Source organism: Alligator mississippiensis, chromosome 11 (genome assembly GCF_030867095.1).
Source record: "Alligator mississippiensis isolate rAllMis1 chromosome 11, rAllMis1, whole genome shotgun sequence".
Taxonomy (NCBI): Eukaryota; Metazoa; Chordata; order Crocodylia; family Alligatoridae; genus Alligator; species Alligator mississippiensis.
In genome coordinates this window covers 54587235-54658774 of record NC_081834.1, presented here as the reverse complement: position 1 = coordinate 54658774, position 71540 = coordinate 54587235, and the positions used below count along the sequence as shown (strand labels likewise).

The 71540-nt window shown below is 47.4% G+C and overlaps 3 protein-coding genes across 3 annotated transcripts; all 3 read right to left on the bottom strand.

Moving 5' to 3' along the window:
- Positions 1–17242: 17242 nt before the first annotated feature.
- LOC102567836 (olfactory receptor 2C1) lies at positions 17243–23319 on the bottom strand. The gene is made up of 2 exons (XM_059714093.1): positions 23314–23319; positions 17243–18280 (listed from the first exon to the last, which is right to left on the bottom strand). Exons 1-2 carry the CDS (start codon positions 23317–23319, stop codon positions 17243–17245), a joined length of 1044 nt encoding a protein of 347 aa, XP_059570076.1.
- Positions 23320–35852: 12533 nt separating this feature from the next.
- On the bottom strand, positions 35853–42612 carry LOC102567600 (olfactory receptor 2G3). The gene is made up of 2 exons (XM_019478768.2): positions 42607–42612; positions 35853–37720 (listed from the first exon to the last, which is right to left on the bottom strand). Exons 1-2 carry the CDS (start codon positions 42610–42612, stop codon positions 36773–36775), a joined length of 954 nt encoding a protein of 317 aa, XP_019334313.1. The 3' UTR covers positions 35853–36772.
- Positions 42613–49837: 7225 nt separating this feature from the next.
- Positions 49838–58262, bottom strand: LOC102567369 (olfactory receptor 2G3-like). Its single transcript, XM_006263270.4, has 2 exons — positions 58257–58262; positions 49838–50785 (listed from the first exon to the last, which is right to left on the bottom strand). The coding sequence occupies exons 1-2, from the start codon at positions 58260–58262 to the stop codon at positions 49838–49840; spliced, it is 954 nt and encodes a 317-aa protein (XP_006263332.4).
- Positions 58263–71540: the final 13278 nt, after the last annotated feature.

The window sequence follows — 71540 nt, the reverse complement described above, 5'->3', positions numbered from 1 at the left end:
TGACACAGCTGGGTTAAGATCCCTCTTGAACTCTGCTTCATCTGGTCACCCCACTCCCTTATCCCTTAATAGGACACAGGGGTTCTCCATTATGTGATCTACAGCCTACACCCTGCACTCTCCTCAGTAACAGGGGTTAGGGGTCCCTGTTACAGGTGTAATAAAATTGATAATGATCAGGCAGATACCCTGCTTCTTACACATTCCCTGAACTATCAGAGCTACAACAACACTTTGATGCTACTCTTGATTCAGGCAGTTAGACACTGGCTTATGTGCAGATATTTGAATAGCCTAGTAATATGAATGCATATGATAACTTGCAATACATATTTGCAATTTAAAAATGATTAACTTAGAGCAGTGACACTCAGCCTTCTGGCCCTCGGGGCTAGGTTGCAGAGGCAGGGTGGATCCACAGGCAAGATCCAGTGTGCAGTTGGCATGTTGGATCCAGCTGTGCACCAGAACCAACTATGCATGTCAGAGCAACCCTGTACATGCTGAACATGGCTGTGGACCCTGCACACATCAAATCTGACTCTTGCTGGAGAAATGCTGTGTACCCAAGGTCTGGCCATGTGACCAGAATGATCCCACACATACCAGATCCAACCCCAAGCACTAGAATGACTCTGCATATAGCACCATGTTATCCATTTTGTGGGGCTCCCTACAGCTTTGGATGCTTAATGGCAGGGAATAAATTTAGTTACTCTGAGAAATTTAGTTATTCATAACTAACTACCATGCATCTTCATAGTAATTTTTGTGGGCATCATAGAAACAATGTGTGGCATCAAGGAAGCTTATAGTATACACTAGAGCTATAGTTCCCTTCCCAACTAGGAAATGATTTCTAGAATAAATGATTTCTTCTACCCTCTGTAACATCACAAAGCAATCAGTTTTATACGTTAAAAATATTTGAACATATTTGTATTATGTTTGTTGCCTTTAAATTAATTGTTGCCATGCCTGAATTGTCAATCATCCTTAATGACGTATTAATCGGCATTATGGCAGCATCTCATAATTAATGAATTTCACAGAATTCACTAGCTGTTTTTAGTAACATACAGAACCAGAATCAAAACGCAATAACATTTGCTCCTCAGCTCTGTACAGCAAAATATCATACGAACTGGCAGTTCCTAAGTAGTATTCTTTTACAGGAGCCTGTATCTTGGGAACCACCTTGTCCAAATGATACTGCATCACTAGCTGAAACAGATCCTCACAGCAATGCCTGATACTATTGGTCTGTCATCAGATGACTGGAAGGTTTGAATTGGTATGAAAAGAGTAAACATGCAGACACGTAACAATCACATCAGCATCATCTGATATAAATATAAACTGTTATGATGCGAATGTTAAGTCTTTCAATCTACATGGTTTTGTAGCAATACACGTGCAGCAAAACCATTGCAAATTTAATCTTGTTTTGTTTATGTTGAAAGTAACAGTGATTTAGTTAATTTATATGCCTGATCTTGTAGCAGTATGTAACAGCTGGATAATAACAGCTGATGCATGTTCTCCTGCAGTCCAGCCCCTTTCCCCGTTTAATGTGATTAAAAGGTATGTGTCCATATCCTAAAAGAATTCTTGTACCGGTATTTAAGCTGTCGTAGTGGGAATGAAGAAGATGATAGTTTTTTTATCTCCCCAACAAGCACCACAGTCAGAGGAGAGAGAAAGCAGAAATAAAACATATGGAGTGTAGTAATAACAATAATTTAGACCCTGCTCCTGCAAACCAATAGAGATCTAACTTCCAAAGAAATGAAAAAGAATTGTGTATCCAAATCCCACTGATTTTCTTTCTAGGGTATTTATGCAACAATTGACAGCTACCTAGCTAGACAGGAAGACAGACTGTGTGGTTCCTTATATATATATAAGTTATCCTCAAATATGTTTGCAGGATTAGGAAACAAGATAAGAAAGGTTAGAAGTCCATCCAAAGCTATTGCCCACCTACCTTAGGTACATAGCTGGTCCCTATTATCAGTGTAGGTGTGTGTCCAAATGTCCTTAAAAACAAACAAAACTCTTGGGTCAGAGATGATATCTTTTATTAGATCAACTAAATAGTGGCAATAAATAAATAAAATAAATAAATAAATAAAATCAAGCTTTCAGGTCCAAATACCCTTCCTCAAACTGAGAAAAATTAAAAGATTTTAAAAGTTTGGACTGGGCTCCCAAGGGAGGTGGTGCTCTTCCCTTACCTTGGGGGTCTTTAAGAGAAGGCTGGCTAGGCATCTGGCTGGGGGCATCTGACCCCGGTGCTCTTTCCTGCCCAGGCAGGGGGTCGGACTCGCTGATCTGTTGAGGTCCCTTCCAACCCTAACATCTATGAATCTATGAATCTAAGTTCCCCTAGGTAGAAAAGGTATCCAGGTTGTAGCCATATTGGTCTAGAGGTATAAGGAATCAGAACTCGTGGTAGAGGTGATATTTTTTATAAGACCAACTAGATTTTTGCACCAAAAAAAAAAAAAAAAGGAAACAAATCGTTAATTGCAAGTGTTTGTGCCTGAAAGCTTGCAATTAAAGGATTATTTTTGCAAAAATCTAGATGGTTTAATAAAACATATCACCCCTACCATGAGTTCTGGTTTCTAGGTAGAAAAAAAATCTTAATTTTGCATAGGGGAAGTAGAGGGTGGAAGTTTTTTCTCCTCAGCCTGAAGAAGAGTGTTTGAACCAGAAAGCTTGCAAAGAAAAAACATTTTTCCTATTATTTAGTTCGTCTAATAAGACATACCATCTCTGATCCAAGGGTTTTGTTTGTCTCTGTTAGACCAACGTAGATAAGATATATCCCTGCAACCGTCTTTAATGCATTTATCCTCTCAAAACCCCTGTAAGGTATGGGAATGCTGTTATCCCCATTTAAAAGAGCTAAAAAGCAACTGAACAAACTCCCAAGCTTCTGGACTCTCTGAGCAATAATTACTGTCCTCATGAACAAATGGTTGGAAATAAAAACCTCTGGACTCACCTCCATTTGCTGCCTGCTAGCTACCTGGCTGGTTCTTGGTAACTGGGATGCTCCAATTCCAGCGCAGTCTGGATTGCGGTGCCTGCTCCCCTGGTCTGACAGCCCAAGTCTCTTTTGGCACGGAGGAAAATGCAATTCGGAGTGGTCCAGCTCAATTTCTAAGGGTCTTTTTGGCAGGCAGGGATATTATCCAATCTTGAGCCATTCCTGTGTGCCAGCACTGCCTCTGCCTGACTCTGGGACGCTGCCTCACCTGGTGCTTTGCTTCAGGAGAATCTCACAGGGATGGGAGTGGGGCAGCCGTGGTGGTTAAACAGATATTCAGAACCTGTGTCTTACAGCTATGGGATCCATCAATCCGGCTCAGCATGCGAGACAGGGGAAGAGTCAGATTGAGGGATAGGGTTTGAAAGACAGATGTGGTAGAAGAGATGTATGCTTGAGGTAGATTGATGGAAAAAGGAGAGAGAAAGGGAAGGATGTATGTGTGCAAGGGCAAGTGAGCAACCTCTGTAGCAGACTCCTCCAGTCTCTGTTCCTAGTCCCCCTCCTGCTCTGGTGTCCCTCTGCTGATTAGGGCCAGGTGTGCCTTTTAGGTTCAGCTCTGAAATCCAGCTGAAAGAGTCCACATCTCTGAGTGCAGGAGGCTTTTCCTCACACACCACAGCACCCCACCCCCAGTTCCAAAGGGCCTTGTGGGGCGTGAGCCAAGCATTTATGGGTTTTGGAGTAGGAGGGGTGGGTTGTTTCACCATTGCCTCCCTGGAGGGTTGGCACATCTGTCCTGCACCACAGGCGGGACAAGAGACCCAAATAGTGATGTCAGTGCTTTAGTATCCATTTCAGTGGGGTAATGGGGTTTAATGCGTTACAAGTGGGGGTTGGGAGTCAAATTTCCAGGATCATATTTTATGTTCAGACAAAGAGCTTGTATCTAATGGTTAGGGCAAAAGAGACTGAAGGGTCTTTACTCCTAGGTTGTATGTCCAGCTGTGGGAGGCAGTAGGCCCCAAGGTAAGATCATCATTGCCCCATGGCAAACATCCTAAACAAGAAGCTGACAGCACTCATTATGCCACATGTCATAGCTCATTAGGGCCTAGGATGTGGCACAGTGGTCACTGTTAGCATCTCAGCTTTTGGAGGACACAGTGAATGCGTATTCCAGGCCTTATTAAGGATACTTATTATGTATGATGATCTCTGATAACACCATAACAGGAATGGACAGGTCATCAGAACATTTTGTGCCTGATTCAGAAGTGGTTTTAATTGAATCCAGAGGGAGTCAAACTCAGGACAAGTCGAACATGTAAGAGTAACAGAGCATGGAAGCATGGAAGAGAGACATGCAGGTTTTTCTTGCTATCCAGTATTAGTGATCTTTCTACCACTCCAGTATATGTCAGGAGTGATGTCTTTGACATAGCATGGGCAGGTTCTCTTTATTCCCGCTCAGCATGAGGGATGATGTCAGGGAGGCCAAAATGCAGCTAGCAAGCAAGGGATATAAGGGTAATAACAAGGCTTTCTACAAGTATGTTGGTAGCAAGAGGAGGCTCAGGGAAAGTGTGGGTCCCTTACTGAATGAGGGAGGCAACCTTGTGACAGAGAAAAGGCTGAAGGGTTCAATGTCTTTTTCACCTCAATCTTCACAGGCAAGGTCAGCTCCCAGACTACTGCACCAGAAGCACAGTTTAGGGAGCAGGTGAGCAGCCAACAGTAGTGAAAGAACAGGTTATGGACTATTTAGAAAAACTGCACATATACAAGTCTATGGGGCCAGATGGGATGCACTCGAGGGTGCTGAGGGAGTTGGCTGATGTGATTGCAGAGCCATTGACCATTATCTTTGAAAACTCATGGTGATCAGGAGAGGTCCTGAATGATTGGAAATCAGCAAATATAGTACCCATATTTAAGCAAGGGAAAAAGGAGGATCCAGGGAACTATAGACCAGTCAGCCTCACTTCAGTCCCTGGAAAAATCATGGAGCGGGTACCCCCAAGGAATGCATTTCTAAGCACTTGGAGGAGAAGAAGTTGATTAGGAACAGTCAGCATGGATTCACCAGGGGCAAGTCATGCCTGACCAACCTGATTGCCTTCTATGATGAAGTAACCGGCTCTGTGGATGCAGGGAGACTAGTGGATGTGCTGTACCTTGATTTTAGCAAAGCTTGGTATGGTTTCCCAAAACACTCTCACAGGCAAGCTCAGGAAGTAAGAGATGGATGAATGGAATGTAAGGTGGATAAAAAACTGGCTGGATCATCAGACTCAGAGGGTAGTAGCCAATGGCTTGAAGTCTAGTTGGCAGCCAGTGTCAAATGGAGTGCACCAGGGTTTGGTCCTGGGCCAGTTCTGTTTAGTATCTTCATCACTGACCTGGAAGATGGCATACTGTGCACCCTCAGCTAGTCTGCAGATGACCCCAGCTGGGGGAATAGCAGAAAATCTGCTCCCTCTTCCCTACACATGTAGATGCCTGCTCAAGAGCGTTTACTCATGAGTAAACTGCTTCCAGATCTAATGCATGTGTAGACACACCCAGTCTCCTGTAAACCGGGAGTAAGACTGCTGGAGCAAATGAGGTGGATTCTTCTCTCCTTCTTTCCTTCAATGCACATCCCAAGTAATTGCTGGGAATTCTTCTTAGGCTCAAGTCAGTCAGGAGTGTTCAAATTTCAGTTTCTAAAAAATAGGAAGTAAAAGTGGAAGGTTTACACCAATACAGTTTTATCCTTGTCCTGTCCTAGTTTTAGGAACATTTAGTGAAGATTAACTTAGCATTACAAAATTCTACAAGCCATTTTAGGCTAATCAAGCCAAGGAACTGATTCCTGGAACTGAGCACCCACCCTATTGACTATTCCTGTAACCCATAACAATACAGCCATTAAGTCAATAAGTCAAGGGTGGACTCCTGAAACTTCAGGTACCAGCAGGCAGAGACCCCTGTCATGTACCACTCATAACCCATGTGGGACAGCGACCTCTGGATTGGGCAGCCAAGATAATGCTGGGGGATCACACAAGTCTGCCAGAAAGGGATAAAAACCAGTGAAGCGTGACCCTCAGTGGCGCCCTCTCATCTAGCACTTGACGTATGGAGACAGAAGGACAAGAAGGTGACTCCCTTCTGGAGAAGCTGACCATTGACAGCAGACTCAAGGGCCTTGGAAAGGTAGATATACTGACACCAGTGCGCTCACAAACAGTACAGCAGCTATTATACGCTATTCTACATGGGTTTGAGTGATATGGGTTTGAATGAGTGAGTGCATATGTGTGTGTGTGCTAAGGTGACCGGTACCCCTCATAACTTAAAGTTTGCATTTATAATTTTATTGGTAACTTCACATCTCTTACAATAAATTATAATTTATTATGATCCTGTGAGTTGGTCCTTTGTAGCCAACATTATTAGAACCTGTTTTTAGGAATCAGGGGGCACTGTGCTTATTAGCAGGCCTTAACTGTATGCTGCTGAGGCCTCTATCACTCATGTGTCATTAAGGAAAACAGGTGACTGACTTAACTGAGATCTCCCTTTCACCTCATCCCTGTGCTAAACCCTATAGGTTGTGACAATAGCAGAACATGGGGATTATCATATCATGCTGTCAGGTCTATGCAATTGAGGGGAAGGAAAAGAATAGAGTTACACTGGGCCCTTTGGATAAGCATCAAGGGGGTGTAAAAGTTAGTAAAGAGTCGCTTTAGTGTAGTAAATGAGGGTTTGTTTCTGAGGACCAGGTTCAGTGCCCGAGCATAGAATTGATGTCGCTACATGCCTCTGTGCTGGGGAGGGGTTTGCTCTGTGTCGCAGGGCACCTCAGTGCCCTGCTCCTAGAGAGTGGAAACTGCCAGGGAGAGAGCCCTGGCAGGACATAACAAGCACAGCTGTGGGTTGCCCGGGGCAACCAGGAAGTCAGCTGACCGGAGGGGGCAGGGCCTGGCCCTTATAAAGCCCAGGGCTGAGGCCAGGCTGGCAGTTTCCTGCCAGCAGCTGGAGAGGCAGGAGCTCCCTCAGCCAAGATATGGGAAGAAGCCTGATTGCAAGTACAGCTCATGATAGCTCTGGAGGCTTGAGCAATGATACTAAGTTATAGCCAGGCAGCTTATAGTTATGTTGTAGCCTAGGGGCTTGTGGTTTTGTTTTGTTGTGTATTACACCGGTGGCTAAGGTGAGGCTATTAGGGGTTGGAGGAGGCCTTGTAGGGACCCACAGTGGTGTGGGGCCCTAGTGCCAGTAAGGGTGCAGTATTCTCAGGGGGAACCCCCAGTGGTGTGGGAACTCCCGCGCCAGTAAGGGTGCAGTTTCCTTGAAGGGGCCTCACAGCGGAGTGTGAGGACCCCGGCGCCCAGCGTGGGCACAGCGAGCCCCAGAGAGGGGGCAGTATTACTAGGAAGCCCAGTGCGGGTGCGGTGAGCCTCTGAAGAAGGGCTTAGCGCTGCAGTAAACCCCGGAGAAGGGTGAGGTGCTGCGGTGAACCTCGGTGAGATGGGGTAGTGGTGTTGTGAGCCCTGGGAGAAAGGGGTAGCAGCACGGTGGGCCTGAGAGTTGGGGGGCATAGCTGAGAAGTCCCCAGAGTGGGCGCAGAAGGCCCCAGGAAGGGAGCAATGTTGAGATGCCTAAGCGTGGGTGCACAGGGCCCCAGACGGGGCGGTATTTTAGAAGCCCGAGTGTGGGTGCAGAGAGAGCCCCAGAGAGGGGGCGTTACCAAGAAGCCCCAGCATGGGTGTAGCAGGCCCCAGGTGGGGGCGCTATTGCGAAGGACCCAGACGGGGGGGCGATATTACAGGGAGGCCCCCGAGTGGGCTCGGAGAGCCCAAGATGGGGCAGCACAACAGAGGAGGCCCCAGACAGCGGGCAAGGGTACACAGGAGGCCCCAGAGTGGGCGAGTGCATAGAGGAGGCCCGAGAGATGGGCGGTGTATGTATAGAGAGACAGACCAACGTCTATCCCATCTGCAAGGCTTGGGGTGTGGTATCGGGGATGGTTGGAGCTACGCATAGCCCATAAGGCTAGGGTGCCTGGGAAGCATCCATCATACAGGGAGACCCCCGGTGGGTCCGGGAAAACACGGGGACAGAGGTCCCAGCTAACCGTGCCCAAGGAGACGCGAAGCAGCCTCCCAACTTTACTTAAACATCAAAGACGTGGCGGGCGAGAATCTGAAGGTGCCCTTGGGCCAACTTGGCACGGAGAGGGGGCCTTAAGGAGATCACGGCCCTCCTGTAGGATCCTGCCGTGACACTCTGTTTTAAAGGGCTCATGTGCCTGGGTCCCCAGAGTGTTCTGTGTTAGCAGCAAGGGCATGAAGCCAGGATGTGGGTTATGGATGTGCGAAGGAACTGCTCACAGAGGCAGGTTTTAGACTGCATTAGCACATTCTTTAGTTCTGAACAGCCATATTGTCCAACATTTCAGGCTGCATCATCTTACCCCTTTATTTCTTAGTTGTAAGGGTTGTGGTATTACTTGAACTTGCAGCCCTGGAAAAACACTGGATACTATCAAGTAACACTAACTCCCTGTTAACAATGTTTGGGGGCATTTCAGTTCCTTGTATTTATTTACAATGGAATTTTTTACCACCCTTTTTTACCATGGTAGAAATCTATCTCTTCATTTGCCTCATTGGAAGAGGCAAAGTTGGCAGATCCACTGCAAATGCTATCCCAGTAGTTTAGCCCACAGGCTGCTCACATCATCTCTCTACCTTGAGTACTGATAACAAGAAAGACATAGGGGAACAGTTGTATGAGGGCATTAACTCTTGGAAGGCAAAGAGACCCTACTGGAAAGCAAGGGAACAGATGGTGGATGAAATTAGACCACACTCAGTACCTGAAGCATAGGAGAGAGATTGAGGGCTATTGCCTTGGGGAGAAGGAGTGGGGAGAGCCTTCGCTCTGATGGAGGGATTACAGGGACACTGGGGTATGTCTTAAGAGGGAATGGAAGGGGCCACTGGTGTGTTGCATTCATTCCTGCTATAAAACAATAAAGGGGGAATTTATTAATTTTTTTTTCCCCCAGTAGATAATGTAATTACACACAGCATAGCTATGTTTTGACCATGCCTGTGGTCTCCCTCTTTCTTTCCTCATTTCCAATCCTGTTCACAAACATGCAAAGAAGGACCACACTGAATAGCAGCATGGGAAATTGGCCTGTTTTTTTTAGGACATATGAGCAAACCTGTTGAGGTTTTTCTTTCAACTCTAAATATAATCAGAGAACATTTTTGGTTCAGGGCTTCTGCCAACAGATGGCACTTGCAGCTGGTAGAAAAGAAAAATAATATTTTCAATGTTTCCACAACCAAAACTAAACTATTTTCTATAGGAAAAAATGCCAAAAGAAGACAAAACGTGATTGATAACTGCTAAGTGACCCTGGGAGGACCTGGCTGAAGACAGAGTTCTGGCTGAGGAAGGAGTGTGAAGAGATCTTTAATGACCAAGAGAGGACGGGACTTCAACTATGGGCTTTTGCAAAGGATGTCAGCTGCAGTAGCCTCCCCAGGACTGACACTCCACCCAGGTCATTTCATTCTTGTCACACAGCAGTTCTCAGACGGTAGCAAATGTTGGGTATCACCGTCCTAGAGGTAATTACCTAAGGGGGAGATGCTTTCGTTTCCAATTCTGCAACCTCACTACTTTCCCTAACTTTTGGGCCAGATGAGTGTCATCCCCTGTGTTTAGGGAAAGGCTCTCTATTCCATTCACACACAGCACCAGGACTTTTCACTTGCCCTTGTTGAATTTCATCTGGTTGACTGCAGAGCATTTTTTTTCCAGTCTATCCAGGTCATTCTGGGTCTGAGCCCTGCCCTTCAAGATGTTTGGAGCTCCGCTCAGCTTGGTGTCATCCACAAATTTGCTGAGCATACACTTAATCCTACCATCCATATTATTAATGAAGGTGTTGAACAATACTGCAGCCAAGACAGATCTCTAGGGAACCCCACTTGATACTTCATTGAGCCTGTTGACTACTTGTTGAGCACAATGATACAACCAGTTACGTTTCCACTATACACTACTTTAATCTCATCTGTATTTCCTTAGCTTGTTAATGAGACTGTCATGGGAGACAGCTTCAAAATCCTTGCTAACTCAAGATATATCATATCCACTGCTCTCCCCTCATCTGCCAAGCCTGTCACCTTATTACAGAAGGAAATTAGGTTGGTCTGGCATGCTTTGCTCTTGGTGAATCCATAGTGGCTGAACCTGATCACCTTGTTCTGCTCTAGGTACTCTGGAATAGATTCCTTGAGGATACTTAAGATGGACACTATATCTGTCCTTTTGCAATCATCCGGGGCCTCGCCCAACCTCAACCAGTTCTCAGAGGTGATAACTACTGGCTCTGAAATTACCTCAGCCAATTTCTTCAGTTCCCTAGTGTTCATCCCATTCAGCCCTGCATCTAGCTTCCCTAAATAATCCCTAACCTGTTCTGCTATTACATTGGGTTTTTGACTCTTCTTATTTTTTTCTGCAAACTGCACTCATAATCTGGTAGCTGGCACTATTTGGGAAGCTGAAGTAAAAAAAGCATTAAATTACTTTAGTCTTCTCTGCCTCATCCATAACTAGATTTCCTTCTGTATTCTGCAGTGGACCTATGGTTTCTTTGGTCTTCCTGTTGAGTGTTTAATTACCTTTGTTAGGAGTATCAGTTTAATTACTTTTTATGTCTATTGCCAGTTGCATCTCAAGTCATGCTTTGGCCTTCGTAATATTCTCCATTCTTCCCTATGTGATACTCTTATATTCTTCCCTACTAATATGACAAGTCTTCCAGTGCCTCGTGCACTATCCCCGCTGCCTTCTCTGGCTACAAGCACACCCAGTCACTCTCCTACTGCCTTCCTGCTCTGACCCAGGGGCAACTCCAGCCTGTTTCCAGGCAGTCCCAGCCAGTGGGCAGGTGGCAGGGACAGTGCACAGGGAGCTGGAAGCTCATCAAGCGTCTCACCACTTTTTTTCCTTCTGTGGAGCCTGCCTGTGGCCAGGGAGCAAGCTGCTGGTATGCTGATAGGGCCCCTTGCAGCTCAGGAGCCTCTGCTCGCACTTGTAGGGAGGCGGTTAGACAGGGCAAAGCTACCATGGAGCTAAGGATGGCATCCCAAGTAAAGGATAACAAAAAATAATTTTTTAGATACATAGGGAGTAAAAGGAAGGCCCAGGGTGGAATAAGACCCCTACTAAATGGGCAGAAGCAATTGGTGACAGACAGGGGGGACAAGGCTGAACTCCTCAACGAGTTCTTTGCCTCAGTGCTCCTAAGAGAGGGGCAAGACAAGTCTCTCACTGGGATTGTGGAGAGGCAGCAGCAGGGTGCCAGACTGCCATGCATAGACCCTGAGATGGTGCAGAGTCACTTGGAGGAACTGGATGCCTTTAAGTCGGCAGGCCCGGATGAGCTCTATCTGAGGGTACTGAAGACACGGGCTGACGTCATTGCACAGCCACTGGCGGGAATACTTGAACACTCGTGGCGCACGGGCCAGGTCCCGGAGGACTGGAAAAGGGCCAATGTGGTCCCCATTTTCAAGAAGGGGAGGAAGGAGGACCCAGGCAACTATAGGCCAGTCAGTCTCACCTCCATCCTTAGCAAAGTCTTTGAAAAAATTATCAAGGCTCACATTTGCAAAAGCCCGGCAGGACAAATTATGCTGAGGGGAAACCAGCACAGGTTTGTAGCAGGTAGATCATGCCTAACTAATCTAGTCTCTTTTTATGACCAGGTTACAAAACGACTGGATGCAGGAGTAGGGGTTGACATCATATACTTAGACTTCAGGAAGGCCTTCGATATGGTATCCCACCCCATACTGGTGAACAAGTTAAGAGGCTGTGACTTGGATGACTGCACAGTCCGGTGGGTGGCGAATTGGCTAGAGGGTCGCACCCAGAGAGTTGTAGTGGATGGGTCGGTATCGACCTGGAAGGGTGTAGGCAGTGGGGTCCCGCAGGGCTCGGTCCTTGGACTGATACTCCTCGATGTCTTCATCAGTGACTTGGGCGAGGGAGTGAAGTGTACTCTGTCCAAGTTTGCGGATGACACAAAATTGTGGGGAGAAGTGGACTCGCCGGAGGGCAGGGAACAACTACAAGCAGACCTGGACAGGTTGGACAAGTGGGCAGAAAACAACAGAATGCAATTCAACAAGAAGAAATGCAAAGCGCTGCACCTAGGGAGGAAAAATGTCCAGCATATCTACAGCCCACGAAATGACCTGCTTCGTGGCACAGAAGCGGAAAAGGATCTCAGAGTCCTAGTGGACTCCAAGATGAACATGAGTCAGCAGTGTGACGATGTTACCAAATTTGCCCATTACCTTGGGGTGTGCTCATTTATTAGGGATAGTTTCTAGGGTCTTGGTGATTCTGTCAATGTGCTGCTTGTGTTACTATACGGAGCTGTCTCTCTCCCTTCTGCAAGCCCTCACCCCCAATGGAGCTATCTTGCAGGACTCAATCTCAATGGGACTGGGTTCCTCCAGTCACCAAATCAGTCATACACACAAACACACACAAATTAATGTGACACGCCTGACCTGGCCGGGCTGATCAGCATGGACAGGCTGACACCCTCATATGCCAAGAATCAGTTCATAAGAGCAACAATAAAATGCAGTCAGACTCAAGCACATGGGTAAACAGAATCCCTCTGAATCCGGCTGTGTGTCCAGCTGACACCCTCATGGGCCAGCATTCAGTTCATAAGGGCACGTCTGAGTCAAACTGGGTCAATCAGCCTGTACAAGCTGATCCCCTTATGTGTTTCAAACTCAGCACGTCCCAATCTTTGGCCTCTTGATGAGCAGACCCCACAATAATTTGGGCTTCACAGGGATCTTTAGCATAGGTAAAAGAAGCGTTGCTGCAGAGCACGGGAGGAAAGAGAAGCAGAGAAGGAAAAATATACCCAATTACTACCAGTTTGACTATAAAAGTTATTTATTGCTAAGCATATGAAATATATAATAGTACTAGTAGTAATAGACATGCAAAAGAAAAACAAACACAAACAATGACAATACTACCCTGGTTTCACTAAGTATTTGGGGAAACTTAGCTCAAGCTTAACTGATACAGTTCAGTTTCAGAAGTTTATGCCTGGAGAGAAGAGATAGAGAGCGAGCGCTGGGATCTCACCTAGTCCACGGTACTCAGGCTGCAAAGCTGACAGGCACAGTCCATAGCACAATCCTTGAAGAGAGAGACGATCTGCTCTTCCAGCGTCCCAAGAACGACAGGGGATGGTGTCAGCACAGGAGTTTTCTTCTTCTTTCCTTTTCCTCTCCTTCTCCTTTTCTCCTCCTCCTTCTTTTCTTCTTCTTTTTTTGCAGCACACACACTTATAGATTTTTATACCCTCACTTCAGCTGCTTTGAAGCACCCTTAGTAGTGTAAATCATTGTCTTTTCTATTGATAAGGGGTTATCTGGTTTGGACCATCTCAGGAAACTGATTGATAATCAGGAAACACTTAAGATTAGGGAGTAACCCAAATAATTGGGAGCCAGCTTGAGATTCCTATGGATGGCAGATATACTGATGGGATATCTCATGGTTTCTTCAGGAACAATAGATAGTTTACAGCATCAGGATTTTGGATTTTTACTTGTTGTGCACAAGCCTCAGCTTAGCATGACTTTTCCAGATCTTACTATAGTCTTTTAACAGACTTAAAGCAATTACTGGGGTGCTCATAACCTTTTGTGGAGAGGACTTCCACCAGTCGTCTCGGGAAAGATATGACAACACCTGGGATTAGGGCTCCAGCAGGCTGGATGCTGTGATGAACCCTTAACCATTGTTCCAATGTTGCCCATCCCCCCTTGGACTCGGTCTCTTGCCTCAGCATTCCCTAACCCGGCAACCGAGTTTTAGTCAATCAAGTTTAAATAGGCCTCCCATAGTGGGACCGAGGAATATACGGCCCGAGATGCCTATTAAACTTAGAGCTGTGTGTGTGTGTGTGTCTGGGTGAGGGGTGGGAAAGTCCTTAGAAAATCCAGATTAGAACTGGTCTGATAAATACTGAGCTCGGTATGTATGAACATGGGTTGATTAACATTGGAAGCACAGATTCCCCATCATGCAGCGCTCTCCTGCTTCTCTGGTCCCAGAATTCACTTCAGTCTCTGCTTCAGGCTTTCTGTTTTCCATCTCTCATGTAAATGAATGGTCATCTGGTTCCATCTCGGATGTAAATGAGACCTAGGGCAGTTGTTTCACTCTTATCACCCTGATCTGGTGAGGGTCTTAGGTGCGTCTCTCACTGCATCTTAATCAGTTTCGTTTAGGTAGAGGAGGGGAGGGACTGGGGGGTGGTGAGTCCTTTGTGAGTCAGACAGACTGCATCCTGTGCCAGGGTTGCCCAAGAACACAGAGCTGAGACGTAACAATGAAGCCATCAGAAAAGCCAATGGTACTTTATCGTGCATCAGCAGATGCATGACGAACAGATCCAAGGAGGTGATACTTCCCCTCTATCGGGCGCTGGTCAGACCGCAGTTGGAATACTTCGTGCAATTTTGGGCACCACACTTCAAAAGGGATGTGGATAACCTGGAGAGGGTCCAGAGAAGTGCCACTCGTATGCTTAAGGGCTTGCAAGGCAAGCCCTATGAGGAGAGACTGGGGCACCTGGACTTCTTCAGCCTCCACAAGAGAAGGTTGAGAGGTGACCTTGTGGCTGCCTATAAGTTCATCACGGGGGTGCAGAAAGGAATTGGTGAGGCTTTACTCATCAAGGCGCCCCTGGGGGTTACAAGAAATAATGGCCACAAGCTAGCAGAGAGCAGATTTAGACTGGACATTAGGAGGAACTTCTTCACAGTTCGAGTGGCCAAGGCCTGGAACGGGCTCCCAAGGGAGGTGGTGCTCTCCCCTACCCTGGGGGTCTTCAAGAGGAGGTTAGATAGGCATCTAGCTGGGGTCATCTAAACCCAGCACTCTTCCCTGCCTATGCAGGGGGTCGGACTCGATGATCTATTGAGGTCCCTTCCTACCCTAGCATCTATGAATCTATGAATAAGGATGGATGTATGACTGCAACTTATGTGGCAAACTAAAATACATCAGGATGTGTTTTAATTTGCTACATAACAAACTCATTTATTTTGCAATATGCCGCTACACACGTACAGTGTGACATGATTTAATTGCTAAAAAAGGGCGATTAAATTGCTAAAAATGGCAATTTTTGTCATGTGTACAAGCACCCAGTAATGGTAACACAAGCAGGTACTGCAGAAACAGGCTCTCCTTTACAGTCCCAGCCCTTGCACCACACCAGAGTTGGTGAGGACTGCTCATATTATCATTGTGGAACAGTTCCATGATGGCTGAACACATATTACTTAATGCCACGTGTAATTGTTCTTCCTATGAAAAGTATTAGCTTTGCTATGATACACATTTTACTGCTTGAACTTGTGGACCTTGGCATTTTAAGTGCAGTTAAGTGTTAACATCTCTAAGTGAAACATGTAACAAGACCCTCAGGGCAACTTTTTCACTCCAAAAACTGAAGATGCTGCAGTTTGTATTAGGAGGAAGAAGTTGGTCCAAATTTTATTTTAAATCAATATTTAGCTGACAAAAAGTGCTGATCAGGACTGGATTTTGTATCACTATCTATATGCTTAGGTAGCACAAGGAGTGGAACTGAAGATGAATTTACATTTCATTTTTCAGTAAGCAGAGACAATAGGAACCAAACCAAATTAGAATTTAAATAAATATTTGGGAATTGGAGGGGGAAGTATGCAAAAATATGATGCTAATGTAGATCAACATTTAAAAAAAGAAAAGAAATAAAATCTGAAGGCAAATTGGTAAGTGATTGATAGCTGAGAGAAGAAGACTGTAGTCTGAAAACAGACTTGTGCACAATATAAGGCGATTAAGACAAAATTTCCACTACAAGCAGAATTTGTGCCATATAGTAGGAGTGGAGGAGAAAAAAAATCCTAAAACTGAGGGAATTTTTTTTTTTAATTCCTACCTGAGCAATAGGGACGGAAGTCAATAAAACAGGAATAGGTTTTAGACCAGCATGTGAAGACAAGAGAAAATGATTTAAGCATCTCAGACACTTATAGACCGATATTTGATCATCAGAGAGAATAGCAGGCACATCTAAGGGGTTTTAAATCAGTGTTCCTTGATTAGGGGAACCAGGTCAAAATCTGAGGGATTTTTCTTTTAATAGTTGATGGCTGGAGATAAAATATCAACATCTAGGATGATTTTATATTGATCATATTAGTGGCTCCTTTGTCAGTGATTCACACAGACAAGAGGGAGCTCTGAGGCCATTGCAGGAAAGGAAGAGAGGGGTGGAAACAGAATATGCTGCAAGGAACAGTAGTTGGGAACCAGCAGGTAACTGCCAGAATGAAGAGCAGTTCAGCTGGGCAGCAGGGTATGGGATTTATTTGGGTATTGCTGGGCAGCCTGAACTCCTACCTGATAAAGGAGTAAAGCCTTTTAGCCTGGAGGCATACTTAATATTAAATACGGAGCTTGCCATAGGAACCATCCATGAAATGCAGGGAGATGGGAAGGCAGTTTAAGGAGTAATGGAAGAAGGGAAGGGGCCCCTACTATTCATTTGGGCTAGAAAAGCAGTAACACAAGACACTTTTTTAAAATCAAAGGTTTACATAACTACTAGGAGTGTGCAAAGTGGGCCCTATTCATCTGGATTCGGCACAAATCAGGGACAGTAAGTTGAAGTAAGTTGGAATAGAAATGGTTGGACAATGCTTTCCATGCTCTCACAAAACATCAAGACTTTTCTTTGGAATCCTGGCCTTTTTGTTTGGTTGGTTTTTTTTTCATGAATGAAACTAAATTATTCTCCATAAAAGAAAAAATAAAGGTAAAACGAAACAAGAGAATGGACTGATAGCTGCTAAAAGACCCTGGGAGTATATGGCTGAGGATACAGCTAACAAAATGACATATGGAGCAATACCTAATTACTAGAAGAAGCCAGGGCTTCAACTGTGGGGATAGTACAAACCATGTCAGCTGCAGCAGCCTTCCTAGGGCTGACACTTTACCCACTTGGTTTAATTCCTGTAACAAATAGCTTTAAGACAGTAACAATTCTCAGACATTACCAAGCTGGGTTGGACGTAATGAATTCATGCGAAATACCTTATTTTCCCGTCCCCAACCCTACCAGTCTTGCGGACCTTCGACCAGTTTAGAATCCCCACCCCCAGCTAAAGGGGAAGCCTTGTTATGCCAGTCCGATGTCATTTCTCTGGCCCATGTAATCTGCATCCAGAACAACTTTCCTAGAGTTCTCCTCAGGGCCCCGTGCACATCCTTGTTCCTCAGTGTGTAGATCAAAGGGTTCAGCATTGGGGTGATGATGCCGTAGAAGAGGGAGACCATTTTGCCCTGGTTCTGGGAGTGGTGGGATGGGGGCTGCAGGTACATGTAGATGGCCGTGCTATAGAAGAGTGAGACCACGGTGAGGTGGGAGGTGCAGGTGCTGAAAGCCTTGCGTCTTCCCTCAGCCGAGCGGATCCTTAGCACTGTAGCACCAATGTAGCCGTAGGAGACCAGGATAAGGCCCAGGGGCCCTGGCAACAAGAATGAAGCACCAGCGATGAGCCCAGCCTCATTGATGGAGGTCTCAGCACATGACAGACTGATCATAGCTGGGACCTCACAGAAGAAGTTGTTGATCTGTTTTTGTCCACAGAATGGCAACCGCAAAGTCAGGATAGTCTGCACAGCAGAATTAGTGATGCCGCTCAGCCAGGAGGCAGCCACCATAAGCCAGCAGAGGCGATGGCTCATGATGGTCATGTAGCGCAGGGGCTGACAGATGGCTGCATAGCGATCATAGGCCATGACCGCCAACAAGATGCACTCTGTGGACCCCAGGGACAGGAAGATGAAGAGCTGGGCCACGCAGCCAGCCCAGCAGATGGACTTGTGGGCACTGCGGAAGTTCACCAGCATCTGAGGCACCGTGGTGGTGGTGTAGCAGAGGTCTAGGAGAGAGAGGTTGCTGAGGAAGAAGTACATGGGTGTATGGAGATGGGGGTCCAGCTGTGAGACCACAATGATGGCCAGATTCCAGAACAATGTCAGGACATAGGAGATTAGAAAGAACACAAAAAATAGCATCTCCAGGTATGGCTTGTCAGAAAGGCCCAGTAGGATGAACTCTTCCTGGGAGCTTCCATTTCCTCTTTCATTCTGCTGGGAGAAATGACAAAGACATGGATGAAAGGACAAGCCACACAAAGGAGAGGAAAGAATTACAGCGCAGCTTCCTTACTCAGAATGAATCCTTCTCCCTTGTGATTTTGTATAGAAAATCAGGGCTAGGTGGTGAGAAGAATAGTTAAAGACCTGAAGGGTCATCTGTGGTGCTGGATGGGAAAGTGGGATTCACATGTCAGGAAAAAATAACCTGACCATTTAAAGTAAATCAGATGCCTATACCAAGAATTGGATTTGCCATAGACTTATGGATACTTAGGGTCTTCTTTCTTTGCAACAGGGTCCTTTATTTGTTGTGCTTGTACAGCTCTTAGCAAGATGAGGCTGTGGTTCAGAGCTGAGGCTTCTAAGCATTATTACAGTGACAATAATAATAAATATTATATATAATTACAACGATGATGACAACACCAATAATAACAACAGGTGAACAATATGAAATACCCAAGCTGTCGGAGTTACTTAGGCATTGCAGGTTCTAATTCCTATGTACACTCTGGCACATCACATTTCTGAGCTAGATGCCCAAGCTCCTGATACAATGCATATAGAGGATTAAATGCTGAAGATCCTTTATTATTACTAGGGGTGTGCAAATCAGGCCCTATTCAATTGGGATTTGACCCAAATCAGGGACAGTGATTTGATTAGTTGATTTGGATCACTGTCCCTGATTCGATTCAGCTGAATCTAAATCTGAAGATTCGATGCTGGTTCGGAGAATCAGCGATTTGGACTTAGACACAGCTTTAAATGTTTTTTCTATATACCTTGAGGTAGCAGGCATGGCTCGTGATTGCTATGGTGCTGGGGCACATGGGGCATCCCAGAGCAGTGCGGGGACCCTCCATGTGCTCGGTGGTGGACCCAGAAGTGGACTGGAAGTACTTTCAGTCCATTTTGGGGTCTGCCACGGAGCGCACTGGGGGGACTCCCCCTCCCCACCCATCTCAGTGATCAGCCTCAGGGGGGCCCTGGGTGACCTCCCCAGACCCAGGAGACACCAGTTGCTGAGCTGGGGGGGGGGTGCGGGGGGGCATGCGCTCCCCAGTGGACCCAGAAGTGGACTGGAAGTGCTTCTGGTCCACTTCTGGGTCTGCTGCCGAGCACGCTGGGGAGCCTTCCCACGCTTCTGTGGGACACTCCATGCACCCCAGCATCGCAGCATTCAAGAGCCCCTGCTACCTAGAGGTATGTAGAAAAAACATTTAAAGCTGTGTCTATGTCTGAATCTCCAAATCTTTCTGAATCTCCGATTTGATTCAGAGAGGTTAGAGGGTCCTCTGATTTTATTCAGTTTTGGAGATTCGGCCGCTGAATTGGGCTGAGTCTCTGCCGAATTGAATCAGCAGTTGAAGCTTTGCACAGCCCTAATAATTACCTCCTCCTTTCTTCAGGATCCTGAGCCAGGAATTTTCCCCTGCTGTTAGGCACTTAAGCCAGGTCACCTACAGAGGTATCCAAGGCCTGGCCTGATCCATGAAAGATCTCTTATTTGTTCTTGTAGGAGCTGTACCACATTTATATAAATGCGTAAGCATTCCTCACAGGAGAGACTTGAATGGTTGCAACAGGCAAGATTATGAATGATTCTTCCCTAACTATCCAATAGTCTGGTGGTTAGGTATCGACATAGGAGTTTAGGAGACGTAGGAACCAGTCCTTACAGGGGAGCAGAGAGGGATCTGAACCCAGGGCTCTCAAGTTCCTGTGGAGTGCCCTGAAGGACTAAGACACATGCACTCGCCCATCTCTGCATTTTGCTTTATGAAGCATGTCTAAAGAACTGGCCTCATTAACAAGACAGTTATTCCACCAACCTATTTTGAGAATATGACTTCAGGGCTTCCAAAGCACTTTGTTACCCAGGTCGGAGATTTGTGTGTGCCCACCATCAGACATTTAGCTGCCTCAGAGACTTAAGTATCAGTGGTGGTTAGCAGATAACTGAATGGGGTATTTGGTCATTTCACTGCTATTGAAATCGTGGGGTATGTGTAGACAAAAAGAAGGGCATGTGTGCACGACACTTTAAAGCAGATTAAATGCTTTTGCATTGCTTTAATGGCATTGGTGTTTGCACATGTTGGCAGCATATTGCGCAGTAATTCCAGCAGCTTTGGCACATTTGGTGGCGTAATGCACCTTAAATGACTTTGGGGCGCAGCAAACTAAAAGACCTCTGAGAAGTTTTAGGTTGCTGCCCTACAGCCACGGAGTGAAGCACTGGGCTCCATTTGGCTCAGGGGCTGTGCAGGCAGCCCGTGCAGGCAGCCTGGCAGCATCCCTGGAAGGCAGGCTCCACCAAAGGAAAAAAAAAAAAGCGGCAAGCTTGATTTTTTTTTTTCTCCGCACTGGAGCCTGCCTGCCTGCATGAACTGCGCGGTGACCCAGTCCTTCTCTCTGCGGCTGTGGTGCCCCTCAGGACCTCCTGAGCCGGGTGCCTGTGGACAGGTGTCGCCTGGGGGGCTGGGCTGCTGCTGCCATGGAGGGAAGCACCAGGCCCCCCTCTTGCCCCTCACAGCCCAGGGACTGCTCCACCCACTAACAGGTCACCCTTCCCTCCCCACTGCCAGAGAGGCAGGTAAGACACAGGTGAACACGACACAGGGATTTACTTCACCCTAATTTAAAAAAAACCCACTGCTTCAATTTAGGGTGAAGTAAATCCCTGTTTCATTTACACAAGTCCATGTATACAAGTCCAGTGTATCCTAGGAAGCAGGGAAGTGTTTGAATACATTTGAGAATCTGTGCTATGGATCTGTGGCAGTAATGGGATATATTTGCAAAGCAACGTATGTGCATAGAAAATGACTGATAGTAGTGGGACATTTGTGAAGGCACGAGCTGTTTTAACTGTCTTCCCATGAAAGAAATCTTCTGAATTCAGATTTATTTGGTAATATTTTTGTCCTGCCTGTATATTTGGGAGAGATGTTAGACAAGCAGCTGCATCTTAAGTTAAATACTAGAGCGATGACTTCTTGCTTTACGTAATTAGAATATCCATTTCAACTGCTCTTTACTTGTCTTGTAGTTACCTCTGAATACTTCCATGAGCTCCACACATCTACTGCTCTTTTCCTCTTCTTTAAGGAACTCTTTTCATTTACATATTGGAGTTAAACAAAAGTCATTGTTTTATACTCGCCTTTTTTCCCAGACCTAAGGAAGGGCACTTTGTGCCCCAAACCTTGTCTAACATCCTTCCTGACTGTACAATTGATCCAATTCGAGATGTTATCAGATAAAGATGTTTTTTACCTATTCCCTGAACCATTAAGGCTACAACAGCATTATGACCCTACTCCTGATTCAGGCATTTAGAAATTGGGGATTCCTGTTCCATTTATATTTGAATCCTCAATAATCTAACTGCATATGGTATCTTGTTATGAATAATTTCAACCTTAAAGCTTGTTAATGTTGTGTTTGTGCCTGAGTGACACATCTATCGCAGAAACACTAAAACCATATACTATATGGGGCAACTTTAGTGACCTGTACCAGAGACTACAGCAGAAATACACTTATTTCCAAAAGCAAACTGTGACCTTAACTCTGAGCCTTTAAGGGATTAAATGATTTTCATACCTCTGAGCATTTACAAATAATTCATAACTTAGTTGGGGATGGTCTAGTTGGGGACCATCCTGCTTTGAGTGGGGGGTTGGACTAGATGACCTCCTGAGGTCTCTTCCAACCCTCATTTTCTATGATAACTAATTACTTTTTTCTTATTTGTAACTTTTTAGCAGTCATAGAAACATTGTGTGTCATTAAGAACACACTTCTGTACCATGGACCTCGAATTCCCTTCCCAAGTAAGAAATGACCACTATAATAATTGACTTTTGCTTATCCTACTACTATTATAAAGTGATGATTCCCACATAAGTTAAAAACATTTTCATATCTCTTTATTCCATGTGTTAGGGGGGATGCCAGCCCTACCAACAGCATTGGTATTGGCCATCTGGGGGGCACTAGCCCCATCGAGGTGGCACATGCACCCCCGTGCACACCTTACCGGTCGCCTGTGTCTGGAGGTAGTAGTTTAAGACTAAATTTTCAGAATTTTGACTATTTATCAGCCATGCAGGCAAGTGGATTCTGCCATCTGCTAGCTATACAATTCTTCACCTAAAAATATTATGCAAACTCACAATTCTTGAGTGGTTTTCTTTTCAGGAGCCTGTATCCTGCAAAACCCTTGACCAAATGACACCAACTTTGCAGACCTAACTTTACCTCATCTTCACAACAAGTGTCAAGGTAAGCTGTCTATCTGTGTCCATCTTAGATAACTTTTAAATACTGGCTTTTATGGCTTATCTATAATTGGGTGGCTGGAAAATTTGAATTTTGTGAAGAATGGAGAAGTACACAGCAATGTAACAGTTGCATTGGTATCATTTGATATGCGTATAAACTACTATAATGTACTTGGTGGATCTGGATGCTTCTGTAGCAATAGAAGTATAACAACAAATTGCACATTAAACTCATTTTTATTCTGGGTTAAAGATACAACATTCCTGGTTAAAGATACAACTTGTATCACTACAAGAACAGGCAGATGTAATGGATCATAAAGGTTAATATATGCTCCCCAGTGATGGATGTATTCATGGGCTTAAGTTGAGCCAGGTAAAACCTTTTTATGGTCAGGAACTAATGTGGGGCTGTAGATTCTCACAGTGCTTTCCAAAAACAGGTTCCCTTCCTACAGTTACAGTCTTCCTATGCATAAAGGTATCCCCAAATAGTTTTTTTCTGGAACAGGAATCTGACCTAGGTGCATATCTGTCCCCTGTCCTTCCTGTAGGTGTGTGAGCACAATATGTATTTATCCTCTCAGAACTGCTGGGAAGTAAGGGAATGCCATTATCCCTATTTTAAAAAGCTAAGAAAGCGAACAACCTAGCCAGCTTCCAAACCCTGCGGAGCAATAACTATTGTTATTATGAACAAATGGTTAGAAGTAAATCTTCTGGACTCACCTCCATTCTCCTCTGCCCAAATTCCTCCCACCTGACAGCTTCCTGATGCTCCTGATAGCTCTGATGCTCCAGTTCCAGTGCAGAATCTGTACTGTGGTGCCTGCTGTCTGTACTGACACCTCAGGTCTCTGTAGGGTCCTGGGACAAGGCACTCCTGGGTGGTCAAGCTCTATTTCTAAGGGTCCTTATGGAGGTCAGAGAGATCAGCTAGTTCTGACCCCTTCCTGTGCAGCAGCACCGTCTGTGCCTGACTCTGGGATGCTACCTCACCTGCTGCTGTGCTCCAGGATAAACTTGCTGGGTGGCGGATGGTGCAGCTGTGGCAGACACTTGGAGCTAGCACCCTATAATTATGGGAACCCTGACCCTAGCAGCCAAGGCTTCTCAGTGTGTGAGCGAGGGAGAGAGCTAGATGTGGTGGTTGGAAAAACAGAGACTGAGTGGATGGACCTTTGTATGAACAGATGGATGGATGGGTTGCTATTACCCCCTACAGCTGATGATCCCTGCTTTTGTTCCTAGTTCCCCTTCTGCTTTTGAGTCCCTCTTCTGATTGAGCCAGGTTTGTCTTGCACCTGGGTAGGCTTAGCTCTGAAATCCAGCTGAAAGAATCCACATATCTGTGAGTGCAGGAGGCTCTTCCTCACATCCCAGCATCTCTGCCCCCAATTCCAAAGGGCTGTGTGGGGAGTGAAACAAGTTTTTATGGATATTAGAGCAGGAGGAGTATGTTGTTTCAGCATTGCCTCCCCATGGGGGCTGGGAGCTCACCTGGAAGCTGATAGCACTGTCCTTCCCCATGAACAAGACAGAGACTCGAATGATGACACTGACTCAGGCAACAAAAAGGCATTGGATTTGTCCCAGGAGAAGCTTGAAAAGGTGGAGGATAAGAAGTGATAATAGTTTATTCTGGGATATCACAAAAAAACAACTGAACAGTTTTCCAGGGGCAAAAACTCAGGAAAAGCAGCCTGGTTGGTCCTCTAGGCATCCCACAATGCACTGCTTTAACCCCATTTCTGGTCCCTCTTGAATTTTGTGTAGCTGTTTTGGCCCTGATGGCAGAACTCTACTGCCCAGAGGTAACCTGCCCAATGTGATCACCCCCATCTATTAATTACCCTGCATGGAAGCTTACCCATTTCATGCTCACCACCTGCCCAAGATCAAATTTAGTCTGAATTTGCCAGCACCACCAACTGCCAAGAACTGCCATCTCTCCATCCATTCACCGATCAGGGAGATCCTCAGAACTATCCATCTACCACCCACCAAAGCAAGTTTAGATTTCCATACCACCATGTACCCATTCATTCTTCCTCTACCATGGCCCCACAATCCACTTCTGGCACCATGGACAAGCATGGCACCAAATGGATTGGGAAAGAGGTAATTGATCTCGTTGCATCTGGGGTGAGATTGAGAACCTGCTCAGGTCAAGCCACAAAAGCAAGGTGTTGTATGAACAGATCACAAAGAAAATGGTGGCCTGGGATATGATGGTGACTAAGTCCATTGTTGGTCCAAGTGCAAGATAACTGAGGCTGTGGTTCATGAGGACATAGGATGACAACTGTATGTTGAGTGCCAGCAGGGTCATGTGCACCTTCAGTGAGGAAATGTCCCACATCTTTCAGGGCAGCAACTTTCCTGGGTCCCTAGGGAGCAGAGGGGAGCGTGAATTTACCATGCTGAGAGTCAGCAGCATGACTAAGCCTGTCTGTTGGCTAGATGGCTTTGCAAGTTGCAACTTCAGTTGAGGAGTTCTTTGTTATATCAGGGTGGCAGCCAACAGAACAATGAAATCCTGTTCCTTGCAATCTACTTTCAGGCCTGACACTTGCAAATGGTGGTGGCAGCACTGCAGGACCAGATAATCCCCAAGGATGCACTCTGAGTCTGGTGCCCAGAAGGCTTCCAAGCCAAGGAAGGCCAGTGCCTGCTCAAAGATTGACATGCTGGCTTCTCTGGTGGAGGGCAGCCATTCCTGGGTTGTGGAGATCAGGCAGTGGAGGGAGGAAGAGTAGCTGTACCACTGCCAGTACTTGGCAATAGTATGGTACAACATCAAAGAGTCCTGGCACACTGCCACGCGGATTGCTGGGTAGCATGCAGGAGCCCACCAGCGCCATGCGGCCATTGCAGAGTGGGCCAGTAAGATGCTCAGTGACTCCATGAAGATGGGACAACAGTTCAGGTATCACCTCCTGTCTGCCTTGAGCCTGAAGACAGAGGGCACCCTTGCTGCTATTTGCATCACCCTATGATATAATGGATTGGCAGGACCATCCATTGGCCCATGGGGACACATGCTGCCATCAAGCTTCACCTTCCTACAGAGAGGCCCTGCAGCAGGAGTGTGAATAAGCACCCACAGCCATCAGGCAAGTGGACATTGCTGCCTGAAAGGTTATCTGGCAATGGCTTCCGGCACCTGAGGACGTGCTACTTATGCAAGCTAAGGTCACACCAGGCCCATGGTATACTCGCATCCACAGAGGAATAATGAATTTCACCTCTGTACCGCTTGGTTACACTTTCTGGATTTTTTTTACTTGTTTTTTTTTTTAACTGATTCCATATATCTCCACAATCCACAATGGGATTGTTTTCCACAATCCCATTGTGCTGTGTAATAAAAGCCATCCCTGTTGCCTGAAGTACTGTCATGGTGTTCACCACATGTGCAGAGTGCAAGGATTCAGAGGAATTAAAGCTTGCCAGGAAAAACAGCTGCTGAACGTGCTGCTTGCCTGTCCCAGGATCATCTGTCCCTCCCTCCTCTCCCAATCACCCTGGAGCTTGTTCCTGCATCTCAGAGCTGACCAAAGCAACAGGGCATGGAGGAGTCATGCTCAGTTCAAGGTGGTTCTTCTTCACTGCCTCCCTCCTGCCCCTCTTTCCCCATCCCTTCAGATGTCCCTTGATATCGATAGCAACAGGAGAAGAAAAAAATATTTCCTGGCCCCAAGTGGTGACCAGCAAAGCTCAGAAACATGGGACAACCAGATACCCTCCATTCTACAGCACGACTCAAGCACCTCACAGCCTGTCACAGGGACTCCTGGGCTTTCAACTGTTACTCTTGGCAGCACACTCAAGCATTGCACCAGTGGCTCACGTTATCCAATGTTTTCTTGAAAACTTCAATGAAGGAGATTCCACAACTTCCCTAGGCAGCCTACTCCACTGCCTTACTTCTAACAGTGACAAAGTTCTTCCTGGTATCCAATATAAACACACTACACTGCAATTTCAAGTTACTGTGTGTCCTACTCTCTGCAAAAAAGGGAGAAAAATTGTCCTCCCTCTTCTTTATGGTAGATTTTCATATATTTGAAGACTGCTACCATGTTCCCCTCTTAATCACCTTTTCTGCAAGCTAAACATGCTTAGTTCTCTCAGCCTCTCCACATATGGCTTGTTTTCCAAGCACTTTATCATTTTTGTGACTTGCGTTTGGACTATTTATAACTTCTCCACATTCCTTTCAAAATGCCATGCCCAGAACTGCATAGAGTACTCTAGTGAGGCCTAACCCATGCCAGGCAAAGTGGCGCTGTCAGGTCAGTAAAAATGTTTTTGTGCCTGATCCAGAAGTTATTCAAAGTGAATCCAGAAGGAAAATAAGTCTAACACACGAGAGACATAGCATGATAACAAGGAACAGGACAATAAATATTTTCATGGTGCTCTCCAAGGTTACTGATTCTTCCATCACTCACCCCTGTGTATATCGGAAGCGAACCCTTTGGTGTAACATTGCCAGATTTATTGTTTTCATTAACTATGGTTTAATGAAGAGTAACTCCAATGGACTGACCAGATTACTTTCTCATTCACCCCTGTGTAAATCAGGAGTAATGGCTCTAGGATTCATTCTCTTCTCTTGCTCCCTTCCCTCAGCAGAGACTCCAAGTGAGTCCATTCTAAATTCCCAGCTCAGCCTCATGTAAACCAGAAGTGTTCAAACTTCAGCTTCAGAAGTCCAGGAAAGATGAATGGAAAGTCCACACCAACATAGTTTTAGCCCTGTCCTGCCTTGGGCTTAGAAATATGTTGTGAAGATTATGTGCATCCCCTCCAGTCATATGGGTGCAATGTTCTTGGATCATGGAGGCACCAGTTGGAAAAGGCTTAACAGAATAATTTTTGTGATCTGGAGAGTGGTAGGCCTTGGGTAAGAGCAGGCCTGAGCCACTCTTCCAGCACCCTCTGCCTTCTGTGTGTCATCAAGGAGAAGAGGTGAATGCTTTATCGTGATTGCCCATCTGCCATATTCTTGTACTAAATTCCATAGGTTGTGATAATAGCAACATATCGGGGTTATCTTGTCAATATGCCATGGGATCTGTAAGACAAAAGATAAGTAAAAGAATAGTGTTACAGAGGAGTCTGCAGATGAGAGTGAAGAAGATAAAAAGATAAATGAAGGGTCCTCTGATGCGGCAATCCCAGAGTTGTTTTCAGGGGAGCAGGTCCTGTGCCTGAGCAGCTGCCTCCTACCGGAGGAGTTGGTAGCTCTGTTCTAAGGAATTCCGGTGACTGGTTCCCTGAATGTTCTTTACTCTCTGCAAGGGCACTGTTTTATGAGGTGGGTTATAGGTAGGGACCTACCTAACTTGCGGCAAGAGAATGCAATTGTCACAGCTTGCTCACAGTCCAAACAGCCAATTTTGGGGTAATTTTGTTGTGGCCCCACCCCTCAGTACTCATTGATGGAGAGGCCCCAGGGGGAGGAGGGACAAGGGGGTGGTCACCATCTTGACTGCTGGCTGTCCTTCATGTGGTCCTCCCCCTCAATGCTGATTGGTGGAGAGGCATGAGAGGGCAGCTGCCATACTAGCTGCTGCCCTTCATGCCATCCTACCCGCTAGTGCCTTCCCCTACTGGGTGGGCTGAAAGGATGGGCTGTGGCAGCAAAAAGGGCAGATGACTTCCAATGGGGAGTTAGCACTTTATTTTCATTAAGTTTTTGTTGTTGTTGTCGATTTCTAGGGCTGTGCGAAACAGCACCATTTCGTTTCAACTTCGGTTTCACCATTTCAATGGGACAGTGTTTCATTTTGAGTTTTGTTGCATTTCGAAAGCACTGTTCCATTTTGTTTTGTTGACATTGTTTTGACATTTCGCCTATAGGCTGTAATGGGGAATCATGAAACTATCATAACTTTCTCATTTCTTCCTGATTCAAATGACAACACCAGGGAGGGTAGCCCCTGCAGAGGCCACAAAGCCTGTCAAGTTTCGAGGAGATAGGTGCAGGGGTTTCTGGAAAACTGCACCTCAAGCTGCTGACCAGCAAAACTCATGACGTGTGATTTTGTGAGTGTGTGTTAAGGTGCGCCCTCACTGGTTCTGGGGCCTCTACACAACACGGTAGTGTGACCCAATGAGGCCGCCTCCACCTCTACAGCCTCATCCTGGTCCATCACATTAAAGAACAACAGGTAATAACTTGGTGAGCAGCACAGTAGCACCAGCAGCATCTCAGGCAGCCAAACTGTCACAGACTAGAGCCTTTCTTTCCTTTTCTGCAGGAGCTTCTTCTCCAGCAGCTGCCAGAGAACTCTCCTTGCCAGCCCCAGCTGTGGGACTTAGATGTGCCCAGGGCCCTGCATCCTCCTGGCCAGCTGACTGGGGACAGGTGCTAGGGGTGTTGGTCTAAGGACATGGCACTGGCAGACAAGGTTCTTTGGGTCAATCTAATCTGGTGTCTTGTAGTAGACCAACTGAATAGTTACAGAAATATATCTTAGCAAGGTTTTGGGGTTGAAAAACCCTCTGTCAGGCTGAGGAAGCACCTGCAGTTGGTGTGTGTGCTGTTCCTGGATGGAAGGAATAGTAAAGAAGCCAGAGGCTGGCCTGGCATGCAGTGCAGGCAAGAAAGTCTCCATTTCCACCAACTGGCATCAGGGGGTGAGGGACAGGCTGGGCAGGGGGTGGGGGTGGGGAAGTGGGATGTAGCAGCGAAGGTAAAAGTGCAGAGGTACCTGGGGAATCAGATGTCCGGCAGGTTGCAGTGTGTCAGAACTCCAATGTCTATATTATTGAGTACATGAGTTTCTCTACCTAGGAGGTTGATGAAGTGCAGTTCATACTTGTACTTCTCCACTTCTACCTGCTACATTCCCCCTTTCCCCCCACCCCAGCCTATCCCTCACCCCCGATGCCTCAAGCATCAGGTATGTGGAGTTCCACTGAGTCTCCACATCCTGTATAATTTTGTGCTGCGTGATGCTCAGCTCTGCCTGTTTGTCCCGCAGCATCTTGCCCCCCTTGATGCTCTGCTGGAAGTAGCCCGCCACATTCCTGCATTTGAAAATGAGCTTGCTGGTGCTGCTGCCACTGTCACCGGCAGCCCTGTCCCCCTCCAAGGTGTCACTAACAATGAGGTGGAACTTGTGTGCCACACAGCGGATACCAACAAAGTTGGCATCACAGACCACCTTGACCATATTGGCCCAATTGTCAGCGATTATGATGAACCCGCGGGTGAGCTCACCCTGCCCAACAAGCCACCCCTGCACCAAGCGATTCATGGCCCCCATGATCTTTGTTGCCATGTGGGACTCATCCATCACCTCAGCTTGAAGAAGAACCCACTGACAGCCTGACTGGTCACACCAGTGCCGTGTGATGGAGAGGTAGGCATGATCTCCACCCCAGCTGCTTCAGATGTCCAAGGTGAAGTGTAAGCCCACCTGTGGACCTGCCTTGCACAGCTTCTCCCTCAAGTACTCCCTACCTGCCTCATACAGGGAGAGCACCATAGCCCTGCTGAAGGTGATGTGTGTGGGCATGCAGTATGATGGGGCCACAAGCACCATGAGCCGCCTGAACCCTGGCTGCTCAACTAACAAGAAGGGCTGGCCATCTAAAGCAAGCATCTCCCCAGTGCTCTGGGTGACCTCATTTGCCTTGGTAACGAGCCCCTCTTTGTCCCTGCCTTTCCCCCACTGTTCCAAGGTGGTCTTCCTCAGCTTCTGGGGAATGGGGGCCTTGGAGGGAGAGGGGGACTTCCCTTTGGGCATGCTCCCACTGGTGCCAGGCTGTGGAGGAGCAAGGGTAAGGGGGTGGTGCCTACGGAGGTACATCAGCATCCCCGTGGTGCTCATGTGTGGTGTTCCCTTGCCCTGGCTGGTTTTGGCTTGGCAGTGCAGGCAGATAGCATATGTAGGATCATCTGCCAGCTCAGAATGATCCCAGACCACACTACCCGCTCACTTCTGGGGTGCAGGTGCATGTGTGGATGCTGCTTTTTCCCCTCCTCAGCAGGCAGGGGCACAGCAACAGGAGGAGCAGACTCAGCTGAGCCACTTGCCTCCACAACCTCTACCTCAACCTCCTCCAAAGTGCCTTCTGGGGAAGGAGACCTGTCTCTAGGGGAAACTTGTGGAGTGTGGAGCACAAACTCAGATGATTCCCCCTTCTTTCCCAGAATTTCTCTTGCTAGGGCACTGTGAAATCCAGCTCCAGCTCTTCCTCTTGCACTGGAAGGCTCAGCATGGGAAGTGAAATGGGGGTGGAGGAAACTATCATGCTGCAGCTTGTTGTCATGGTGGTGGTAGTGGTGGGTGGGGTATGGCTGGTGCTCTTGGAGAGGTTGGAGACTCAGGCACAGGCAGTGGCACTGGCACTGCTCCCCTCTCCTTGCTGCCTGTAGAACTAGTATAAGCCTCATGCCTGCTAGTTATAGGAAAGAGGTTGCGTCTCAGTTTGGGAGGGCTGGGGGAGGGAACTTACAGCTCTCCCTCTACCCACTCTTCTGCCCTTCCCTGAAGGCTGGCCACCTGCCTTTCCAGCACCCTTCATGGTGTGTTTCATAGCGTCTTTGCCTTGGTGTGCCAGAAAATCTGTGTGTTCTTCTATAATTTTATCCGATTTCTGTAATATATGTAGATAATTGTATATGTATTTATATAATGTATGTATGTATTTATATATTTATGTAATAAATAAAAGAAATATGTATGTATGTATGTATGTCTTCCTATATAAATTCTATATTGTAATATGCTATATAATTATGCTGTGCTTCCCTGCACGTGAATGGAATGCACACTGTGAGAGAGAGCACAGATTTGAAAAGAATCAAAATAGACTAAACAAAAAGATTTTGGGGGAGGAATAAATTGAAGGGAATTAATCAATGAGTATAATAATAATAAAATAAAAGGAAACTAAAACAAAAGTTATTGATGAATCCCACTTGCTAGGCTAGCAAGTAGGAAATGAATGGTAGCCTTTTGTCGTCTAATGCTGCTGAGCTTCTGGAAGACACAGCTTAGTAATTGACCCCAAGGCAGAAAACAGCTCAGTTCAAACATTGCTGCTTTTTATGCTGCTTTACCATCCCTCCCCCAGAGCACTGAGATTGGAAGGGACTTCAGGGAAGGATCACTGTCAGTGGCCAGCTGCACAGTCAGTATCAGAGCAGTCCTTCCCCCTCCCTCTACTTACTTTCTGTTTCCCTACAGGCAAGCCCAGCTTCAGCTTCAAAACTTGAAATGTTTTGAAATGTTTTGACTGCCCTCACTTCATTTCGAGGTTGTTTCAAAGCCCTTCGTTTCATTTTGATTTTGCTGTTTCGAGCTTGGAACAAGTCGAAACGAAACAGCTGGTGAAATTTTGCACAGTCCTATTGACTTCCTGGGAAATCACAGCCAATGCCTTTTGTGTGTGTGGAGATGACTGTTTTTAATGGTTTCAGTTTTCATGGAAACCATGAAACTGCAATTTAAGTAGGTCCCTAGTTAAAAGTATTGCAGGGAATTGCTCACAGAGCCAGAGCTCAGGTTGTGTTGGTAGATTCTTTGAATGACTGAGATTTCTAAGGAAGTTTCTGGTTGCACTACGTTTCCACTTTATTGCTTGGTTCTAAGGGTAATTGAACTTCTTATCCTGGAAGAACAAGAACAGGTGCAGCACAAGGACTTTTGTTACTCTAGGCAAACAAAACTTTGCCACCCCATCCTTGTAACATACGTGGGACCTGGCGAGGATGGGCACCAGACAGAGCCCTGGAGTGGAGGCTTGGCAGTGCCAGAGTTGCTCCACTCAATTCTGCACATGACCAGACAACTGAGGGAGCTCCTAATGAAAATGTGCAAAGTGTGTGCACTCCATGTTTGCCATCCCTTTTAATTTGCTGCCCTAGGTGGCAAGCTATGCTTGGCTGGTTGGTTGTGCTGGCCCTGAACAACGAGGCATAATCATGGAGCATTAGCTCCACACGAACAATGTTAGAGGATGATTAGCTGGCCACAGGAAGTTAAAAGTTTCTAGGGAGAGACAGGGTGTGGGTGTGAGTGCAACGCAGGGATAAGAACTCTCTCAGGGTCTGGTCAAAGACCCAGGGCTGCAAGGCTTGAGGCAGCAGCATCTCTGAAACCAGGAGAGGGAACTCACGTGTGAGAGCGAGAAGGAAGACTGCAGTGCAGCACCAAGGAACCAGCATGAAGCCAGCAGCACCTTCTCAGGGTTGAGACAAGACCCCAGCACTGCAAGTCACCCCTTTATGAACTCTGTTTAAGGAATTTAATGAGTTTAAAGGCTCTGTGCGCTAAGCAATAATCCTGAACCTGCTATAAACACTGATGAGGAAGAGGAGAGATGTTTGGTGAGGCACAAGAAATGATGGCCCAGGTGTTAGGTCTAGGAAGCGTAGAGGCCTGTGACAGATTTTCCTATGTGATGCCGGGGAGGTCAACTAAACTAGCATCTCTGTTTCAGCTGCTTCTCTCTAAAAATGGGAGCAACAGGATTCATAATGATTCTCTGACTTCTGGAAGTTTAGGTTATGAACTTACCTTGAAGAAGTGCAGAGCAACAATCATATATGGGCTAAATCATATTTTACTTTATGTGCCTATATGGCATGTACAGTCACCTAGCTGCAGTCTTTAGCACTAATTTACCTCTCGAGATTCTGTTTCACTTTGTAGTAAAACAGAATTGCTCTGTGCATACGCATGCTGGAAGGGAGGCGGAGGGGCTTTCTCACTTATTAGCTCAGCTGCTTAATGTTTAGGGCATTTCCCTAGGGAGGAGAAGACCCAAGTCTGAGGTTTCATTCCCCAAGAGTTTCTGCCCCAGTGAGAGCAATGGGTTAAGCAAGAAGACAGGGTTCCTTTCTTCTAGCTCATGAGTAGTCCAATATATCTGCCTCTCTTGCCTGTGACTGAACCAGTCTTAAGAAGAAATCTAGAGAGGGGTCTGGGCAATGTCTGGACTGTGGCCTGGTGGCCATAATGCTTTGCCAGGAGGCAGGAGCTGCAGATTCAGATTCTTTGGGGAGGGGGCTGGGGGAATTTGGATTTGCTACTCCCTGGATAACCGCTAGGTTATGGGAACTAAAAAGTGAATCTTCTACTTCCCCCTCTTTTTTTTTCAGGGTTAAAATGTTGGGCTTTGCCTGCCCCCTTGTACATACCTGGCTGATTCTAGTCTAGCTGATGCCATTTTGCCACTCAGCTGCTTGACTAGATTGTGGCCCCACTAAGCATATTCGGTAAGCTTGCACAGGCAATGCTGTATTGCAAATGATGTGTAAGTGCTAGTGCAGCCTGACTCTTTCTGGGAAACTTGTTCCTTTGAGAGAGCCTATGGAAATTTTCCTCTTCTTAGGCCACTTCCTTAACTTTAACCATGAAAATGTTTCTTAATATAATGTCCTTGAAAGGGTGGTTGATTCCCTGGGGGAGCTGAGATGCAAGCTGTGCAATTGGGATCCCCCAGGGGAGGAGCAGAGCCAGACTTGCACCTATTTATGGTCAAGGACATGCTAAAAAATATTTAGGCTTTGCGAAATGCTATGGTTCTTTTAGGGAGGGTTTAGAAGAAATCCAATGATGTTAAATTTGCGCTGCCATCATACCCAGCATCCCCACAGGGCCTAACACAGCCTATCCCTAAGCATGCTTATGGTATAGCATCTGGAAGAGTCAACCTTTAAACAGGAAGTGATGCCAAAGCTTAACCTAGTGGAGCATGCTCCTTTTCTCTTGGTTCTGTCAGTGTTTTAACCATCTACTCTGCTTTTATCTACATGCCAGTTGTCCCAGTGAACAAAAGTTATCCAGAACTGATTAAGTCAGGCTTCTCATTGGAGAGGCAAGGTTGGTGAGCCCCCTGCAAACACAACGATACCACATCAGCCTAAAAGGCACATGAGCATAAAATGAGGACTGATAGGAATACCTCAGCCTGGCCCCCACTTTCTCTCCTCGGGGTCTTGCACCCCATAGGGCCCCGGCTGGCTGTAGCTGTGCCTGGCCCCCACTGCCTCTGGTGTTACGCAAACCCACCCGAAGGTGAGGGCTAGGGTTACGGTGCTCCCACCTGCCTTTCACCGGGGTGGTCACTGGCCAGGCATTTCCTGGAGGCTCCCGTGCCACAGAGAGCCCCACCAGGCCACCCACTCCCAGCAGGGCGCAGTTTTAGGTCACGTCCAGGACCAGGAGCCTCCAAACCATCCCCTACAGCTCCTGTCCTTACCTCCAGTTGATACCTGTCCTGCCAGTAGGGAACTGATCTGTTTATATAGGCAGCACCAACATTGCCCTGCCACACACCTCCCCTCTTAAAATGATACCTGGGGGAGGCTTCCTCTGCTGCTCCTCCCAAGCAGGCTTCCCTTGGAGCCTGAGAGCCCTCAAGTGGCGAGCACCCCCAAAGGTGCTCCACCACACACCTCCCCCCTTGGAATAAGATCTGGGGGGCTTCACTTGGCTGCCTTCCCTGCTGGGCTCTGCCCCAGCCTAGTGCAGCCCCCGCCACATGGCGAGCATCCCAAAGGTGCTCTGCCACACACTCATTAGTGGCCAGCTGTACTTGTTGGGAGGGGACACGGCCAGTATTTATAAAAACATTTCGAGACAATAATGCTGACTAGCACGATCATATTGCAAGCATAACGCTAGTTGGTCGGTTACCTTGGTCCTCAGCCCCTAGTAAGCTTGGCTGTCTATAGACAGGTTAGTTTGTGTTCTGATTGGAGCACGCTGGAGCACGTTCGAGTCTGCTCTGCCTTCTAATTGGAAAGCTCCAGCGTCACCTCCCTGTCGCATGCATTAAGCCCCCATCGCATTTCAAAATAGCTGCAGGGATGCTTTAACAAAATCTCATTGAATGACCTTCAGATAAAGGGAACTGCATTTTGAAATGTCCGGGGGGGGCTTAATATATATGATGGCAAGTCTTTTTAATTGAAGCAGGTGTCCAGAAATGCTCTAATTAAAACAGCCTCCCCAGAGCCCCCAAGCATGTGCATAGGCAGCCCACGTGTTAATGGAAAAATGAAGAAAAACCTGCTCCTTGATTCAGTGACGTGAATGCTCCCAAACAAAACAGTAAAGAAAGAGAATGCAACAGTTTTCTTTAAATGTTTTTCCCCCCCAAAAGTCCTGACCACTGCCCCTCATAGTCATACCCCTAAAGATGTCTCTTTGAGGCACCCACATGAGTTTGCCTGGTTATATCCTGGCTACAACACCATTTTAACCCTTGCAGTTTAATGTGAAGGCCAACAACTTTGTATGTCACATAGTAGGTTTTCAGTGACACATCTGAGCATGGAAATAGTAACTAGGTAGCATAGTAATAAGGTAGGTAGTGCAGAAACAGGCTCTCTTACCATTTGTGTTTACGTTAAAACAATCTCAGTAGAATAAATGTTACTTTAAACAGTCCTAGAAAACGCAAAAGCTCAAGACCCTTAACTCTATCTCAGAAGACAGAGGGATCAACAAAGGTGTCACCAAATTTACTGGCATAGCACATGTACCTTTTACCCCAAATCAGCCTTCACTTAAACAGAAACATGGAAGAAGACGAGCATTAAGTCACTTCTGCAAGATGGCTGCCATGCTTCACCTTCTGCCAGTTTTGGGGAGAGGGTGGATAGCATGGGGAGTTGGGCTTAGCTGGGGACTGTAACGGCACTTGTGGTGGGTGCAGTGGAGGTGAGGGGGGGTTCCCTTTCTGTAAAGCGTCTCCTGGGATGATGGGGAACACTTGAGAGGAGCGGGCAGGGAGGGGGAAACCACCTGCTGCTGCTTAGGGCTGAACTCAGGTCCCTCCATAGCCTACGTGGAGCAGAGCAGGAACAGTTCTGGAGTTCAGCCCAACTGCAGGACAGCCAGAGGTAGAGGCAACAGTGGCAGCGGTGGGTGGAGAAGGGAAGGGAGGGGAGGGGAGAGGATGACAGGGAAGTACCTCTGTGCATGAAGGGGAAGGAACAGGAGGATGTTTACCTGATTCAAAAACTTAAAGTCCCTGGATGCTGCTCCCACAGTGTGGTCTGAAAGGGGAATGAGAATATACCTCCTCTGTGTAGCCCTATCACGTCTCTTCCACCTTTCGCCAGCTTAGACCCCAGCCCGACTAAAGGGCAGGGATCTCTATCCCACTTGCACATACTCCAAGTCTGCCAGTTCCATGTCATATTTCAGACTTATGACTGTTGCATCCAGCACTGCTTTCCCAGGGCTCTCCTGGGGGCCCTGTGCACATCCTTGTTTCTCAGTGTGTAGATCAGAGGGTTCACCATTGGAGTGATGAAGGCGTAGAAGAGGGAAACTATCTTGCCCTGGTCCTGGGGATGCTGAGAGGGGGGCTGTAGGTAAGTGTAGATGGCTGTGCCAAAGAAGATTGACACCACAGCCAAGTGGGAGGTGCAGGTGTTGAAGGCCTTGTGCCTGCCCTCAGCTGAGCGGATCCTCAGTACTGCAGCACCAATGTAGCCGTAGGAGACCAGGTTGAGGCCCAGAGGTACTGGCAAGATGACCGCAGAGCCAACAAGGAGCCCAGCCTCATTAATGGAGGTATCGGCACAGGCCAGGCTGAGCAGGGCTGGCACTTCACAGGAGAAGTCATTGATACGATTGTGCCCACACAAGGGTAGTCGCAGGGTCAAGCACGTTTGCACAAAGGAGGCAGTCATTCCGCTAAACCAGGATGCAGTTGCCATCAGCCAGCAGAGGCTGCGGCTCATGATGGCCGTGTAGCGCAAGGGGTGGCAGACGGCAGCATAGCAGTCATAGGCCATGGCTGCCAGCAGGACACACTCAGTGGAACCCAGGCCAAGGGAGATGAAGAGCTGAGCCATGCAGCCAGTCCACGAGATGGTCTTCTGGGATCTTTGTAAATTCACCAGCATTTGAGGCACTGTGGCGGTGGTGGAGCAGAGATCCAGGAAAGAGCGGTTAATGAGGAAGAAGTACATGGGTGTTTGGAGACTGGGATCCAGCTCTGAGACCACAGTGACGGCCAGGCTCCATAACAATGTCAGGACATAGGAGATTAGGAAGACCATAAAAAACAGTATCTGCAGGTATTGGTTGTCAGAAAGGCCCAGTAGGATGAACTCTCCTTGGGAGCTGCCAGTGCCTCTTTCATCCTGCTGAAAGAAAGGACAAAGGTAACATGAAATGCAGTGGAGGTATTACTGAAGCTGAGGCAGGGGGTTGGAGATAGGAGCCTGTCTCTGACCAAGTAATTGCATCCTTTTTTCTTCAGGTTTTGAGCCAGACCTGGTCATCTGCTGAGGTATTGTAGGTTCTAGTATTGATGGAAAAAGAGGGAGAGAGAGACCCCAGAAGACCCAGTGGTTGTGTCACTTGCCAGACAGCAGATTATCTCTGCTTTGCCTAACTGGATTTGGAATGCAATCCCACATCCTACGTGAGCACACTGACTTTCAGGTTATTGGGTATAGAAAGATGGGTCTCTCTCTTCCTCTTCCATGGAGCTTTTCCACCTTTGTATTAATGCCTAAAGATATATTGATGGAGAAACCTGAACCCTCATTGTTCATATGGAGTCATTTGCTGTCCCTAGGACGCAGAACAAAACGGAGAGGTTTTTAGGGTTTGCTAGTTGCCACATGGGGCAAGAAAGCAATTTTCCCCTGTCCTGTTGCTACAGGTGTCAGGGTGTGTGCATGTGTGTGTTTTCCTTTGCCTTCCTCAGATGCATTGGGTGTTGGCTACAGCCAAGGCAGGAGACTGTGAGTGGGGTGTGCCGATTCTGATGCTCAGGATCAGACCAATGACCACATTTGGGGGAAGGGAGGAATTTTACCCCACAGTAAGATAGATACAGATTCTGGGTTCTCTTTTTTTTAATTTTTTTTTTTTTTTTTTTTTTTTTTTTTGTGGGGAGGTGGGGGTTGGTGGGTGGGTGGCCTGATCTTTTTGCTTGGATTTCTTGAATGTATTTAACAACCTTGCAGTGGCAGGATAGCAATACTGCCCTCATCTCCCTGCTTTAGTTGTGGCAGGTTAGGGTGCTCTAGATGTCCATGGAGTACATCCCTTGTAGTTGTGGGACATGGTTGTTTGTGGAGTTTTAGGAAGAGGTTAGACAAGTGCTTGTATGGGAAAATTTGGATTGGGATGTACCTGTCTTGAGTAGGGGGTTGGACTAGATGAACTCCAAAGGTCCCCCTAGCTCTTTCTTTCTGTGATTCTATATCTTACATGAGTGTACAAATTACTGAGCTCTGCAGTCAGCCTTTCTATGTACCAGTATATATTTAGTTATTTATACACAGTGGAAGGGTCCAACAGGCAGGAACTTAAGCAGTCCTCCCCAGAACACACCTACATAGGAGTTAAGAGACAAAGCTACTCGTCCTCATAGTGGAGCAGAGATCTGAACACAGCACTCTTGTAGCCTTCTGGAGTGCCACGAGTAGAAGATGCACTGCTCCATCCATGTAGCTGGCTTTTTGGAGCATGGCTAAAAGTAGGTGCCATTAGCAAGATGTCTGTTCCACCAACTTATGTGGAGAATAACAGCCCAATGCCTCCAGGTCAGGGCTCTGAGCATTTTGTTTGCTGGGTTGGTAGATGGATTCGTGTGTGCCTATCAATGCACGTTTAGGTGCCTAGAAGACTTAAACCCCTCGGGGTTACCTACCAGCTGAATGCTGTTGTTTTTTCTTTAGCATTTCAGTGGTATATAAATGATAAACTTGAGCATCTTAAACAACAGGGCACCTACATGCTTTTGAGGATCTTTGATTGTAATGGAATAATACATGAAACAAAATGAATCAAGAACACAAATCAATGGTAATTGACAGTCTATGCACCATTAATTTAAACTGATTAAGATGATTAAACAATCTGCCATAAAAGAATTTTTTCCCCAAGCTTAGATTTGTTTGGTAATATCTCTTATTGCAACAACTGTATGCTTGGTGGGTGGTGGAGGTGTGGGGGGGTGTCAGACAAGCTTTGGGCACAATATTCTTCCTCTGGTCTGTGAAAGAATCAGAGACACCCAGATCTATTGGCCAGATAAAAAAATGACTTCTTCTACATAATTGTGTCCAAGTCAACTGTCTTTTGCTTCTTTTGTAGCTACTTCTGAGGACATTTTTCTTTCCCAGGTTTACTGCTCTCTTCCTTCTTCTACCCAGGAGAGTACACACAATACTAGTAGACTCTCCCTATGTCTGAAGAAAGGTGTTTGTGCCCAAAAGCTTGCAAAGAACACTTTTTCCAACTATTTAGTTGGTCTAATAAAAGATATCACATCTACCCAAAGAACCTTGTCTGCCTATGTTCTTAGATCTACTTGGCTGCAACCAACAATCCTGCTCTCTTCCTCTCTTTTAAGGGAATATTTTCATTTAAATAGTGGAGTTAAAAGAGTGATTTTTATCTGGTAATGAACGTGGGTTTATGTCAGGCAAAACACTTATGACTTTTTATATAATTAGGCTTTCTATTTCAACAGTTCTTTAGTTGTTTTGTAGCTTCTAATAATTTGTTTTTGCTCCACACATCTATAGCCCTTTTGGCAGTCTTAAAGGGAGCATTTTTACGTAGTTAGCGGGCTATATCCCATAACCAGAGGGCTGGCAGTGTGCCACTTTAGGATGCTTGTACATGGGACAAAAAATGTTGGTGTGGCTTAATGGCATCACACATTACATGTGTGTGAGTTTTGGGGGTTATGAGTTTGCATCATTGCAAGCTAAACTATATCCTGACGTAGTTTAGTTTGCAGTGTTGCAACTGGGAACATTACACGCATTAGTCAGCTTGGCTCTCAGCCATGGGAGAGGTGGGCAGGCTCTGCAGAAAAAAAGGATGGGGCCCCTCTCTGCTTCTGCCTTCAACAGGCTCTTGTGGCCTGCAGGAAACCTGGGCATGGGCTGGCTTGCCCCTGGGGCAGCATGGGGAGGAGGGCGGCCGAGTATGCTGGCAGCCAGAGAAGGTGGCAGGGATGGTGCATGGGGTGCAGTGCTGCCCAGGCAGGCTGCTAGCTAACTGGGTGCTGCCCCTGCTTGGAAGCACCAGATCCAAAGCTTCCCAAGCCTGTCTTGGCTTCCAGGAACCTGTGCACTCTCTCCACTGCCTTCTCTGGCTGCCAGCACACTCAGATGCCCTCCTGCTGCCTCCCTGAGCTGCCCTAGGGTCAAGCCAGCCCATGCCCGGGTGGCCTAAGACCTCCTGCTGAAGGAGAAGTGGCAAGGGGCCCAAGCCTTTTTTTCTGAGGAGCCTGCTTGCTTCTCCCAGGCTGGGGGGTAAGCTGACAGACGCATGGTGCAAATTAATGGCCCCCCGGCCATGGGAGAGGAGTGCAGGCTTTGCAAAGTGTGGGGGGAAGAAAATGGATTGGGCTCCTCCCCACTTCTGCTTTCAGCAGACGCCTACAGCTTCCAGGGCAGCAACATATGTATAGTGATGGAAAAATAAAACCCACCCTTTCAATTTAGGGGACTTAGAAGGCAACCCTAAAGACTAAAACCCTATCACATGTACAGCCACCCCTAGAAACTAATTGTTTCAGACAGGTATAAGCTTTCATAGGTAACAGCCTCTTTCATCAATTTGATAGAGATGGTCCAACTATAGAGTTGGTCTAATAAATGGTAAATACCCACTATACTTATCAGACATTCCTTAGATCATCATGACTAGGACATTGCTCCAAACCAATTTCCGAATTCAAGCAGATGCTGAATTGTGACCTCAGGATGGGCATTTCCAGATCATATCTTCTACTACCTTCATATAACTGCATATATCTTGTTATATATATTTTTCAGTCAAGAAGTTCTATGAACTGAATGACATTTACACTAACACAAAGCCCAACAGTAATTCACTGGATGGGGTAACCAGTGCACCAAAACACTTCAGCGGAAACACACTTACCTCAAAGCCAATTGCAGCCTTAACTCCAAGCCTTGAAGGTGAATAAATTTTTGAGAGAGGCTGGAAGTGCTAAGAGAGCAGCAGGGAGCTGGAGTCACCTTCTCAAAGGAGGTCTGAGAAGAGACCTCAGGACTGGGAGGTATGCTTTACGGATGTATGGTGTGTTCTTGAGCACTGATTGATACAAGAGGGCTCCTGTGAGGCAAGTGTGCCTGGAAAATAAAGGGCTGAGCTGTACTTAGAGACTGAGAGAGACTGGGTAAAAGACTGTTTGAGTTGAGCAAATCCCTGAACCTGCACAACTTATTTGTGGGGGCATTGACTGTAGCCATGTCAGTCTAAAGACATAGGCAGGCAGGGTGTTTGTACCCAAAAGTCTGCAAAAAAAGAATTTTTCCATCTATCTTAATTGCTCTAACCAAAGAAATCAGATTGACCCAAAGAATTTTGTCTGCCTATTTTATGTGTGTCCACTTGAGCTGACTTTTAAAAACTAACTGTTACTGTTTATCTGTCGTAAGATGGCTGGAAGATTTGAATGAAAAAATTAAGGACATAGAAAGATGTAACCATCTTATTGGTATAATTCGATATGAGTTATTAAGATGTAACTGTTATCTGCAGACTTCTGTGTCTGCAAATGAAGCAAACGCGTTTCATTTTAAACTTTTTCATTCAGCATTTTAGGCTAGTGATGTAGCTAATTAATCCCTGCTGGTTTAGGCAGTTAAATGATAATGGCTGATTTATGCTCCCCAATGGCAGCTCCAGCTCCTGTTTTAAAAAAATATACATTTGTCCATAATCTGAAAACTTTTAGGAACAATGACCTTGCCTAAATGAGGGGGAAAAGATCTCGATGATGAGGACAACAAACTAAGCAGGGACTGCTTGAAGAAAACACCCCGAATGACATGCCTTCCAACTAGGGATGTGTCCTTCAAACCACTGGAGATGGAGGCTCCAAGGGAGTTGAAACTAAATTAGTACCTCATTACTGCTGACTTTTATTGAGGCTTTGGGACCATATTTTCAAAGGTACTTATACAGCAATTGATGTCTAGACAGACAGGCTGACAAAGAGCAAACTCTGAAAATACTAGTAGGCACTTACCTGCATGCTGGGAGGCACATTAATACCCCCTTCAGTTCCTGCCCATAATTCATAGAAAATTAGGTTTGCGAGGGATCCCTGGAGGTCACCTAGTCCAACCCCAATTCCTGTCTCCTTCAGTCCTTTTCTGGATACTACACTGAAATGTAGTCATTCAGTAGCTTTATAGCACTGAATGGGACAAAGTGAAGACTACTCCTAAAGTCTTTGCAGAATCAGGAGCTCACACGGGACAACAGACTTATGCAGTGCTCTGCAAACACAAGGCCCCTTCTTGAGACCATTACTAATGTGATTCACTCTTACTCTGTGTAAGGTTATCCCCATGTACATCCACAAGACCGGGAAAGTTTTTAAAAAAAAAAAAAAAGTTCTAATTTCAACTCAGTATATCTATCGATATCTCTTCAATGAAGGTGTCAGCAATAGTTGGGCACACAGCTATTATGAGGATAGGGGGCAGGTATGTACCCAACTATTGCTGATGCCTTTATACTCCTGAAGTTCCTGTGAGGCAAGGACATGCTGCTATCCCCATTTTAAAGAGCTGAGAAAGCAAACAACCTAGCAAGCTCCCACACTTCCAGACACCCCAGAGGATAAGACTTGTTCTTATGGACCAATGGTTTGAAGTAAGCACTACTCACCTCCATTCCTCTGTGCCCAGATTGCTCCCGGCTGGCTGGCTCCTGATGATCCAAGTCCAGAGCAGAGCCTGGACTGCGGTGCCTGCTGCCCTTTGCTGAGTCTCTGGGGTCCCTGAGAAGAGGCACCCCTGGGTGGCTGGGCTCAATTTCTAAGCACTTTTGCGGGGGTCCAGGAGATTGTCTAATCCTGAGCACTTGCTTAATGGCAGCACTGTCTGTGCCTGACTAGGATGTTGCTTCTCCTGTGTTGGGTGCCAGGAAAATATCACTGGGCTGCCCAGCTGGTTAGACAGATGCTTACAGCCAGCATTCTGGAGTCACAGGAGCCCTCCATCCCAGCAGCTGGTTCAGCTTGGAGTGCGAGGGACAGAGAGGGAGAGATCGAGGGAGAGGCACAGGGTGGAGGAACCATTATGTGCTTATGGTGTGTGAGTGGAAAGAGGAGGAGGGATGAGGAAAAGGATGTATGGTTGCATAGATAACTAGCAACCTTTATAGCTGGCAGCCCCTGCCTCTGTCCCCGGTTTCCTTCCTGCCCTTGTGTGCTGCTGATGGGGCCAGGTTTGCCTTGTACCCAGGCAGGTTTAACTCCCAACTATCTGAGAAGAGTCTACATCTGTGTGGCTGCAGGAGGCTGCTAATGCAGCACAGCATCCCCACCCTCTGAGGGCTGTGTAAGAAAAGAGACAAGTGTTTATGGCTGTTGGAGCAGGAGGGATGGTTTTGTCTCTGCTTCGTCCCCAGGGGTCTGGGAAGTCAGCTGATGACATTGTTCTGCCTCACAAATGGGAGAGAGACTTACTGTGGCACCAGTTGGAAAAAACACTTGGGGAGGGGCAGATGGTTAATGATCCCTGCTGTTGCCACTCTCTGGACAAGGCTTCATCTGCCCCAAAGTTTCTCTAGATCCCAGGTCTTTTGGCAAACTAGTCCAGTAGTTGAGCAGATCACCAGGGATCCTGGTTTTCTCTGATAAGAAATCTCAAATTCTCTGATGCCCCCCACACAAAGTCTGTGATTTAAAATGAAAGCTTCCCCACAGCCCCTCTGACCCTGCCTGTGCCTCTTTTTTCCCCACCAGGAGGACCCCCTCCCCCCCAGGTCTCCCTCCCTTGCAGCCACTGCAGCTCAGCCAGTGCAACCCAGCACTGCAGAGCACAGGGGGACCATGCAGGAAAGCTGCCTGCTGCTGTGAGCACTGCATGCCCTGGTGATGTGCCCCTGTGCTTGAGGGCAGTTGTGCGGGGTTGCTTGCAGGACACATCGCCAGGGCAGCACGGAGCTCGCAGGGGAAACAGTTTTGCTGCACGGTCCTACTGTGCTCTGCAGCACTAGGTCATGCCAGCAGGCTGTGGAGGCCTTTGGGGAGGGCAGCAGGGTGGGAGCTCAAGCCCGCAGTGGGCAGTGCACACCTGCACACAGATCTGGAGGGCACCGGCCCCGCTGCCCCTCTGAGACTGTGCATCGGTGGGCAGCTGGCCCCACGCCCCCAGCCCCTGGATGAGTCGCCTGCAGCCCCATCCTGCTCCCTGCCTGGACCTTGCAGCAGTGCATTGCAACCCCCCCGCATAACTCCCTTCTCTACAGGGGCCTCAACCCACTCTGCCACTTACCTGTGGGAGCTGCTCTCCAGGCTCTGGTGGCATATATATGCACATGGTGCCCCCCTGCCTGACAGCCCTCCTTCTGCTCCCTTCTAGCCCCCTGCAGGCTGGAGCTTTGCCAGCCTGAAGACGGCTCATGGCAAAACTGCCAAATCCACGCTGAAATAAGACATCCGTTATTTCCTCCATTTTTTTTTCCATGGGAAATGGAAAACCCGGATGCCTGAAGCTCACTAACCACCGAGTCCCAGTTGTCTCATACCCCCTTCCACTGTACATCCTATAGACTCTAAGGCTAGGGATGATCACTTCAAGTGGGTGTGAACTAAGTGGGGCTAGTCCTTGAATTGCGCTAGTGCTGAGCTCTGAGCCCTAGTTTATTGCACAGAAGTGATGCCTGGAGCCTTTATTTTTCTACTAGCCAATTGCCCATCAAGAATGATGGGGGTCTGGCAGGGATGGAGCCCTGCGTCCAGCTCCGCATCCCATCTCTTCCCCTGCTCTGCTCCTCGTCCGACCCTGCTCCCCTCTTCCCCCCACTGCTTTGAACCCGCCTGGCCCGCATCTGCCTGCCTACCTGCCCACTGCCTCCCCTTCCCTTCTGGCTGTTCTTGGGGGCATTCAGGCTGGGTGGCAGTGGGGTACTGCCACCATGATCCCTTCCTTTGCCGTCGGGCAGGGAGGTGGGGGGGGAAGCCCTGCTGCTGTGAAGGTCTGTTCCCCACTGCCAGACTTCTGCGGCAGCGGGGCAAACTTGGGTCTGTGCAGCCCACCCTCTCCGCAGCGCATGCACAGTTTGGCAAAAGCGTTACGGACAGACAGACACGCAGACTAAGCCTTTTATTATATTATAATTCTCGGGCTTAGGAGGGTGGCATTAAAGCTGGGGGCTGGGGATCAAACTTCCTGGGCTGTATTCCTGGTTCTGGCAAAGAAGTGGTGTCTAGTGGTTAGAGCAAAAGAGGACGGGAGTCAGAACTCCTAGGTTTTATACCCCAGTAGCAGGAGGGGAATAGAGTCTAGTGGTTTTAGCAGCAGGGGGAGGAAGACTTGAAGCTTGGATTCTGTTCCTGAATCCTTCAGTGTATTGAATGTCAAAATTAAATGCGTGTCTGTGGTACATTCCCAGAATTCCCATCACTTGTATTCATGGAAATGATGAGGATCACCACAGCCAAGTGGGAAGGGAACGTGATGGGGAAGCCCCAAGTACATTTGATCAAATCTCTACAGAGCGAAAGAAAATTGGAAGAACTTTAGGAATTTTTTTTTTTCCTTTAAGAAACATGTTCCAGTACATGGCCAGAGACTTTGACTGAGGTGTTATTCCAGCTTGGATACTGACTTGCTGCAAATTGCACCTCTGAAGGACTCATTTCTCCACCTCTGTAAAGGAGCTCGTGGAACTTGCTCATGTTTATATTTCCAGAAGTATGCAGTCTAGGAGAAATCTGCTCTCCTGTGATCCTGAGGGGTGTGTAAGCCAGGGAAGCTGTGGGAACAAGGAGGGAGCTTGCAGACTGGCCCTGATGGTTTGATTGCTTGATTTGTTCCAGGGGCATAAAGGATACCAGAAGAGCTGGTTGGCGATTCTGTGGAGAGGGCACAGACGACTTCAGTAGCAATGTATTGATCTTGGGTAGTAGAGTATAGGCTGCTGAAGTAGCTGGCCAAATATCTTGTGGGGAGGGTGTAGTGCTAGCTGGCTGAGGAGGTTTTGTTTAGTGTGGTTTGGGTCACAGACTGATGAATGATCTGGTGCAGTGGGCTGTGGGATATTGGAGGAGAGGGTCATTGAACCAGTTGCTCAGGTTTGGGACAGACTTCTCCTTCCTTACTTTAGCCCTGTTTAAAACCCTGTCTGCTTCATCCCCTTGGGTTGTCTCTTGGGCTCCATACTGAGAAACCCAGCACATAACTGAAACAAACAGTTTGGGGGTGGCCTGATGCCATGTCTAGAGTGAGGTCTCCAGCTCAAGTTGTCATTGTTCCTTGACTTATTTCCCTGCTCCCATCTCACCCCAGCTGATATGCTAGGAATTGCCTTTCTCCTCCATGCCAGTCTCAAATGAGCACCTAGGATGTGACACAATGCGCATAGGGTAGTATCTTGGCAGCTGTTGTCACCCGGGGGATACAGTGGGAGAAGCCCTGGATTGTTGAGCCACCAGTTGTCAAAACTCAGCAGCATTTTAATTCTGATCTGGGGAGAGTCGAGGTACACGGTGCTTATGCACAAGCCTGCACCAGTCTCAACTCCACCTCTCCTTGTATGTCATCAAAAAAGGAACTGAGCATTTTCATTGAGATCTCCCCTCCACCTGGCTACTGTTCAAAATTATAGAGGTTATGACCACTGCAGCACTTGGGGTGTGATGAGGTATGGATAAGGGTAGAAAGGCAATAACAGGAAGTGAAGGGTCCCTTGAACGTAGCAATTGCTTGGGCAATTGAGGTTGAAGGTCTTGCCACAGTTGAGGGTTGCCTCCTTGTTGAGGAGATATTATTTCTGTTTTAAGTGTTCATGTGCCTAGTCCTCTGTTTTTGGTATTGCATGGAAGGGCACAGTGGCAGGATATTGGTTATGGGTGTGCTAGAGAATTGCTTACAGAGGGAGAAGTTCTTAAAAAAAAAAATTCTGGATAACCAAGCTTATGGCAATTTCAGATTTCATTTACCCCACCCCTTATTACCTTGTTTTACAAATGTAGTTGCCTCTGGAAGTACAGGGGGAACCACAAGGAAACTCCACAGAATTGGAGAGAACAACATTTAGGGGTATTTCTTTTTCTTGGAAAATTTTCTTTTCTTAAAGTAATAATTTTATTTCTCACTGCTCCTTCATGCCACCACTTAGCGCCTCCTCTCCGTTGCCTTTGGATTCTCGATAACGGTTACCCTCAACACAGAATGCACTGTCTCTACATTAAGTCCTTTCATTGCTTCTGCACTGTATCCTTATCTCTTCCCTTTCTGCATGGCTAATGTTGCTTGGCTCTTCCACCTAAACTATCCTCTCCACAGACGGACAGGAGCAAGACCGCGTCTTGCAAAAAGAAGCATGTGTATAGTGCAGGAACCTAACATGGAGTCGAGAGGTATTTGGTGAGGCACAAGGAGTGATGGGCCACATGTTAGGAGTAGCAACTGCAGAGATTGGTGTTCATTTCCTTGCCTGCTGACATATTCTGTAGAACACTTGTGTGGAAGACTGAAGTACCTGTTGCTATGATGTTTACACATGTTGCGTGGATTGGGTACATGATGGTGAGCTGTTTTAATTAATTAAAGCAGTCCTCAGACAGCCTCTCCAAAACACCCCCTTGCCCCCAAGCATGTGTATAGGCAGTCCATGTGTTGATGAAAGAATGAACAAAAACCTTCAACAGTGACATGAATGCTCACAAACCAAAGCGGAAAGAAAGAGGATGCAGCAGTTTCCTGCAGTTTCCCCCCTCCTCCCCCCACTAAAGTCCTGACCACTCTCCCTCATATAATCATGTCCCTAATGATGTCTCCTTTGAGGCACCCACACGAGTTTGCCTGTTTATATCATGGCTACAACACTGTTCCAACCCTTGTAGTTTAATGTGAAGGCCAACAACTTTGATTGAACATGGTAAGTTTTCAGTGCCTACTCCGAACATGGAAATAGTAACTACATAGCATAGTCCAGGGTAAGTAGTGCAGAAACAGGCTCTCTTACCATTTAGGTGTTGTTTATTCTACTGAGATCGATGTAAGATGTTACTTTAAACCTTACTAGAAAAAGCAGAAGCTCAAGAACCTTTACTCTAGGGCTATGCGAAACGGCAGTGTTTTGATTCGGCTGTTTCGGAAGAGAATGATTTGTTTAGGATCAGTGTCCTGTTTTGTTTTGGATGAATCTCCTCTGAATCTGTTTCAAACAGGCTATGAGGTTAGCTTTGCACAGCTCTACCCAGCCAGGCAGGGCTTGGGGCCAGGGGTTTGGGGCCCCAGCGGGGAGCAGGATGGGGCTGTCGCCAGGGCAGCGGCGGCAAGAAGACCCACGTCACAGATCTCTGCTCCTCGCATAGGAGAGTTGCATGGCAGAGCAACAGCATACAGCTGTTTCCCTGCAAGCCCAGCTCCGAAATTTTCAGAAACATTTCCAAAACATTAAGGATGCCTTGTTTCATTTTGGAGATGTTTCTGAGCCCTCCATTTTGATTCAGAGTCGGTGTTTCGGGTACCGAAACACCTCTGAAATGAAACGGCTCCCAACGTTTCACACGGACCTACTTCACCCTATCTCGGAAGACAGAGCTAGCAGCAACGGTGTTACCATAGTTACTGGCACAGCACATGTACCTTTTACCCAAATCAGTCTTTGTTTAAACAGAAACATGGAAGAAGAGAAGCATTGAGACGCTACTGCAAGATGGCTGCCATGTTCAGCCTTTGCCAGTCTTGGGGAAAGGGTGGATAGCTTGGAGAGTTGGACTCTGCTGGGGACTGTAACGCCAGTTGTGGTGGGTGCAGTGGGTGGGTTCCCCATCTGTAAACCGTCTTCTGGAATGACGGGGCACACCTGAGAGGAGTAGGCAGGGAGGGGGAAACCACCTGCTGCTGCTGTTTTGGGCTGACCTCAGCTCCCTGCACAGCCTGGCTAGAACAGAGCAAAAACAGCTGTGGAGCAAGGCCCACCTGCAGGGCATCCAGAGGTTGAGGGGACAGTGGTAGCGGTGGGTGGGGAAGGGAGAATGGGAGAAGAAGTGGCTCTGCATATAAAGGGGAAGGGGCAGGAGGATTCCTACCTGATTAAGAGACTTAAAATCCCTGGCTGCTGCTCCCAGTATGGTCAGAAAGGGGAATAGGACTGTGCCACTACACCTCCTTTGTGTATCCCTATTTCCTATCTCACCTTTGGCCAGCTTAGAACTCGGCCCAACTAAAGGGCAGAGCTCTATCCCACATGCACATACCCCAAGCCTACCAGTTCCATGTCATTTGTTGGGCTTATGTCCTCTGCATCCAGCACTGCTGCCTTAAGGCTCTCCTGAGGGCCCTGTGCACATCCTTGTTCCTCAGGGTATAGATCAGAGGGTTCACCATTGGAGTTATAACACCATAAAAAAGGGAAACTATCTTGCCCTGGTCCTGGGGATGCTGAGAGGGGGGTTGCAGGTATACATAGATACCAGTGCCAAAGAAGATTGACACCACAGCCAAATGGGAAGTACAGGTGTTGAAGGCCTTGCACCTGCCCTCAGCTGAGCGGATCCTCAGTAGTGCAGCACCAATGTAGCTGTAGGAGACCAGGATGAGGCCCAGAGGAACTGGCAAGATGGCCACAGAGCCAACAAGGAGCCCAGCCTCATTAATGGAGGTATCAGCACAGGCCAACCTGAGCAGGGCTGGCACTTCACAGAAGAAGTCATTGATACGATTGTGCCCACACAAGGGTAGTCGCAGGGTCAAGCTCGTTTGCACAGTGGAGGCCGTGATTCCAGTCAGCCAGGATGCAGTTGCCATCAACCGGCAGAGGCTGCGGCTCATGATGGCCGTGTAGCGCAAGGGGTGGCAGACGGCAGCATAGCGGTCATAGGCCATGACTGCCAGCAGGACACACTCAGTGGACCCCAGGCCAAGGAAAATGAAGAGCTGGGCCATGCAGCCAGCCCAGGAGATGGTCTTATGGGGACTTTGTAAATTCACCAGCATCTGAGGCACCGTGGCGGTGGTGTAGCACAGGTCCAGGAGAGAGAGGTTGCTGAGGAAGAAGTACATGGGTGTGTGGAGACGTGGGTCCAGCTGCGAGACTACAATGATGGCCAGGTTCCAGAACAATGTCAGGACATAGGAGATTAGGAAGACCACAAAAAACAGCTTCTCCAGGTATGGGTCGTTAGAAAGGCCCAGTAGGATGAACTCTCCTTGGGAACTCCCATTGCCTCTTTCATCCTGCTGAAATTAAGGACAAAGGTATAGTGAAATGCAGTGGAGGTGGGGAAGCTTTGTTACTGAAGCTGATGTAGGGGGCTGGAGATATGAGCCTTACTCTGACCAAGCAATTGCGTTCTTCTTTCTTCAGGTCCTGAGCCAGAAACTTTCTCCTCAGGTATTTAGCACCTAGGCCTGGCCATCTGCTGAGGTATCCTAGGCCTGGTTATAATATTGGTGGAAAAGGGAGGGGGAGAGAGACCCTAGAAGACCCAGTGGTTGTGTTATTTGTGAGACCTCATGTTATCCTTGATTTGCCTAAATGGATCAGAATGAAATCCCATATCCAAGGTGTGCATACGAACCTTCAAGCTTTTGGGTACAGAAGGATGGGTCTTTCTCTTTCTCCTCCATGGAGCTATCCCACCTTTGTTTTAATGCCTAAATGTATTGATGGAGGAACCTGAAGCATCATTACTGATATGGAGTCATTTGCTGTCCGTAGGTTGCAGAACAGCATGGAGAGGATTTTATGCTTTTCTAGGTGATATGAGGCAGGAGGCAATCTTTCCTCCTCCTGTTGCTACAGGTGTCAGGGTGAGTGTGTTAGGACTGTGAAGCTTCGGTCCCTGATTCAGTTTGGTGGCCAAATCTCCAAAGCTGTATTGAATCAAAGGAAGCAGCACTTCCAGCTGGTCCAACCAGGTCCACTGGGGAGCATACGGGGGGGGGGGGGGGGCCCTGCACAGCCGTGGCTCAGTGACTGATGCCTCCTGTGTCTGAGGGGGCACTCGGAGTCCCCCCATGGCTGATCACTGAGCCATGGTGGTAAGGGGAGGGGGCCCAGCGTGCTCCCAGCAGGCCCAGAAGGGGACCGGAAGGACCTGCACTCCTGTGGGAAGCTCCACGCGACCCAGCATTGCGGTGTTCACGAGCCGTGCCTGCTATCTCAAGGGATGTAGAGAAAACACTTAAAGCTTTGCTTATGTCCGAGTTGCTGATTCTCCAAATTGGCATTGAATCTTCAGATTTGGGTTCAGCCGTATCAAATCGGGAACAGTGATCCAGATCAACGAATAAAATCGGTATCCCTGATTCAGGCCGAATCCAAATTGAATAGGGTCCACTGCTCACACCCATGGTGTGCGTGTGTTTTCGTTTGCCTTCCTCAGATGCATTGGGTGTTGGCTACAGCCAAGGCAGGAGACTGTGAGTGGGGTGTGCCAATTTTGAGGCTCAGGATCAGACCAACAACCACATCTGGGGGAAGGGAGGAATTTTACCCCACAGTAAGATAAATACAGACTATGGATTTATTTCCCTTCTTTTTGTGGGGAAGGGTGGGCAAGTGGCCTGATCCTCTTGCCTGGATTTCTTGAGTGTATTTAACATCCTTGCAGTGGCAGGATACTGACATTGCCCTCATCCCCCTGCTTTAGCTGTGGCAGCTTAGGGTGTTCTTGATGTCCATGGACTATGTCCCTTTTAGTTGTGGGACATGGTTGTTTGTGGAGTTTTAGGAAGAGGCTAGAGAGGCGCTTGTATGGGAAGGTTTGGATTGGGATGTACCTGTCTTGAGCAGGGGGTTGGACTAGATGTCCTCCAAAGGTCCCCCTAGCTCTTTCTTTCTGTGATTCTATATCTTACATGAGTGTACAAATTACAGAGCTCTGCAGTCAGCCTTTCTATGTATCGGTACATATTTAGTTAATTATACATAGTGGAAGGGTCCAACAGACAGGAACTTAAGCAGTCCTCCCCAGAACACACCTACATAGGAGTTAAGAGACAAAGCTACTCATCCTCATAGTGGAGCAGAGATCTGAACACAGCACTCTTGTAGCCTTCTGGAGTGCCACAAGTAGAAGATGCACTGCTCCATCCATGTAGCTGGCTTTTTGGAGCATGGCTAAAAGTAGGTGTCGTTAGCAAGATGGCTGTTTCACCAACTTATGTGGAGAATAACAGCCCAATGCCTCCAGGTCAGGGCTCTGAGCATCTTTTTCGCTTGGTCGGTAGATGCATTTGTGTTTGCCCAGCAATGCACGTTTAGTTGCCTAGAAGACTTAAACTCCTTGGGTTACCTGGCATCTGAATGCCGTTGTTTTGAGTATTTCAGTGCTGTATAAATAATGAACTTGAACATCTTAAGAAACAACAAGGCACCTAAATGCTCTTGAGGATCTTTGGTTGTAGTGGAATAATACACGAAGCAAAATGAATCTAGCAGACGAGTCAATGGTAATTGTGCAGTCTGTGCACCATTAATTTAAACTGATTAAGATGATTAAACAATCTGCCATAAAAGAGCTTTCCTTCCAAGCGTAGGTTTGTTTGGTAATATCTCTTACTTCAACAACCGTATGCTTGGCGGGGGTGGGATTGGGGCAGGGGGTGGCCGGGGTTGTCTGACTAGTTTTGGGCACAATGTTCTTCCTCTGGTTTGTGAAAGAATCGGAGACATCCTAAGCTATTGGCCAGATAAAATAATGACTTCTTCTACATAATTGTGTCCACGTCAACTGTCCTTTGCTTCTTTTGTAGCTACTTCTGAGGGCTTCTTTCTTCCACCGGTTTACTGCTCTCTTCCTTCTTCTACCCAGGAGACCACATACAATACTAGTAGACTCTCCCTATGTCTGAAGAAAGGTGTTTGTGCCCAAAAGCTTGCATAGGACAATGTTTCCAACTATTTAGTTGGTCTAATAAAATATATTATGCCTGCCCAAAGAATCTTGTCTGCCTAGGTCCATAGACCTACTTGGCTACAACCAACAACCCTTCTCTCACTCTCTCTCTCCCTCCTTTAAGGGAATATTTTCATTTACATAGTGGAGTTAAAAATATATTTGTTATCTCATCTTGAATGTAGATTTCTCAGGTAAAACATTTATGACTTCTTTTATATAATTAGGTTATTTATTTAAACAGCAGGCACTGGGGGAGTCCCTGTTCTCCTGAGCACCTCCTGGAGTAACGAGGAATAACGGCCATAAATTGACAGAGAGTAGATTCAGACTTCACATCAGGAGGCACTACTTCACAGTCAGGGCAGCTAGGACTCAGAACCAACTTCCATGGGAAGTGCTGCTGGCTCCTACCCTGGGGGTCTTTAAGAGAAGGCTGGATAATCACCTAGCCGGGTTGTTTGACCCCAGCACTTTTTCCTGCCCATGGCAGGGGGTTGCACTTGAGGATCTGCTCAGGTCCCTTCCAACCCTACCAACTATGAAACTATGACATTCTTTAGATCATCATTACTAGGCCACTGCTCCAAACCTGTTTCTGAATTGAAGGAGACTCTGGATGGGGACCTCAGGATGGGTATTTGAATCTCATATCCTCTAGTACCTTCATATAACTGCGTATATCTTCTTATATATATATTTCAGTCAAGAAGTTCTGTGGACTTTGAGTTAATGCCTGAATGACACTTAAACTACACAAGCACAAAGCCCAAAAGTAATTCCCTGGATGAGGTAACCAGTGCACCAGAAGACTTCAGCATGAAACACACATACCTCAACACCAACTGCAGCCTTAACTCTGAGCCTTGAAGGCGATTAAATCATTGGTATATCTCTTAGAGAATTTTTTTGAATAAGTTGTATCTTACATTTCATTAGCAACTTTCGTAGTACTCCTAGCATGTCCTTAAGAAAGCTCCTAGCCACTCTTACTGGCTATAGCTCCTTTCCCAGCCAGTAGTAGCAGTCTCCTGTCTTATGGCAGGCAAACTGGGGCTCGCCTGCACCCCCAGGAGGGCTGCAGGGCTGTGTTGGACTGTTCTGGGGGTGCGGGCCCCCAAGTTGCCTGCAGGATAGAAGAAGACTGCTGCTTCCACCTGGGAGCAGCGCTGGGAAGATTGGTGCTGCTGCTGGTCTGAGCCAGAAGCATTTGCCTCCTGTTATCTGGCAGGCAGATGGGGCCTGCCCACACCCCCAGGACAGCTGCGGGAGCTGTGCCGGACTGCTCCCGGGGATGTGGGCCCCGCAGTTTGCTTCCAAGATCAGAGGAGACTGGTGCTGCCGGCTGGGGCATATCAGCTCATGTGGGGACCCTACCCCATCCCAGGATTGGGTTGGCGGGTCTCTGCAGGAGCTAATATGCCTCAGGCTCCATACTGGAGCCGGCCCGAGGGGGGGTACATGGGTGGGGCAAATCAGCTTGCGCAGGGACCAGCCCCTGCCCCGGGATCAGGGTGGGGGAAAGTCCGTACATGAGCTGATGTGCCCCAGGCCTGCCTGCCACTGGCCCCAGCTGGCAGCACCAGCCTACTGTCATCTGGAAGGCAAATCGGCGGGGCCCCCACACTCCTGGGAGGGCTGCAGGGGCTGTGCGGGACTGCTCCCAGGTGTCCGGGGGGGGGGCGGGTCCCAATCTGCCTCCTGGTTGACAGGAGGCTGGTGCTACCGGCTGGGGCTACCAGCAGCACTGGTGTTCCCGGCACTGGGTGGGCGAAACAGCAAAACTGTTTTGCTGTTTCGATGGAACGAAAAGGAACTGTGCTTCTGAAACGAAACGCTGTCACGTCGAAATGGATGTTGAATCAGAATGATGCTGTTTCAAACAATCTTACTTTTATTTTCTTGGGATCAGCTTTGAATTTTCTATCATATCAGTAGTTCCTTATTAATCACAACTGTGGTAGCATCTAGAGTAGCACAGTTTAACTCTCAGTTGTGTCGAAGGTGTCCTTCTGTCTTACCTCCTGCTTGACTTCAGATTAACACAGCCAACCACGTTGCTAAATTTCACAGTACTCATCAGCCAGACCTAATGAATAGAGCCGATATCTGAACCAAATCATTTTTTAGATGCTGGGTTTTGATGTCAGACACTAGTTGAGCACAGGGAGAAGCTAATTTTGTCAACTCCATGTGGGGTCTATCCTGTAATCCCCAACTCTGCACGTTGCAAAGACAGGCAGTTGAAGTGGTGGAGAAGAGACCTCAGGACTGGGAGGTATGGTTTCCAGATGTATTGTGTGTTCTTGAGCACTGATTGATACAAGAGGGCTCCTGTGAGGCAAGTGTGCCTGGAAAATAAAGGGCTGAGCTGTGCTTGGAGACCAGGAGAGACTTAGTAATAGATTATTTGAGTTGAGCAACTCCCTGAACCTGCTACAGTGCACAGCTTATTTGTGGGGTGTTGGTTGAGCTGTGCTGGCCTAAAGACATAGGCAGGCATGGTGTTTCTACTGAAAAGCCTGCAAAACAGAATTTTTTCCAACTATTTTAGTGGGTCTAAAAAGAGACCAGATTTACCCAAAGAATCCTATCTACCTATTTATTTGTGTCCACTTGAGTTGACTTCTTAAAAACTAGCTGTTACTGTCTGTATGTCACCAGATGGCTGCAAGATTTGAGCAAAAAACTTAACGACCTAGAAAGATGCAATGACTATACTGGTATAATTTGTTATGTGTTAGTAAGATGTAACTGTTATCTGCAGGTGTCTGTGTCTGCAAATGAAGCAAACACATTTCACTCTAAATTTTTTCAGTCAACATTTAGGTTTAGTGATGTAGCTAACTAATCTCTACTGGTTTAGGCAGTTAAATCATAACAGCTGATCTATGCTCCCCAAAGGCAGCTCCAGCCCCTGTTTTAAAGCAGAAAAAGTACACTTGTCTATATTCTAAAAGAACATTTAACTTGCCTAAATGATGAAGAAAAGATCTTCATCAGAGCTGATCCCAGGAAACTAAAAGTAAGGGACTTGATGTATTTAAATCAGCATGTCCTGACAATCTCCACCCCAGAGCGCTAGGGAATGAGCAGAGGTCATTGCGGGACCCCTGGCACGGCTTTACGAGCCCATGTGGAGCTCTGGTGTAGTGCCAGAGGACTGGAAAAGGGCCAATGTGGTTCCCATTTTCAAAAAAGGGAGGAAGGAGGACCCAGGAAACTATAGGCCAGTTAGTCTTACCTCGATCCTGGGTAAGCTTTTTGAGAGAGTTATCTTGGTGCATGTCTGGAAGGGGCCAGCAGGGGAGGTTATGCTTAGGGGCAACCAACATGGGTTCATTAGAGGCAGGTCGTGTCAGACCAACCTGGTGGCCTTCTATGACCAGGTCACAAAATCCTTGGACGCAGGTGTAGCAGTGGACGTAGTCTTTCTGGACTTCAGGAAGACCTTCAACACTGTCTCCCACCCCATTCTCATTAAAAAAACTAGGGCGCTGACACTTCCACAGTTGGATGGGTCACTAGCTGGCTGGAGGGTCACACCCAGAGAGTGGTGGTGAATGGGTCGTCTTTGACCTGGAGGGATGTGGGCAGTGGGGTCCCCCACGGCTCAGTCCTTGGGCCTGCACTGTCAAACATTTTCATCAGTGACTTGGACGAGGGGGTAAAAAGCTCCCTTTTCAAATTTGCAGATGACACTAAGATGTGGCAGGAAGTGGGCACTCTAGAAGGGAGGAACAGGCTGCAATCGGACCTAGACGGGTTACAGGGGAGGGCGGATGAGAACAGGATGGGTTTCAACACTGACAAGTGCAAGGTGCTGCACCTGGGGGGAAAAACCAGCGGCACACCTACAGGCTGGGGAACTCCTTTCTTGTCAGTGCAGAGGCAGAAAAGGATCTTGGAGTCATCATTGATGCCAAAATGAACATGGGCCGACAGTGTTGGGACGCGATCAGGAAGGCCAACCGCACCTTGTCGTGCATCCACGGAGGAAACACGAGCAGGTCCAAGGAGGTGATCCACCCCCTCTACGCAGCACTGGTCAAGTTGCAGATGGAGTACTGCGTCCACTCCTGGGCGCCGCACTTAGGAGGGATGTGGACAGCATGGAGAGGGTCCAGAGGAGGGCCGCCCGCGTGATCAGGGAGCAGCAAGGCAGGCCCTACGAGGAGAGGCTACGGGACCTGAACCTGTTCAGCCTCCACAAGAGAAGGCTGAGGGGAATCTAGTGGTCGTTTACAAACTAGTCAGAGGGGACCAGCAGGCACTGGGGGAGTCCCTGTTCCCCCGAACACTCCCAGGAGTGACAAGTAATAACTGTCACAAGCTGGCAGAGGGTAGATCAGACTAGACATCAGGAGGCGCTAGGATCTGGAACCAACTTCCTAGCGAAGTGGTGCTGGCTCCTACCCTGGGGGTCTTTAAGAGGAGGCTGGATGAACACCTTGCCGGGGTCGTTTGACCCCAGTGCTCTTTCCTGCCTTGGCAGGGGGTTGGATTTGATGATCTGCTCAGGTCCCTTCCGACCCGACCAACTATGAAACTATCTCCATGATGAGCGCAGCAAGCTAAGCAGTGAGTGCTGGAAGAAAACGCATGTAATTACATATCTTCTAATTAGGGATGTGTCCTTCAAACCACTAGAGATGGAGGCTTCAAGGGAATTGAAACTAATTTGCTACCTTATTACTGCTGATTTTTATTGAGGCTTTGGGACCATATTTTCAAAGGCACTTATGCAGCAATTTATGTCTAGACAGACCAATAAAGAGAGAACCCTGAAAATACTGGAAGGCACTTACCTGCATGCTGGGAGGCACACTAATACCCCCTTCAGGTCCACCCATAATTCATAGATAATTGGGGTTAGAAGGGACCCCTGGAGGTCATCTAGTTCAGCTCCAATTTCTGTCTCCCTCAGGCTCTTCTGGAAACTGCACAGAAATGGGTCCCATTCAGTGCTATAAAGCTACTGAATGACTAAAGCAAAGACTACTCCTAAAGTTTTTGCAGGATCAAGAGCTCACATGGGGCAACAGCTTTATGCAGTGCTCCCCAAACACAAGGGCCCTTCTTCAGACAGTTATTGATATGATTCACTCTTACTCTGCATAAGGTCATCCCCATATACATCTGCCGGTTCAGGAAAATGTTTAAAAAAAAGTTCTAATTTCAACTCAATATATCTTTTGATCTTGTCTCTGTTGGTACATCTCTACCCCCTGTCCTCATAGGTGGTGTGTGCCCAACTATTGCTGATGTATTTATCCCTTTGGAGCTCCTGTGAGGCAAGGACATGCTGTCTTCCCTGTTTTTAAAGAGCTGAGAAGGCAAACAACCTAGCAAGCTCCCAAGCTTCCAGACACCCCAGAGGATAACACTTATTATTATGGACCAATGGTTTGAAGTAAGCACTACTCACCTCCATTCCTCTGTGCCCAGATTCCCCCCGGCTGGCTGGCTCCTGATGATCCAACTCCAGAGCAGAGCCTGGACTGCGGTGCCTGCTGCGCTTTGCTGAGTCTCTGGGGTCCCTGAGAAGAGTCACCCCTGGGTGGCTGGGCTCAATTTCTAAACGTTTTTGCAGAGGTCAGGGAGATTGTCTAATCCTGAGCACTTGCTTTATGGCAGCACTGTCTGTGCCTGACTAGGATGCTGCTTCTCCTGTGTTGGGTACCAGGAAAATATGACTGGGCTGGCCAGATGGTTGGAGAGACACTTAAAGCCAGCATCCTTGAGTCACAGGAGTCCTCCAGCCCAGCATCCGGTTCTGCATGGAGTGTGAGGGACAGAGAAGGAGAGTTTGAGGGAGAGAGCCCTGGGGAGAGGCATAGAGTGGGGAAACCATTATGTGCTTATGGTGTGTGAGTGGAAAGAGGAGGAGGAGGGATGAGGAAAAGGATGTATGGTTGCATAGATAACTAGCAACCTTTATAGCTGGCAGCCCCTGCCTGTGTCCCCGGTTTCCTTCCTGCCCTTGTGTGCTGCTGATGGGGCCAGGTTTGCCTTGTACCTGGGAGTTAAACCTTCCCAACTAGCTGAGAAGAGTCTACATCTGTGTGGCTGCAGGAGGCTGCTAATGCAGCACAGCATCTCCACCCCCAACTCCCAAAGGCTGTGTAAGAAGAGAGACCAGTACTTATGGCTGTTGGAGAAGGAGGGATGGTTTTGTCTCAGTGCTTCCTCCCCAGGGGTCTGGGAAGTCAGCTGATGATGTTGTTCTGTCTCACAAGTGGGACAAAGACTCTGATGCCCTAAAGTTCCTTCAGATCCCTGGTCTTCTGGTGAACTAGGCCAGAAGTTTGTTTAGTGGGAGCAGACCACCAACCCAGTCCAGTTGTACCATACCCCCTTCCACTGTGGAGGCTATACACTCTAAGCCTAGGGATAGTCACTTTGGGCATTTATAGACCTACTTCTTGTTCCCATGATGCCCTGGAGATCCTCCACTTTGGAGCAGACTCACTTAATTGAGTCTGCTCAGCATGCGAGCTGACCAGCACAGCACTGCATCGTGTGCAGCTGTAGAAACAGTGCAATGCATGCCAGTGCACAGAAAATGGTGGTGGTGCACTTTTGAACTAAAGCACTTTCTATGTGTGTTTAGTTGAAAAGTGCGCTGCCACTATTTTTTCAGTGCTGACATGCATTTTGTTGCTTTTACAACTGGAAGTGTTGCAGCACTGGGGTGCTGCAGTGCTTGCATATGCCAAAATGCCCTTTAACTGGCTGTGCACTACACTGGGCTAGTCCTCAAATTGTGCCAGTGCTAAGCGATGAGCCCTAGTTTATTGCACAAAAGTGATGTGTGGAGGCTGGTGCCTGGAGCTTTTCTTGTTCTAATCTCAGTCTTAGGGTGGCATTAAAGTGTGGATCAAGCTTCCTGGGTTGTTTTCCTGGCCTTGGCAAAGCACTGGTGTCTGGTGGTTAGAGCAAAAGAGGACGGGGGTCAGAACTCCTAGGTTCTGTTCCCAGTTGCAGGAGGGGAGTAGAGTCTAGTGGTTATAGCAGTGTGGGAACGAAGCCTTGAAGCTTGTATTTTGCACCTGAATCCTTCAGTGTACTGACTGTCAAAGTCAGATGCATATGTGTGGTACATTCATCTCCGCTATCCCAAAATTCCCTTCACTGGTATTTATGGAAATGAGGAGGATCACCACAGCCAAGTGGGAAGGGAACATGATGGGAGAGCCCTAAGTACATCTGACCAAGGCTCTACAGCAGGGGTGGGCAATTCTTTTGGGTGGAGGGCTGTTTACCAAGTTGTGGTGAGCTGTGGAGGGCCGCCTGGATAGCCCCACTCCTTAGGAGTTGCCCCCTTGCTTCTCGGTCACTGGGTCCTGCTGGTGGCTCTTCCTGGGTTGTACTGCCCCTGGCACCTGTCATCTTTTGACAGGCTGTGGTGGGCCAGTACAGGGCACTCCTGCAGTGAGCTGGCAACCTCACTGCGCCCCAGCCAAAAATTAGGGTCTGAGTGCCTCACCTGTAATGCCTCTTGTCTGGCCAATGAGCACCCCTTCCCCCGCTCCTTCCTGGAGCTCACCCACAAGCCTGGGGTACCACTGCCACCACCCAGACTAAGGTCTTTGTCTGGGTCCTGTGCCACCCAGGATACACAGACCCTGTATCCTGCTGGGGTTAAGCAACCCCAAGGTCTATATCTGGGTGCTTCTTATAGGCTGAAGCAAAGAAAGTTGCCTCCCTTAGTCAGCTGAATAAAGGGAGCAGGAAGGCCTGCTCAATCCCTCTCAAGCATGTAGAACAAAGCTGGCTATAATGGACAGCTTTATTGGGCATAGAGGGTTGGCCTGGGGAGGAATACAAGTCAGAGAAGTAGTAAAAGAACAACCCTGAGAGAACAAGAGCAGCTTGGTAGCCTTCTGATATGTGAGTAGAGTACATTAAACCAAGTTCATAGTTAGTTTTCGGGTAAGTTACACTCTTCCATATCCAGAAAATGAGACCACTGCAGAGGTCCATGCTTCTGTGTGTTGCTTTTTATTTTTTTATTTATTTTTTATTTTTTAAGTCTTCACCCCTTGTTCCTGAAGGGACTGTCTTAAATAGCCCTACTGACCTCACCCCCTGGACCCAGTCAGGGATAGGTGCTATTTGATGTTTTCCAAATTGATTGGTTGGCATCAGCATTACCTGCTGGAGGGACATTGGCTTAAGCCTAGCCCCCATGTCATGAGGTCAGAACTCAGAACGATGGAGAGGTCAGATCCACCCCCTTACCTGAGTCAGGTCATGTATGCAGTAACCCAAGGCAACCCGGTTGACAGATATGTGAGAGGACAAAGAAAAAGGAAAGGGGAAAAAAAAACCTGAGAGAGGAGGCTGGAATGGAGATCTTTCACACAGGCAGCCAGGGCAGGTAAAGATTTTAGGGAATTAATTTTTAGGGGCCCCGTGGGCCAGACAGAATGTCCTGGAGTGCCAGATTCAGCCTGTTGGCTGTATTTTGCCTGCTCCTGCTCTAGAGAGACGAGGAAAATGGAAAGAACTTTAGAAATATTTTTTTTTCTTTAAAAAACTTGTTCCAGTACATAGCCAGAGACTTAGACGGGAGTGCTTTTCCAGCTTGAGTACTGACCTGCTGCAAATTGCATCTCTGGATGACTCCATTTCTCCACCTCTGCAAGGGAGCCCATGGTACTTGCTCATCTTTACTAGGCCTGTGCAAAGCGGCAGCTATTCACTTCAGATTTAGATTTGGCCAATTCGGAGGGACAGTGATTCAATTAGGTGATTCGAATCGCTGTCCTGATTCAGATCTGAAGATTTGGTGCTGCTTCGGCCAGAGACTAAACGGGCATCAGTCCTCACCATGCTGGACACGGCTGCCTCCAGCTGGTAAGTCTGTTGTGGTGGGCAGAGGGAAGGGATGGGGTGGGGTGGAGATCAATGCCTCCACAGTGAGCAAGGGATTGGGGCTGGGACAAGCTGCCCAAACAGGGCGGCAGGGCATGGGGTTTGGGGAGAGGGGCTACCACCACTGCATGTACCTCCAGTCCGGCAGGGCATAGGAATGGGTGTGTGCCTGCAGATTTGCACAGGGTGGGCTGGGCTGGGCTGCACTTGAGGAGCCTAGCCCCAGGTGCCTGCCACTGGGCTGTGCTCTGCAGGGCAGGTGGAGCCAGGACTGAACTCTGGGCACGTAGCCCCAGCGGCAGCCCAGAGCACAGCCCTGGCTCTGCCTCAGAGAGCGCAGTGAAGCAAGGGCTATGGGAAGGCTGCAGCCACCCTAAAATTCCCTGTAGCCCCTGCTGCCGGCCCTTCCCTGACCTGGGTGCACATGCCCACCATCATAGCCTGCTGCTGCTTGCCCAGCTGGGGTGAAGCTGTGGCTTGTATGGGAGGCGTGGGGAATTTGGACAAGTGGTGAGAGGGCTTAGGGTTGTGCGAAGCTTCAGAGCATGCTTTGGATCCAGAGAAGATTTGGATACTTTTGCATCTGAAGCAACATGTCTGGATTGAAGCGCTGGTTTCTTTAGGCTTTCTGAGCCGCTTCGGAGGTCTGGCAGTAGGGTATAATGGGGAATCAATGAAGTTTCTATAACTTTGTTGTTTTTTGTCTGATTTGGATGAATCTTGCAGGGGTGGTAGCCTCTGCTGGGAGCATGAATCGTGCCAAGCTTCAAGAAGATAGGTGCAGGTGTTTCAGGGAAACTGCGCCTCAAAATCTTGAAAGCAAAACTCACATCGTGTATGGGTTACACCACAGAGGGTTGAAACCTGCAGGGGTGGTAGCCCCTGATGAGGCCTCAAAGCCTGCCAAGTTTCAAGGGATAGGTGCAGGGTTTAGGGGAAACTGCACCTCAAGTTGTGGACAAGCAGAACTTGTGACATGGGTGACACTGTGTGTCAAAGCGCAGCAGGGTGAGAGCTGCAGGCCTGCTAGCCCCTGCTGCGGCCACAAAGCCTGCCAGCTGTCGAGGAGATCGGTGCAGGGCTTCTGGGTTCTGGGGCCCTGCACTTCTAGCTGCTGACAGGCAAAACTCGTGACATGGTTGCTTGTGCAACTGTGTCTGTCTTGGGGTTGGGGAGGTGTGGGGGTGTGGTGAAGCTACTGCATATCTGGCTGCTTAGCTACTGTGTTACCAATCAGTCATGATTCACTCAGGAACCAGCTCAATACATAGTAGCTAGCTACTAGATAATGAGTTAATTAACAAGGATTAACACCTACAAAACCACAGACTAAGGAAAGGAAATAATCAATACAGACAATCAACTGCCCCAAGAAAGACAGTCAGTTACATAAGCACCCATGTCACGAGTTTTGCCTGTCAGCAGCTAGGACAACAAAGTTATATAAACAACAAAGTTATAGATATCTCATTGATTTCCCCATTATACCCTATGGCCAGATCTCCGAGGCGGCTCTGAAGCTTCGAACCCGCTTCGGCTGGTTCAAAGTGGGAAACTCATCCAGAGCTCTGGATCGGATCGCTGGCATCTGAAGCTGCCGGATCAAATAGCTGCCTACTCACACAGGCTTAGAGGGCATAGCCCCTGCTCCCAGCACCTTCCACCACCTGTCAGAGCACAGCCTGGTCCAGCCTGCTCTGTGGAGATCCAGGGGTGCACACCTGCTCCCACACTGTATTGGACTGGTGGCTTGCAGTGGAGGGAGCCCCCCTTCCTGAGTCCTGTGCCACCGTGCCCGGGCTGGGCAGCTTGCCCGAGCTCCAATCTTTCCCTCGCTGTAGCAGCGTTGATCTGCTCCCCTTCCGGCCCTACTTCACCCACCACAACAAACTTAGTCTTGGAGCATTTTTTTTTTTTTTGCATGGATATTAAAAACATCTGACTACATATGCAGAAGTCATTAGCACTTAGACGCTTGCACATTCGCTGGTAGGTTCTCAAGTCTCCTCTCAGAGGCCAATGAGTTAAATTGATGAAATCTTTCTGAAGACTTGTTATCCTTTTCCTTTACTGTTTTAAGAAAAATCTTTTAAATAGAATGAGTTAAACTCTCAGCAACTGTTCATTATCCCAGCTGAGTACATGGCATTCATTTGTAGTTTTCCTTTTTTATACTTGCTAAGGACCTGCCCCATGAGGCAAAGCCTCATCTCATGAATTGCCAACATCGATGAAATGGTAACATAGACTAGGCGTGCAGAAGCAGGCCTCCTTGAAAATTGTGAATTGTCCTACAACAATCTCAATAGATGAGCTGTTACCTTGAACATTCCAAGAAGAAGAAAAGTTCAAGAATTCTAGATCCATCTCAGAAGGTGGACTAGTAAACATGCACGTCACTTGTTAAGGTCTGTGTTCTTACTAACAAAATGCTGAGAACGTGGACCAGTTAGGAAGATCTGTTCTGCAGTTCCAAACCCCTATTCCTCCGTTGCACAAATCTTCGTTTCACCCAATATATTTCCTAATGCTCCTCCCTGACCAAAAGCTCCAGTTGAGACCTCTATACTCAGCAAAGTAATGATGATCATGATGAGGGGCAATCATTCGCGAACGATTAAGATTGTCTCAGTGAGTATGTTTCCAGGAGACGTGGGCACTGTTTTGCTGCATTTGATGTTCTGATGTTCTTTCCGCCTGCTCCTCTTTTCCTCTTCTGCCTGTTGACGAGCTCTTTCAAAGTCTTGAGGTCCCTCCCAAAGAGCCTTCCTCCATTTTGGTCAGTCCTGAGCAAGGGTCTCCCAAGTGTTTGATGTCGATGTTACACCTCTTCATGTTTGCCTTCAGGGTGTCTTTGAAGTGCTTTCCTTACCCTCCGCTACTTCACTGACCTTCTTTCAGCTGTGGGAAAAAGATTCTCTTTGGAAGGCAGGAGTCAGGCTTGCAAACAACGTGACCTGTCCAGTGAGTTTGGCTTTGCATGATCGTGGCCTCAATGCTGTTGGAATTTGCTTCAGCCAAGATGCTGATGTTTGTGCATCTATCCTCCCAGCTAATCTGAAGGATCTTGTGCAGGCACTGTTGGTATTTTTCCAAGCGCTTGAGATGTCTTCTGTATGTGGTCCAAGTTTTCGAGCCATACAGCAGAGTTGGAATGACAATGGCTCGATTAAACCAAGAGCTTTGTTTCAGCAAGGATGTCATGATTTAAGAAGACTTTCTTACTCGGACATTCAAAGGCTGCACTAGCACATTTCAAGTGGCATTATTTTTCCATGTCAATGTCTGCCTTTGATGAAAGATGGCTTCCTATGTAGGCAAAGTGATCCACGTTCTCCAGCATTTCTCCATTGATCGGAATAGAGGGGGGCGTTGTTTTTCCACTTTGGAGCAGGTTTCAAAGCTAGCTTACAGTTGTTTAAGTAATTCTTTAACAAAGGTTTTGATTCTCACATGGCTGCGGAAAAACTGAGCACTGGGGAATCTGTCATCCTCACTTCCAGCCCTCCTGAACACGCACGCAATAGGAAATACATATACAAGTCAAGTTTCTTACCCCAGATGCTGAAGTGGCTGCAGTTTGAAATAGGAGGGAGAGAAACTTTTTTTTTTTTTTTTTTTAGTTTCAGAGTTAAGAAATATTCAGGAAACAATAAGAAATGTAAACAGGGCTGGATTTTATATTGGGAAATTGGAATTATTTTTTCTGAGAGAGTGTGTTTGTGTTGGTTCATGTTGTAATTGGAACACATCGGACCAGACTCAATTAATCGAGTCTGTCAGTGTTCTAATTGCAATGCTGTGATGTTGCCTTACCTTCACGTGGATTAAGCTCCCCCACATTTCAAAATATCTGCAGAGGCACTTTAATGAAATCTCATGAAATGAGCTTTAAATGAAGGACCTCATGGCCATTTTGAAATGTCTGGAGGCATAATATACATGACCATGACCTGTTTTAATCAGACAGGCTGTCCAGGGACTGCTCTAGGTAACGCCACCCTCCCACCTGCCTTCAAGCATGTGAATAGGCAGCCCATGTGTTAATGATGTAGACAGATGAATTAAATGGGTAGACCAGAGCCAGATTGTGTTCAACATGGGGCAATGTGAAGTGCTCCATCTGGGGAGGAAAACTCTGCACCAAGCTTATAGGCTCAGTGGTGCTACACTACCTAACACCACATGTGAAAGGGACCTGGGGGTTATAATTGACCATAAAATGAATATGAGCCACCAGTGTGATGTTACAGTTAGCAGAGCAAACAATATGCTGGCATACATCAACCAATGCATCTCGAGCAAAACTAAGGCAGTTATTCTCCTACTCTAGTCAGCATTGGTGACATCACAGCTGGAGTACTGCATCCAGTTCTGGGTGCCACACTTCAAGAAGGATGGGGAGGAGATTCAGAGAGTCCAGAGAAGAGCCACTCATAAGATGAGAGGTTTGAAGAGCAAGCCATATGAGGAAAGGTTGATAGATATGGGACTGAAAAGAGGAGAATTTAGGGTACTGAAAAGAACATCAGGGGCTAGGCAAACAAATATTCACCGAAGCGCCCTGGAGAAAACCAGGAGCAAGTCATAAACTGCTAGAAGAAGGTTTCAGACTGGATAGCAGGAAAAACTTTTTAATGGTTAGTGTGACCAGATGCTGGAACAGACTCCCAGCAGAGGTGGTGCAGGCACCTACACTGGATATCTTCAAAAGGAGACTGGACACGCACCTTGCTAGGGTTTGTGGACCCCAGCAGCCTTTCCTGCCCAGAGCAGGGGGGCTGGACCCAGTGATCTCTCGAGGTCCCTTCCAGCCCTAAACTTCTGGGAATCTGTGAAAGAATGAACAAATCCTTCAACAATGACATGAATGCTCACATACGGACCAGCAGGGAAACAGAATGAAAGTTTCCTTTAATTTCTTTTCCCCGCCACAAAGTCCTGACCACTTTTTCCCTTATCTAATCGTATCCCTAATGAAGTCTCCTTTGAGGCACCCGCCCTGTTTACCTCCTGGCTACAACACCATTCCAACCGTCGTAGTTTAATTTTGGGTCCAAGACCTTTGTCACAGGATAAGTTTTTCAGTGCCACATGTGACCATGGAAATAGGAAGAAGCATAGTATAGGGTAGGTAGTGCAGAAACAGGCTCTCTTACCATTTATGTGTTGTCTTAACATTTATTCTACTGAGATCAATGTACTTTAAACATTCCTAGTGTTGGGACCCAGGGCAGCCGGCCAGCAGCTCTCCCTGACTCCCACCCGGGCAGATAAGGGTCCGGGGCCTTAGAAGGCCATCAGGAGGGTAGTTGTGATGCTTGGAGTGGAATTAATTAGGCGGACGCTTATTGGTTGCAAAGCAAGATTATTTACTCACGCCGTCAAGGTGGTGAATAGCGGAGGTCAGAGATACTTGGTTAGTTACAGCTTAAGGTTCGTAGGCCATAGGTCGGTCGGCATAAGAGTTCTTTGGTCGGGAAGATAAATGGAGAAAAAATCGGGCCGGCAGGTCGTTGATTTACATCTGATAAGGTCGAGACGGGGGAGACTGACAAGCGATCAATTTTTCAGTTATTCTCACGCGTAGGTTCAGAGGTTTTTCAGGTGTGTGTGCGGAGGTCTCCCGTTCTTCACGGAAGTGAAGATGGGTTTTATTTGTGTAATAGCCAATTGCTTTTCGCCACGTCATAAATTTAATTAGAATCACCAATTGTATAGTGGTCTTCGCTAGGGTGTTATCATAGGGTTACTCCCTGTTTTCTCTGACCAGTTATAATGATTTATGTACAGCACAGAAGGCTAAGTTCTATTTCATGTTAGTGTCGCAGTTATAAATCTCTTTTTGACATGCGCAGCAAAAATGCGGTTACTATCATTCTTGTTAACCCTTAGTTAACCTAGTGCAGAAAAAAACTGTTTTGAATGGTTTTACTTGTTTGTGACATGGGCACTACTTAATTGGGTTGTGACATGCCCCCTTGCCCATGGCACAGCAAGTTACATCATGTTTACGTACAGACCATTTTGTTCATCATCGTTAGTGTTTGGCAAGTGGGTGTATACAAAAGCAAAAAGCGTGGTTAACTTCGTTTTGAGATACTGTAAAATCCAACAACTAAAACACACAAATATAACAATGGCTATTATGATTCATGGTAAACACAAGATAATCAAAGACGCCGACACTTGAATTAACTTAAACGCAGTAAACTGTTATCCTTGATTTTATGTAATCTTCTCTAATTCGATTTTTTAAGGTAATTGAGAGTGTGGTATCAGATTAATGCCCCCTATATGGAGGGTTTCTATAATTGTGGCTTATTATACTTGAGTTAAATCGTAGCTCTGAAAACACCAATTTTTTGTACCGTTATTAGCGGCCTTTCTTCATTTCTTCTACTGTCACCTCTCTTCCCAAATTGTTTCTTTTCCTCTTCTTTGAATGTACAGGTTCCTTTAGAACCTTGACTACTTGCCCCCTTCCATCATCATCTCCCTCATCTCTTTTCTCACGTTTCCTCAGTCAATGCTTCTGTCCACACCCGACCTTTCTGCGACATCCCCCAAACCTTCAGACTACCAATGCTGTTTTCTCTCAATAATTCAGAGCTTTTCACTCAAAACATTATGACTTGGCTTCATTGCGTAAAGTTTCGAACAGGCTTCAAAACAAAACAAAACAAGTATGTACAAGATCATTAACAGGAAAAGAAAAACCATAAAATGAGTCGTTAGTTATGTCTTTGGCCTAAATTGACAGAAGGTTCAGGACCGAGTTGGAGGTTTTGAAGTTAGCTCCGTTTGCCGAGCAACCTGTTGGTAACAGCAGGAATAGAGCGATGACCCTGCTTGCGACATATGAGCAGGCGGCCATTGTGGCGTCGACCCGGGTGTGCTGCAGGTGGGTGCTCGGTGATTCTCGCGATCGGACAGTCACAGATTGCCTCTTCGTCACCGCTGGGCCTACAAGGGAACAAAACAAACAAACAGACAAACAAACAAAGAAAACTAAAAACAATAAAATTGTCTTTTGTATATCTACGAGCATAATGTCGTAGTGGTTGGAATAGTTCATTGATGCCCCCTTCGAGTAGTTGCTTGTTGGGGCAGGCTGCGGTGTTATCTGGAATGCGCTATTAGGTGTGGGTGCCTCCGGGCCCCGGACCGGTTGGCGGGATCGACCGATCCCGGTAGCCTAGTATATGTGCCAGTTGTCATTGTCCCGCATCTTCTAGGACGTGTAGCTGTTGCTTGGTAAGCGTGAAGTAGTTTAGGAGGAATCCAAACATGGCTCTTTCCTCCAGCGTCCTCTGGGGTGGCAGTCTTGATTCCTTTTGTGAGTTGAATTGGGAATGTCTTGGCTTTTGATGTTCGACTGGATATGCAGTAAGATAGCTTACGGCCATGGCTGAGTTTGCGGTTGCTGGCTTCACAAGGGCTTGCAGTCGTGGAAGTTGACTTAAAAGATTTTCTGCTGGCTGAGTAACGAGCAGGTTGAGGAGAAGGCGAAGGTTGATGGTATTCTCTCCTCCATAAATCTCCATGCATGCTTTGATGACGTCAAGGGTGGTGGTGGTGGTTGCACCCTCTGGGTTGGTTACTTGCTTGGTTATTGTTACAGGATGAGCGGCAGCTATAGTTGTTACTGTGTCTGATGGGAGGATCAGATTCTCGCTCATTGCCCTCTCCCTGTGGTACGGAGGTGGGGCCGTTGGGAGCGACGTCATCTCAGGGGGCGGGCTTGTTGGGTGGAGTCCCACCTGTTCTTCTGTGGCTCCGCCCTTCTTTTTCAGGTCCTCCGGGCAGCTCATATTTTTCTCAGTGCCATTTTCTGGTGGCGACAGAGGGTTTTGGCACCCTGCCATCTCTGCAGCAGCTTTGCTGACTGTAGCTAACTGGGTTTTTAAGTCTGCATTTTCATGCAGTAGGAGTGACACTACATTAATCATCTTTTCTTTGTCCCACTTGGAGCTCCCCCACTCCTTTCCGACTCTCTCCTCTCCTCTCAGCGAGAAATAGCCGCTGACGCACCCTGTTTCTGCTCCGCTCGCTTGGTGATAAGCGATATGGGCCCATAATTCATCTGCGTTATCTACACGGCGCTCCCCACTACACCAGGGGCAGTTCTTAATTAATTCCACCTTCATCACATTTTTCCTGTATCCTGTTCGTGACGCCATGTCGAGACCCAGGGCAGCCAGCCAGCAGCTCTCCCTGACTCCCACCCGGGCAGATAAGGGTCCGGGGCCTTAGAAGGCCGTCAGGCGGGTACTTGTGATGCTTGGAGTGGAATTAATTAGGTGGACGCTTATCGGTTGCAAAGCAAGATTATTTACTCACGCCGTCAAGGTGGTGAATAGCGGAGGTCAGAGATACTTGGTTAGTTACAGCTTAAGGTTCGTAGGCCATAGGTCGGTCGGCATAAGAGTTCTTTGGTCGGGAAGATAAACGGAGAAAAAATCGGGCCGGCAGGTCATTGATTTACGTCTGATAAGGTCGGGACGGGGGAGACTGACAAGCGATCAATTTGTCAGTTATTCTCACGCATAGGTTCAGAGGTTTTTCAGGTGTGTGTGCGGAGGTCTCCCATTCTTCACGGAAGTGAAGATGGGTTTTATTTGTGTAATAGCCAATTGCTTTTCGCCACGTCATAAATTTAATTAGAATCGCCAATTGTATAGTGGTCTTCGCTAGGGTGTTATCATAGGGTTACTCCCTGTTTTCTCTGACCAGTTATAATGATTTATGTATAGCACAGAAGGCTAAGTTCTATTTCATGTTAGTGTCGCAGTTATAAATCTCTTTTTGACATGCGCAGCAAAAAAGTGGTTACTATCATTCTTGTTAACCCTTAGTTAACCTAGTGCAGAAAAAAACCTGTTTTGAATGGTTTTACTTGTTTGTGACATGGGCACTACTTAATTTGGTTGTGACACCTAGAAAAAGCAAAAGCTCAAGGACCTCCAGTCTATGGCAGAGGACAGAGCTAGCAACAACGGTGTTACCATAGTTACTGGCACAGCACATGTACCTTTTACCCCAAATCAGTCTTCATTTAAACAGAAACGTGGAAAAAGAGAAGCACTGAGACCCTACTGCAAGATGGCTGCCATGCTTCACCCTCTGCCAGTCTTGGAGAGGGTGGATAGCTTGGGGACTTGGGCTCATCTGGGGACGGCAACAGCAGTTGTGGTGGGTGCAGTGGGTGG